The sequence below is a fragment of the Notamacropus eugenii genome, chromosome 7 (assembly GCF_028372415.1).
Source record: "Notamacropus eugenii isolate mMacEug1 chromosome 7, mMacEug1.pri_v2, whole genome shotgun sequence".
In the NCBI taxonomy this organism is placed as follows: Eukaryota; Metazoa; Chordata; class Mammalia; order Diprotodontia; family Macropodidae; genus Notamacropus; species Notamacropus eugenii.
The window spans coordinates 155,454,001-155,526,089 of record NC_092878.1 but is presented as its reverse complement, the minus strand read 5'-3'; the positions used below and the strand labels follow the sequence as shown (position 1 = coordinate 155,526,089).

Below are 72,089 nucleotides of genomic sequence, written 5' to 3'. Positions count from 1 at the left end.
CACAGCCCATAAAATATCTGTAAAGAAGAACTCCCAACAAATTCTGGAGCAGCAGAAGCCACAGAACAACAGAGTGGATGAGATTTCTGTTCCAGAGAGACCTGAAAACCTGATGCAAAAGGTCCATTGCCCACTGGACTCAGAGCAGAGCCTAGCCCTGCCTTGGCTGCACAGCACTGAGAGGAGCAGATCCGAGCAAGCTTCAGGGACAGAATCTCCAGTGGCCGCACAGGTCCCTCAATTCACAGGTGACAAGGGTTGGTGAGAGACTCTTTTGGGGTGGCCGACAGGGGAGTGGGGTGTCCCCGTGGCTTGGGCCCCCTCAGGAGGCAGCAGCAGGGGCAGCTTGGACAGGGGCTCCCAAAGCAGGCAGGAGCTGGGATCCATTGTTGAAGGTCTCTGCATAAACCCCCTGAGGGAACTGAGTCCTGTGTGGCAGCCCTGCCCCCACCTGAGCACCTGAACTTAATCTCATACTGAATAGCAGCCCTACCCCCTTGCCCAAAGCCCTGAGGCTGGGAAGCAGCATTTGAATCTCAGACCCCAAGCTCTGGCTGGGAGGATCTGGAGGCGAGGTGGGGGTGGAAAGAAAACTCAGAAATCAAGTCACTGGCTGGGAAAATGCCCAGAAAAGGGGAAAAAAATAAGACTATAGAAGGTTACTTTCTTGGTGAACAGATATTTCCTCCCTTCCTTTCTGATGAGGAAGAACAAAGCTTACCATCAGGGAAAGACACAGATGTCAAGGCTTCTGTATCCCACACATACAAAATAAATATACCATGGGCTCAGGCCATGGAAGAGCTCAAAAAGGATTTTGAAAATCAAGTTAGAGAGGTGGAGGAAAAACTGGGAAGAGAAATGAGAGAGATGAAAGAAAGGCATGAAAAGCAGGTCAACACCTTGCTAAATGAAACCCAAAAAAATGCTGAAGAAAATAACACCTTGAAAAATAGGCTAACACAATTGGCAAAAGAGGTTCAAAAAGCCAATGAGGAGAAGAATGCTTTCAAAAGCAAAATTAGCCAAATGGAAAAGGAGGTCCAAAAGCTCACTGAAGAAAATAGTTCTTTCAAAATTAGAATGGAACAGATGGAGGCTAATGACTTTATGAGAAACCAAGAAATCACAAAACAAAACCAAAAGAATGAAAAAATGGAAGGTAATGTGAAAAATCTCATTGGAAAAACAACTGACCTGGAAAATAGATCCAGGAGAGACAATTTAAAAATTATGGGACTACCTGAAAGCCATGATCAAAAACAGAGCCTAGACATCATCTTTCATGAAATTATCAAGGAAAACTGCCCTGAGATTCTAGAACCAGAGGGAAAAATAAGTATTCAAAGAATCTACAGATCACCGCCTGAAAGAGATCCAAAAAGAGAAACTCCTAGGAACATTGTGGCCAAATTCCAGAGTTCCTAGGTCAAGGAGAAAATATTGCAAGCAGCTAGAAAGAAACAATTCAAGTACTGTGGAAATACAATCAGGATAACACAAGATCTAGCAGCCTCTACATTAAGGGATCAAAGGGCATGGAATAGGATATTCCAGAAGTCAAAGCAACTAGGACTAAAACCAAGAATCACCTACCCAGCAAAACTGAGTATAATACTTCAGGGGGAAAAATGGTCTTTCAATGAAATTGGGGACTTTCAAGCATTCTTGATGAAAAGACCAGAGCTGAAAAGAAAATTTGACTGTCAAACACAAGAATGAAGAGAAGCATGAAAAGGTAAACAGCAAAGAGAAGTCATAAGGGACTTACTAAAGTTGAACTGTTTACATTCCTACATAGAAAGAAAATATTTATAACTCATGAAACTTTTCAGTATCTGGGTAGTTGGTGGGATTACACACATACATGCACACACACACACACAGACAGAGAGCACAGAGTGAATTGAATAGGATGGGATCATATCTTTAAAAAATGAAATTAAGGGGTGAGAGAGAAATATATTGGGAGGAGAAAGGGAGAAATGGAATGGGGCAAATTATCTCTCACAAAAGAGGCAAGTAAAAGACTTTATAGTGGAGGGAAAAAGAAGGAAGGTGAGAGAAAAACATGAAGTTTACTCTCATCACATTCCACTAAAGGAAGGAATAAAATGCACACTCATTTGGGTATGAAAATCTATCTTACAATACAGGAAAGTGGGGGAGAAGAGGATAAGCAGGATGGGGGGGGATGATGGAAGGGAGGGCAATGGGAGGAGGGAGCAATTTGAAGTCAACACTCTTGGGGAGGGACAGGAGCAAAAGAGAGAATAGAAGCAATGGGGGGCAGGATGGGATGGAGGGAAATATAGTTAGTCTTACACAACACGACTATTATGGAAGTCATTTGCAAAACTACAAAGATATGGTCTATATTGAATTGCTTGCCTTCCAAAGGGAATGGGTAGGGAGGGAGGGATGAAGAGAAGTTGGAACTCAAAGTATTAGGAACAACTGTAGAGTACTGTTCTTGCTACTAGGAAATAAGAAATACAGGTAAAGGGGTATAGAAAGTTATCTGGCCCTACAGGACAAAAGAGAAGATGGGGACAAGGGAAGGGAGGGATGATAGAAGAGAGGGCAGATTGGTGATAGGGGCAATTAAAATGCTCGGTGTTTTAGGGTAGGGGGGACAAATGGGGAGAAAATTTGGAACCCAAAATTTTGTGAAAATGAATGTTAAAAGTTAAATAAATTAATAAAAAGAAAAAAGAAAAAAAAGAAAGAAAGTATTGTTACTTAGGAATTTATTAAGCATCCAAAATTTAACTGGTTAGAATTGTTTTAAAGTGGCAATTCATGATAGAAGCTGTTGTTACATTAGATTTTATTAAACATCTATAATTTAATCAGGTAAAATTGCTTTTAAAGGGTGATACACATGATACACTTTGAAGAAACTCTGGGCTTGGTTCCAGGGACACTAAATTCTAAACCTGATTCTACTACCAACTACCATAGCCCTGGAAAACTTCTCACCTGAGTTTAAATTTCTTATTTGTACAAAAGAGTTTGGAGTGGGGGGAGAGGTGAATCAGCATAATGGTTCTTAACCTGACATCCATAGCCTTGTTTTTATGTATTTTATTTCATGCATTTAAAAATAGAATTTTGAGGAGTCCATAAGCTTCACCAGACTGACAGAGGGTCCATACCATCAAAAAAAAACAAAAACCAACAACAACACATGAAGAAACCTCAATTACATTAATGAATATGGATATAAAAATCTTAAATAAAATACTAGCTAAAAGATTATGATAATATATTACAATGATAATATCTTTTCAGCTCAGTGGTACATCTTTTTACTTATTCTTGAATAAGCATGAGTCTGATATATATAAAATTCAAGACACTTCAAACCAAAGAATGAAGCCGTAATATCAAAAAGAGCTGGAAAGCTGGTGCTGTTCACTTCCTCCCTGTTCCCAATCCTATTCTTAGCATATGCAGTAAAAGTTGTCATCTGGATCAAAAGGTTGGGGTTCTATTAGGGAAATGACTTGCAGGGCTTATTTTAAATAGACTGACACTGAGATGGAAACCTAAGTTTTGTTTCTTGGCAGTTCCTTTAACACGTTACATATTTGAATAAAACTAATCTGAGAAAGGCATCATTTCAGCATCACTGTTGAAAAACTTAGCAGAACATTGCTGGCAAGATTCTTGCCAGAGTCCTACTTAATACGTTGATGGAAGATAGTCATCTCCCTGAGAGCCAGTGTGGCTTCAGAAAGGACTGAAGAATGGTTGATATAGTGCTTGCTGACCAACAACTCCAAGAGAAATGCCAGGAGCAGAACAGAGGTCTATAGACAACATTCATCAGTACGATCTCCATCATGAAGGCTTGTGGAAGATCATGGCAAAATCTGACTGTCCAGAAAAATTCATCAGTATTATACATCAGTTTAACAACGGCATGTTTGCATGGGTTCTGGATAATGGTCAATACTCTTGCGCTTTTCCAGTCACCAGTAAAGTGAAGCAGGACTGGGTGCTTGCTCCCGTGCTTGATGTTTTTAGCAATGTTGCCAAATGCCTTCAGTGGAGATGAAAATGGCATTAAGGTCAGTGACCACACTGATGATAAATAATTTGAAATGACTACAAGCCAAAACTGAAGTGGAGGAAGCATTGGTGCTTGACTTTCTGTTTGTAGATGACTGTGCACTCAATGCAGCCTCTGGGGCTATGGTGTAACAGAGTATGAATTGATTCTCTGTTGCTTGTGCTAATTTTGGTCTGACAAATAAATCCAAGAAAACAGAAGTTCTCTATCAGCTAGTACCACACCATCCATACATGGAACCATCAGTTACAGCAAATAGAGAAAATTTTAATGCTGTGGATAATTCACTTGCCTTGGCAACATACTTTCTAAGAATATACACATAGATGATGGTGTTGATACACACATTGCCAGAGCTAATTTAATGTTTGGGAGGTTCCACAGGAAACTGTAGGGGAAAATAGATTATTAGGTTACCTACTAAACTGAAGGTCTACAAAGCAGCTGTAATGGCCTTATCGCTGTTTGCTAGAGAAACCTGGACAGCACACAATCACCATGCAAGGAAATTTAATTGCTTACATTTGAGTTATCTTGGGAAGATTCTGAAGATCACATGGCAAGATAAGGTAACAGACACTCAATATGCCCAAAACCAAACTCATTTTATCCTCCAGAAAAAACTCCTCCATATTCCTAAATTCCTTATTAATACCAATGGTAGTGCCATCCTCCCAGGCACATACACTCCTAATTTCTGTGTAATACTTGGCTCCTTACTCTTTCACTCCCCCCTCCCTCTAGCTAATCTGTTGGCAAGTTCTGCTAATTCTATCTGCATAAAAACTCTTGCATATGCCCTCAAAATTTTCTCCTTTGACTCTTTCCTCGTTCCCTCATCCCCACCCCATATCTGACTTCTTTCTGAGTTTTGCTAATTATAATTTCAAAATGTGGACAACTAGGTGGTGCAGTGTATAGAGTGCTGGGCCTGAAGTCAGGAAGACTCACCTTCTTGAATTCAAATCCAGCTTCAGACACTTACTAGATGTATGACCCTGGCCAAGTCACTTATCTGTAAAAATGAGCTGGAGAAGAAAATGACGAACCACTGTAGTATCTTTGCCCCACATAAGGTCACAAAGAGACAGACACAACTGATGTGACTGAACAGCTTCATAAAACCTCTTGCATATTCCCCCTTGTCTCCACTGAAACTGAAACCACCCTGGCACAGCCCCTCATCACTTCATGCCTGGACTATTACGATGGTCTTTCTTGTCTCAAATCTCTACTCCTGTCTCAAGTCCACCTTCCATTCAACTGTCAAATTGATCTTCTTAAAGTGCAGGTCTGACCATGTCATTCCCCTATTCAATAAACTCCACTGAACCTCTACTACCTCCAGGATTGAATATAAAATATTCTACTTGACTTTTAAAACCCTTTATAACCTGACCCCTTCCTCATTTTCTAGTCTTCTTATATGTCACTCCCTTCCCCATTACTATGCCCCTTGGTGTTCCTTGCAAAAGACACTCCATCTCACAAATCTATTGTGTATTTCCACTGACTGTCCCCCCTGACTGAAATTTTCTCCTTCTCCACCTCCTCTTCCTAATTTCCCTGGCTTCCTTCATGTCTCAGCTAAAATCTCACCTTCTGCAAATAAACTTTTCTATTTTCCCTTAGTGTGAATGGTTTCCCTCTAATATTTCTTGCATATGTTTCATGGGTACACAGTTATTTGCATGTGATCTACCACCATCCTAATTAAATTGTGAGTTCCTTGAAGGAAGAACTAACTTTGCCTTTTTTTATATTACTAGCACTTAACTTATTGCCTGGCACATACCTGCTGTTTCATAAATGCTTGGTGACTTCTCTTGACATAACTAAACATTTTCTTTCAAAGAACAGCTCAGAAGAAAATAAACAAACAACAAAGTATGTCTCAAAAGGCCGTCACTGAATGTTGATACTTAGTAAGTACACTGTGGGCCACCAAGGGACCCAATAGAGCCACATCCTAAACCCAACAAATACTCCTGTGAGACATAGACCTAAGCCTAACATTGCAACTGGCCTAATGATGACACTAGAGAAGTTTCAAAGTTACCTCTCTGCTTTATCTAATTTCAAGTGGACAGACAAGGCTCATGATGACAAAGTTTTAGGACAGAGCCCATGGCTAGTATTGGAGCAGTGGACCCCAAAGTGTGTCTACCCTGGGCTGAACAGGAGAGGAAAACCATTACTAGCAAATAGAAAAGCACAGATCAAGATGGAATAAGATAATGACAAACAGTGATAGCAAAAAAAAAAAAAGTTACAGACTGTCAGGGTTCCCTAAACATAGCTCCAGTCAAGGTAGCTTCTGTGGAAGACTAGCAGTCCATAGAAACTGATCAGCATGTTGGGGAGGAGGCAAAAGGAATAGAAGTGAATGCTTTCCTTGAGGAAATTCCATGGTGCATTAAAAATATTTCAGACCTCATAGTGGAGCCATAATTAACAAATTAACAGAAATTAGAAAGCTGGTGTCTGAGTTGTGGTCTGGTCTACAAGGAAGAGTCAAGGGTAAGAAAAGGCTCTTGAAGTAGAAAACAGTCACTGATCTAAGAATAAGTTCTTCAATATGACCAGTAGAGACAGAGCCAAGATGGCAGAAAAAAGACAGGAAGTTGCCTGAGCTCTCCCCAGTTTCCCTTAAAACTACTTTAAATCAAGCCTCAAATTCTGTAGGGACAGAATACAAAAAAGGATATGGTGAAACAATTTTCCAGTCCAAGATAACTTAGAAGAGCTGCAGGAAAGATTTGTCTCACTTAGGTATAAGGGGAACACAGTCCAGTGCAGGGAGTGTCTGGGCATGCCAGCAGGAGGCCCCTCACAACAGCACAGTCTCCACAGTTTGGCTCAGCAAGCCAGCAGTACAGCAGACCAGCTGTGAGGCCTCCAGTCCCAATGCAGCAGGCTAGCCGCTAGCCCCAGAGCCCTGTCAGAATAAGTGATTCACCAGCCCCAGGGGACCCAGCCCAGTAAGCCAGTGACCAGGCCCCTGGCTCAAAATGCTTGGGACAGTGCCACTTGTACTCCAGGAACAGAGCTCCGTTTTAAAAATCATGAAAGAGGCTGGAAAATGAGCAAAAACAAAAACAAAAATAAAAAGCCCTGATCATAGAAAGCTACTATGGAGACTGGGAAGATCAAAACAAACTCAGAAGAGGACAACAATGTCAAACACTGACATGAGAAGCCTCAAAGAGAAGTATGAATTGGTCTAAAGGCGAAAAACTCTTCTTCAAAGAGATCAAAAAGGATTTTAAAAATCAAATATGAGAGGTAGAAGAAAAATTGGGAAAAGAAATGAAAGTAATGCAAGAGAATCATGAGAAAAGAGTCAACTGTTTGGTAAAGGAAGCACAAAACTTTGCTGAAGAAAACTATTCCTGAAAAAGTAGAATTGAGCAAATGGAAAAGGAGGTACAAAAGAAAATTGAAGAAAATAATTCCTTAAAAGTTAGAATTGGTCAAGTGGAAGCTAAAACTCCATGAGACATCAAGAAACAATAAAACTAAGTCAAAAGAATGAAAAAAAATAGAATAAAATGTGAAAGTCTCATTGGAAAAATAAGCGACCCTGAAAATAGACTCAGGAAAGATAATTTAAGAATTCTTGGACTACTATGATCCATGATAGTCATGATCAAAAAAAAATCCTATACAGCATCTTTCAAAAAATTATCAAGGAAAACTTCCCTGAAATCTTAGAATTAGAGGGCAAAATACTCATTGAAAGAATCCACCGATCACCTACTGAAAGAAATGCCAAAATGAATACTCCCAGAACTATTCCATTGATCTACTTAGCCAGCACCAGATAGTTTTGATAATTACTGACATGATATAGTTTAAGATCTGATACTGCTGAACTTCCTTTTTTCCCCTTTTTTCATTATTTCCTTTGGTATTCTTGACTTTTTGTTTTTCCAAATGAATTTTCTTATTATTTTTTTCTGATTCAGTAAAAACCATCAGTTATTTAATTGGAATGGTATTGAAGATGTAGATAAGTTTGGGTAAAATTATCATTTTTATTACATTGGCCTTCCTACTCATAAATCTCCAATTATTTAAATCTGCTTTTACTTTTATATAAAGTTTTTTTTAACAATTTTTTAAATATAATTCCTGAGTTTGTTTTGGCAGGTGTGCTCTCCAGTATTTTATACTGTCTAGAGTTATTTCAGTTGAGATTTTTTTTTACTTCTCTTCTTGAAGAGTTTTATTTGTGATGTATAGGAATGCTGATGATTTATGTGGATTTACTTTACGTCCTGCTACTTTGCTAAAATTTATTCCCTATTCTGATTCCTTCTATTTCTTTTTCTTCTCTTATTGCTATTGCTAGAATTTCCAGTACAATATTGAATAATATTGGTGACAGTGGAAATTCGTGTTTCACACCTGCTCTTACTGGGAATGCTTCTAGTTTATCACCATTATAAATAATGCTTGCTGGTGGTTTTAGATAAATACTTTTTATCAGTTTAAAGAAAAATCCATTTGTACCAATATTTTCAAGTGTTTTTTTTTTAACAAAATGAATGTTGAACTTTATCAAAAGCTTTTTTTGCATCTATTGATACAATCATATGACTTCTTAAAAAACTCTTGGTATTGATGTAATCAATTATGTTAATAGTTTTCCTTATGTTCAATCATCCTTACATTCCTTGTATAAATTTCACTTGATCATAATGCATGATCTTTGCAATATAGTATCATAATCTTATAGCTAGTATTCTATTTAAGATTTTTGCATCCATATTCACTAATGAAATTATAGTTTTCTTTTTCTGTTTTTTCTCTTCCTGGCTTAGGCAGACATCAGTATCATATTTGTTTCATAAAAGGAATTTGGTAGTAATCTTTCTTTACCTATTATCCCAAATAATTTATTTAATACTGGAATTGGTTTATTTTTAAATGTTCGATAGAATTCACTTATCAATCCATCTGGTCCTGGTGCTTTGCTCTTAGTAAGCTGATTTATGGCCTGTTCAATTTCTTTTTCAACAATAGGTCTATTTATTTCCTCTTCTGCTAATCTAGGCAATTTACACTTTTGTAAATATTCTTTCATTTCTCTTAAATTGTTAAATTTATTGGCATATAGCTGAACAAAATAACTCCTTACAATTGCTTTAATTTCATCTTCATTACTGATATAGTCACCCTTTTTATTTTTTGATAATAGTGACTTGGTTTTCTTCACTCTTTTTAAAATCAAATTAATTAATGGTTTACTTTATTTGTTTTTTCATGAAACAAACTCTTAGTTTTATTTATTAACTCAGTGGTGTTTTTACTCTCAATTTTATTAATTTCAGCTTTAATTTTTAGAATTTCTAATTCAGTCTTTAATTAGAGATTTTTAATTTGTTATTTTTCTAGGTTTTTTTAAATTACATACCCAATTCATTAGTCTGTTCTTTCTCTATTTTACTGATGTAAGCATTTTGAGATATATTTTCCTCAAATCACTGTTTTTGCTGTATCCCATAGGTTTGGGTATGTTGTCTCATTATTGTCATTCTTTTTAATGGAATTATTGATTATTTTTATGATTTGTTCTTTAACACACTCATTCTTTAAGATTAAGTTGTTCAATCTTCATTTGGTTTTTAATCTGTTACCTTGATACTTTATTAAATGTGATTGTTATTGCATTCTGATCTGAAAAAGATACTTTCAATATTTCTGCTTTTCTACTTTTAACTATAAAATTTTCATGTACTAATATATGATCAATCTTTTAAAAAGTACCATAAACTATTAAGAAGAAAGTGTATTCCTTTTTATTTCCATTAAATTTTGTCCATAGATCTATTGTATCTAGTTTATCTAAAATTCTGTTCACTTCCTTAACTTCTTTCTTTTTTATTTTTTAGTTAGATTTATCTAGTTCTGAGAAGGGGAGATTAAAGTCTCCTACTATTATAGTATTACTATCTATTTCCATCTGCAATTCATTTAACTTTTCTTTTAAAGTCTTAGATGATATAGTATTGATATTTATATTACTTCATTGTCCATGGTACCTTTTAGCAAGACATAGTCTCCTTTATTATCTCTTTTAATTAGGTCAATTTTTGCTTTTACTTTGTGTAAGATCAGGATTGCTACCCGTGTTGCTTTTTTTTACTTCAGTTGAAGTGCAATAGATTCTGCTCCAGACCATTACCTTTACTCATTTTGCGTGTGTCTCTGCTTCAAGTGTGTTTCTTGTAAGCAAAAATCGGAGGATTCTGGTTTTTGATCCACTTTGCTATCTGCTTCCATTTTATGGGAGATTCATTTCATTCATATTCACAGTTATGATTACTACCTGTGTATTTTCCTGCATCCTATTCTTCCTCCTTTTCATTCTCTCTTTCCTTTCACCTTTTCCCACCTCACCAGTGTTTTGCTTCTGTCTGCCACCTCCCCAGATCTGCCCTCCCTTCTGTCAGTTCTCACCCCCATCCCCCTTACTTAATCTCCTCCCTTCCTGTTTCCCTGTCAGGTAAGATAGATTTCTATATTCAACTGATTATGTATATCATTCCCTCTTTGAACCAATATTGATGAGAGTAAGGTTCAAGCAATGCTCAACAACTCCCCCCACCATCTTCTCCTCCACTGTAATAGGTCTTTCTCATCTCTTCATTTGAGATAACTTATCCCATTCTACCTCTCCCTTCTTTCTGCACCCATTGTACTTCCTTTTACATCCCTTAATTTTTTATGTCATTCTTTCAAATTCACCTTATATCCATACCCTCCATGTATATTCCTTCTATCTCTACTAGCATTTCTTGAGATTGTAGGGGTCTGGCAGCTTATCTGGTGCTGAGCTTTATGGTTGTGTCTTGCACCAGGTGGGGTTTTTCTGCATTTCCTCAGGTTTGTACTGAAGCATGTGGAGGTCCAGCCTCATATGCTATAGACATATACATATACATATATATATATATACACACACACATATATACATACACATATTATATACATGTTATATGTATATAATGCTGGATATATATATATATGTGATAAATAAAGTACTAGGATTAAATGAACATCAGTGTTACTGGAGAAACTACTTATCCAAAGTATAAAAAATAGACATCAATGATCATGTAAAATGTCAATTATGAGAAAAATTACAGCCAAAATTACCTTTAAACACCACAGTTGCTAACTTTTCCTGAAATCTAGAAACACATAGCAATTAAATTGTCCCCTCAAGTATCCTTTCCAAGTCTCTTCCAGTGATAAGTTATATTCAATTCTCAAGTTCTCTTTTTCCTTTTCTCTAATCTGCTAATTAGCCTCCACAGTTAAAAGTGTCATGAGAATGACAGTGAAACTCTCAATCTGTTCAAACTCCTCACAGAAAGATATTTAAATTGTCTTTGTTCAGTATTTGATTCCCCCAAACCCTGGTTGATTCTGGCTCCTCTCTCTGGGCCAGGCCTGTTGCATTTTCAACTTCTCAAGGTTAGCAGGTAACCTGAAGGAGCTGAAGAGTCTCTCATGTCTGCCATCAGCTAGCCTCCACCAGCCCTGCTACCCATAATTTAGGCGGTCCATGACCAGCAGTCCCATTCCATTTAACCACTTAACATCAGATTTGTTTTTATAAGGAGATATTTATTTGAAATATATAGCTAAAACAAAGTACAAATCTTTCTCCCCATACTTCAGTGGCATAATACCTCTTATACCACCTCTCTGGAAGTTAGGGGATGAGGCAAAGAAAGGGAAGAAGAGATTGGCCTCCAAGCTTAGCTCAGTTCCTACACTGCACAAGTCTAACCAAATTCATATCCAAAGCCAACATGGCTGTCCACTTCTGTTGCACTTATTCCAACACCCAGCCTAGATTTCTGATCTTCCAGGCCCCCACAGCTTGCTCTCTCAAGTCAGGTCAAAGACTACCCTCTCTGATCTTGGAATTGAAAATAATAAACCAAAAGGCCTGACCAATTTCTTAAGACCACATAGCCTCAGTGGGGGAAGGAAGTGACCCTCAGGCTCTCATCTTCCTCAGCAAAAGTCCCAACTGCCCAGCCAGTGGAAAAAGGCTGCTCCAAACAATTTAGTAGGCCAAGACAAAATGGTCATGATTTTGTCAGTCTTCCAGTCTCCTGAAAGTTGTCTTCTATTGTCTTCCACAAGGGTGATGCCACCTTAAGTTCTCCAGGTATGTGTCAAATCTCCATTGCAACTCAAAGATACGGTAATCGTGCCTGCACTCTCTGCAAGAGAGACTGTGATTATGCTGCATTTTCATAATAATAACAACAAAATAAACTAGGATTAATATCATGCAAAGTTCTTTTACTCATTTTATCTTCTCAACAACTCTAGGAGGTAAGTGCTATTATTAATTGCATTTTACAGGTGAGGAAACTGAGGCAGCCAGAGGTTAAATGACTTGAACAGAGTCACACACCTAGTAAGTGTCTGAGGCCAGATTTGAACTCAGGAATATAAGTCTTCCTGACTCCAGATTGGGCACTCTATCCACTAGTTCATTCTCTAACTCTAAAATTTGATTTTATATATATTGAACTCAACATATTTCTTTATTTCTGCAGTTAAGTAGGACACAGCAGAGACAGACTGGATCATTTGATCAGGAAAGGACTGATCAATCACAGCATGTCCAAAAGCCTGGCCAAAGGCAATCCCAGCAAAATTCACCACCTCAACACAGGACAGGAGCAGCAAGCTCTTCTCCAAGCACAGGTATTTCAAAAAGCAAACCTGCAAGGCAAAGCAAACGTCCTCCACGAAATCCCCAAAACAAAACAGATGCAAAGGGGGGATCTGTTCTACAAAAATCTCCCAGAAAAATAGCAACACAAGAGAGAGCTCTTCCACAAAATCCTCAGGCCAAAGCGGGCCCCAGAAAGAAGATCGTTTCTCAAAAGTCTCAACCCCAAGTAGCCCCTAGAAAGAAACCTGTTTCACCAAATCATCAGGCCACAAAAGCCCCTAGAGAAAGGACAGCTTCACGAAACCCTCAGCGCAAAGCAGTTACCAGAAAGAAGCCTGTTTCTCCAAAGCCTCGATCCAAAACAGTCACCAGAAAGAAGTCCATTTCCCCAAATCCTCAGACCACAACAGCCACAAGAAAGAAAGCCATTTCTCCAAAGCCTCGACCCAAAACAGTCACCAGAAGGAAGCCTGTTTCTCCAAAGCCTCGATTCAAAACAGTCACCAGAAAGAAGCCCATTTCACCAAATCCTCAGACCACAACAGCCACAAGAAAGAAGGCCATTTCTCCAAAGCCTCGACCCAAAACAGTCACCAGAAGGAAGCCTATTTCTCCAAAGCCTCGATCCAAAACAGTCACTAGAAAGAAGCCTGTTTCACCAAATCCTCAGACCACAACAGCCACAACAAAGAAGGCCATTTCTCAAAATCCTCAACCCAAAGCAGTCACCAGAAAGAAGCCCGTTTCTCCAAAGCCTCGACCCAAAACAGTCACCAGAAAGAAGCCCACTTCACCAAATCCTCAGACCACAACAGCCACAAAAAAGGCTATTTCTCAAAATCCTCGACCCAAAACAGTCACCAGAAAGAAGCCCGTTTCTCCAAAGCCTCGACCCAAAACAGTCACCAGAAAGAAGCCCATTTCACCAAATCCTCAGACCACAACAGCCACAAGAAAGGTCATTTCTCCAAAGCCTCGACCCAAAACAGTCACCAGAAAGAAGTCCATTTCCCCAAATCCTCAGACCACAAAAGCCACAAGAAAGAAGGCCATTTCTCCAAAGCCTCAACCTAAAACAGTCACCAGAAAGAAACCCATTTCACCAAATCCTCAGACAAGAGTCACCAGAAAGAAACCCATTTCACGAAAGCCTAGGCCCACAACAGTCACCAGAAAGAAACCCATTTCGCCAAATCCTCAGACCACAGCAGTCACCACAAAGAAGCCCATTTCTCGAAGACCTCGGTACAAAATAGTCACTAGAAAGAGGCGTGTTTCATGGAAGCCTCGGCCCACAACAGTCACCAAAAAGAAGCCTCTTTCACCCAGTCCTCAGACCACAGCAGTCACCACAAAGAAGCCCATTTCTCAAAAGCCTAGACGCAAAATAGTCACCAGAAAGAAGAGTATTTCACAAAAGCCTAGGCCCACAACAGTCACCAGAAAGAAACCCATTTCGCCAAATCCTCAGACCACAGCAGTCACCACAAAGAAGCCCATTTCTCGAAGGCCTCGGTACAAAATAGTCACTAGAAAGAGGCGCGTTTCACGGAAGCCTCAGCCCACAGCAGTCACTAAAAAGAAGCCTCTTTCACCCAATCCTCAGACCACAGCAGTTACCACAAAGAAGCCCATTTCTCGAAGGCCTTGGTACAAAATAGTCACTAGAAAGAGGCGCGTTTCACGGAAGCCTCAGCCCACAGCAGTCACTAAAAAGAAGCCTCTTCCACCCAGTCCTCAGACCACAGCAGTCACCACAAAGAAGCCCATTTCTCGAAGGCCTTGGTACAAAATAGTCACTAGAAAGAGGCGCGTTTCACGGAAGCCTCGGCCCACAGCAGTCACTAAAAAGAAGCCTCTTTCACCCAGTCCTCAGACCACAGCAGTCACCACAAAGAAGCCCATTTCTCGAAGGCCTCGGTACAAAATAGTCACTAGAAAGAGGCGCGTTTCACGGAAGCCTCGTCCTACAATAGCTCCTGGAGCTACACCTATTTCACAGAAGACTACACCCAAAAAGCGTCCCACAAAAGTACCTGCTCACAAAACAACTCCATCTACAACCCACAGACCTAACCCAACAATCTTGAAACCAACAACCAAACTTTACACTGCTACCACCGAATCTGCTAAAATCACCAGATCAACTGCTACCGAACCTACTACCATTAAATCCAACCCTACTTCCATGTCTTCTACCTCTAGTAAAACCAATATCACTACCAAACCTTCTCTAGTCACCAAATCTACCCTAAAATCTACTACCACCAAATCAGCAACTACTAGGACCAGACCTACCACTGTCAGGAAAACTACCTCCAAAACCACGATCTCTGTAAAACCTACCACCACAACTTCTATGGGGTCCACCATGAGAACTGCCAAATCTACTCCCCCATCTACTACCAGCACTCTATCTGCTACCTTTCCCACAAGAGTTTCATCCACTCCATCTGGTGGCACTACTACCCTCACTACCAATACCCCAGCTCCAGTTGTTGCCACATCTGCTGCCTTAACCACAAAACCTGCTCACACCACACCCATTGCCCCAACTACCCTGTCTGTTCTCAAGACCACCATTCCTGCCAACACTACCACATCAGATACTTCTAATACACCTGCTATAACTACATCTGTGGCACCCATCAAGGTCACAAATGCTTCTACCACCACAGCGATCACTGTTGCCACATCTATCTCCACCACCACATCTGTCCCCTCAATCACACCTGATGATACAACCATTGTTGATACTTCCCCCCCTGATATGACATTGGATGATGCCACCACCCCTGAGGATAACACTTATGCTACCACTCTGACTGACACCTCCTCCCCTACTGAAAACACCATACCTCATATCAGCACTTCTGTCTCAACTACTACAGTTATACCTGTTGAACCTACAACCTTCACCTCTGCTAGTGTTGCCACTACATCTGCTGCCCTCACATCTGCCCCTACCACACAAGCTGTCACTACCTCTTCTGCCACCTCAACTGCAACACCCACTGCATCTACCACTGCTGCCCCCAGCACTACCACTGCTGCCTCCTCCACCATACCTGCTAGCACATCTGTGGCCACAGCCATCACTTCAGTGACCACTGCCCAACCTACAACTACATCTGTTCTCTCATCTGCTCCTTCCACCACAGTGACCACCAGCCTGACATCCATTGACACAACTACTTCTTCTAACACCACACCTGATGAGACAAGCACACCTGAGGAGACAACCATTATTTATGTTTTCCCCTCTGATACGACATGGGATGACTCCACCACCCCTGAGGATAGCACTGATGCTACCACTCTGACTGATCTCTCCTCCTCTGCTGAAACCACCACACCTCATGTTAGCACTTCTATTCCAACTACTACAGTTACATCCATTGAACCTACAACCTTCACATCTGCTACTGTTGTCACTGCTACCTCTGGGGCCACTTCTGCTGCCTCCAACCCCTCATCAACTACTTCTGCAACATCTGTGGCCACATCTGTGGTTGCCACCACTGGTGCCTCTAGCCCATCAGCTTCCTCTACCACAGCCTCTTCAGGAATGACTTCTGCCTCTTCCACATCTACTGCCTCTTCTATCATCACCACATCTACAGCTATTAATACACCTCTTTCCTCTACAATACCTGCTACCACTGCATCTTCCTCTACTATAGCTGCTCTAACCAACATGACCTCTGCTGCCTTGAACACAACTGCAGGCACCACATCTCCTGCCACTACCACAACTGTGGCCACTTCCCCTTCTGCTACCTCTACCACCACCCTTCTATCAACAACTTCTGTCACTAGTACCACACCTGTTACTTATACCACTATTGCCACGGGGTCCACAGCTGTTGCCTCTAATACAACAGTGGCAGGCACCCAGTTTGCTGCCATTGGCACCAACCCTGATACAACAACCTCTGCTACCCTCACATCTGCCCCTACCACACAAGCTGTTGCTACCTCTTCTGCCACCTCAACTGCAACACCCACTGCATCTACCACTGCTGCTCCCAGAATTACCACTGCTGCCTCCTCCACCACACCTGCTAGCACATCTGTGGCCACAACCATCACTTCAGTGACCACTGCCCAACCTACAACTACATCTGTTCTCTCATCTGCTCCTTCCACCACAGTGACCACCAGCCTGACATCCATTGACACAACTACTTCTGCTAGCACCACACCTGATGAGACAAGCACACCTGAGGAGACAACCATTATTTATATTTTCCCCTCTGATACGACATGGGATGACTCCACCACCCCTGAGGATAGCACTGATGCTACCACTCTGACTGATCTCTCCTCCTCTGCTGAAACCACCACACCTCATGTTAGCACTTCTATTCCAACTACTACAGTTACATCCATTGAACCTACAACCTTCACATCTGCTACTGTTGTCACTGCTACCTCTGGGGCCACTTCTGCTGCCTCCAACCCCTCATCAACTACTTCTGCAACATCTGTGGCCACATCTGTGGTTGCCACCACTGGTGCCTCTAGCCCATCAGCTTCCTCTACCACAGCCTCTTCAGGAATGACTTCTGCCTCTTCCACATCTACTGCCACTTCTACCATCACCACATCTACAGCTATTAATACACCTCTTTCCTCTACAACAGTACCTGCTACCACTGCATCTTCCTCTACTATAGCTGCTCTAACCAACATGACCTCTGCTGCCTTGAACACAACTGCAGGCACCACATCTCCTGTCACTACCACAACTGTGGCCACTTCCCCTGCTGCTACCTCTACCACCACCCTTCTATCAACAACTTCTGTCACTAGTACCACACCTGTTACTTATACCACTATTGCCACGGGGTCCACAGCTGTTGCCTCTAATACAACAGTGGCAGGCACCCAGTTTGCTGCCATTGGCACCAACCCTGATACAACAACCTCTGCTACCCTCACATCTGCCCCTACCACACAAGCTGTTGCTACCTCTTCTGCCACCTCAACTGCAACACCCACTGCATCTACCACTGCTGCCCCCAGCACTACCACTGCTGCCTCCTCCACCACACCTGCTAGCACATCTGTGGCCACAACCATCACTTCAGTGACCACTGCCCAACCTACAACTACATCTGTTCTCTCATCTGCTCCTTCCACCACAGTGACCACCAGCCTGACATCCATTGACACAACTACTTCTGCTAGCACCACACCTGATGAGACAAGCACACCTGAGGAGACAACCATTATTTATATTTTCCCCTCTGATACGACATGGGATGACTCCACCACCCCTGAGGATGGCACTGATGCTACCACTCTGACTGATCTCTCCTCCTCTGCTGAAACCACCACACCTCATGTTAGCACTTCTATTCCAACTACTACAGTTACATCCATTGAACCTACAACCTTCACATCTGCTACTGCTGCCACTGCTACCACTTCTGACAATTCTACCAACACCCCTCTATCAACCACCTCTGCCACAAGTACCACAAGTATTACTTCCACCACTATTGCTACTGAATCTACATCTACTTCCCCTACATCTGTCTCTACCATACAAGATGTTTCTACATCTGCCTCTGCAACCACTACACCTGCTTCCACTAACACTACTCCTACTGTAACTACCTCTGCTGCCACAAGCACCACCAATTCTTCAACTACCATATTTCTTTCCTCTACTACAGTATCTGTAAGAACCATGTCTACACCCATTACATCTGCCCCAACCACATCTGTGACAGCTGCCTCTGATTCTCCATCCTCTCCAGCAACAACTTTTGCCCCTACATCTTCTACAGCCGTCACCCTTGATACCTCTACTTCTAATGATATCTCATCCATTGACCCGACATTTGATGCTGCTATCACCCCCACTGATGTAACCACCGAAGCATGGGCCACTACTGATGAAATGACCACTGATTCTGACACAAGCCCATCCAGTGAAATGACCACCTGAGGAAAATGGACCCATAGTCACTACTTGGGAAACCAGCACCACTGCAGAATATGAAACCACTCTTCCGGGGAAATAAGTACTATTAAACTGTCATCACAATTGATTTCACATCTAATGCTAATTAGTATGGGGCTTCTAGTAACAATAAAGGAAGAAAGAAGTTTTGGTGAGAAGATGCAAAATAAAACCTAATGCAACTTGAATTCAAAGAAAAAATCAATGGGACTCTAAATGATTAGAGACAGTTATTCATAATTAGCAATAATTACTTTAGTAATGATACTTAAATAACTTTCATGATTCTTTCAGTTATCTTGCCAATAAAATTACATTATTATAAATTTATATAAAGTGAGAGATAATTCTTTGTGTCTCTATAATGAATAGAAAATTGTCTGGCGGATACATCACAACCAGAGCTCCATTTCATGAGAGAAGATTTTTAAAAGATTCTCTATACATGATAACTCTTCAGATTGATTGGTACCTTCATATAATTAACTGTAAGAATGTTTGCCTTTAAATATATCATGAAACAAAATGGAAATAAAGTAAAATTAAAAGGAACAGTGCCCCTAGGAGAGCATATTAAATATATTCCTGCTTTTCCCAACCATCATTGAACTTTGAAATAAGTGATCCTGGCCCTTTGAGGTAGAAGATTAATAGTTAACCTTCCATTAAAGGATCATTCTTCAAGTTTATATGAATCATGTAACACATGTTTATTGTATTTATTTAAATAAAAGTGCCTGGCGTCAAACTATAGAGGAACTCCAGATACATTACATGTAAATTGCCTTTGAAAATCAAATAGCTGTTATCCACATATGAATCTCATGGTGAATCTTTTAGAGAAGAAAATAGTTGTCACTTGTTCTAGCAACTGGAAAACTCTGAATTTTCACAAGTTGTTAGCTTAAAATCAAAGTATTAAACAATACAACTATGACTAAATGTACAAACATGGGTTATAAGTTCTTTTACTGGACTTGCTTCCCAGACCACACACCCCACCAGAAATCCATCAGTGTCTACACAATTCATTTAAAAATCTCCTGAATAGGGGGGCAGAGCCAAGATGGGGGAGTAGAAAGATGCACATACACTAGCTCTTACCCCACAGTCCATAAAATACCTGTAAAGAAGAACTCACAAGAAATTCTAGAGCAGCAGAAGCCACAGAACAATGGAGTGGAGGAGATTTCTAGCCCAGAGTGACCTGAAAGACCAACGGGAAAGGTCTGTTGCACCAGACCAGAGCAGAGCCAAGCCCAACTCAGCCTTGGCCACATGACACTGAGAGGAGCAGAACCCAGTGGGCTTCAGGGACAGAATCTCCAGCGGCAGCACAGATCCCTCAACCCACAAATGTCAAAGGTTAGTGAGAAGGTCTTTTCAGTTAGCTGAGAAGGGAGCAGAGTGTTCCCATAACTCAGGCCTCCTCAGGTGGCAGCAGTGGAGGCAGCAGCAGATGGGGGTTCCCAAAGCAGGCAGTAGCCTGCATCCATTGCTGAAGGTCTCATCGTAAACCCCCTAAGGGAACTGAGCCCTGTGTGGCAGTCCTGCCCCCACCTGAGCAGCTGATCTTAATCTCACATTGAATAGTGGCCCTGCCCCCGTCTAAAGCCCCTGAGGGTTTGGAGTACCTCATCTGAATCTCAGCCCCCCGGTGCTGGCTTGGTGGAACTTGAGGCAAGGTGGTTGTGGAGAGGAAACTCAGAAGTCAAGTAACTGGCTGGGAAAATGCCCAAAAGAGGGAAAAAATAAGACCATAGAAGGTTACTTTCTTAGGGAACAGGTATCTCCCCTATCCTTTTGGATGAGGAAGAACAAGGCATAATGTCAGAGGAAGTCAAGGCCCTTGTTTCCAGGACCTCCAAAGGGAACTTAAACTGGGTTCAGGCAATAGAAGAGCTTGAAAAGTGAGTTAGCAGCTTATTAAATGAGAACCAAAAAAATGCTGAGGAAAATAATAGCTTTAGAAAGAGGCTAACTCAATTGGGAAAAGAAGTCCAAAAAGCCAATGAGGAGAAGGAGACTTTAAAAAGCAGACTTAGCCAAATGAAGGAGAAGGTTCAAAAGCTAATTGAATAAAATAATTCGTTGAAAGAGAGAATTGAGTTCAGGGAAATGAATGACTATCAGATAAACCAAGCAGTTAAAAAACAAAACTAAAAGTTTGAAAAAATGGAAGATAATGTAAAACATCTCATTGGAAAAACAACTGACCTGGAAAATAGATCCAGGAGAGACAATTTAAAAATTATGGGACTACCTGAAAGCCATGATCAAAAGAAGAGCCTAGACATTATCTTCCATGAAATTATCAAGGAAAACTGCCCCGATATTCTAGAAGCAGAGGGCAAAATAAATATTGAAAGAATCCACCAATCACCTCCTGAAAGAGACCCAAAAAGAGAAACTCTTAGGAATATTGTAGCCAAATTTCAGAGTTTCCAGATCAAGGAGAAAATACTGCAGGCAGCTAGAAAGAAACAATTTGAGTACTGTGGAAACACAATCAGGATAACGCAGGATCTGGCAGCTTCAACATTAAGGGATCAAAGAGCTTGGAATGGGATATTCCAGAGGTCAAAGGAACTGGGATTGAAACCAAGAATCACCTACCCAGCAAATCTAATTATAATACTTCAAGGGAATAAATGGTCATTCAATGATATAGAGGACTTTCAATCATTCATATTGAGGAAAAGATCAGATCTGTATAGAAAATTTGACTTTACAATACAAGAATCAAGAGAAGCACAAAAAAGTAAACAGGAAAGAAAAATCATAAAAGACTCTCTAAAGCTGAACTGTTTACATTACTACATGGAAAGAAAATATTTATAACTCTTGAATCTTTTCTCAGTATTTGGGTATATGGAGAGATTGTACACACACACACACACACACACACACTCACACACACACACACACACATACACATAAATAGACAGAGAGTACAGGCTGTGTTGAATCAGAAGAGATATCCGCACAAAAATAAAATAAAATAAAATAAAAATTAAGGGGTGAGGGAGGAAAATACCAGGAAGAGAAAGGGAGAAATGTAATGGGGCAGGCTATAACTCATAAACGAGAAAAGAAAAAATCTTGTTCAATGGAAGAGAAAAGGGAGAAGGGGAGAGGGGAAAAATGAAGCTACTCTCTCCACATGTGACTGAAGGAGGGAATAACATGCTCACTAAATTTGATATGAAAATTTATATCACACCACAGGAAAGTAGGGGAGGAGGTAACAAGTGGGGTGAGGGGAATGATAGAAGGGAGGACAAATGGGAGAAAGAAGTTACTAGAAATAAACACTTTCGAGAAGGGACAAGATCAATCATTGGGTGGGGAAATAAGGGGCGATAGAGTAGGACAGAGGGCAATATAATTAGTATTATACAACATTATTACAGAAGTCTTTTGCAAAACAACACATATTTAGTCTGTATTGAATTGTTTGCCTTCTCAGTGGGGTTGTGGAGGGAGGGGAGAGGGAGAGAAGTTGGAATTCAAAGTATTAGCAATGAATGTTGAGAATTTTTATTGCATATAATCAGGAAATAAGAAATACAGGGAATGGAGTATAGAAATTTATCTTACCCTACAAGAAAAGAGAGAAGATGGGGATAAGGGAAGGGTGAGGTGTGATAGAAGGGAGGTAGACTAGGGGAAGAGGCAATCAGAATGCAAGGTATTAGGAAGCAGAGGGAGGGAAGTGATGGGGGAAAAAATTGGACATGTTACAAAGTGAGGTAAAAGCAATTAGTATTAAAACAACTGACTGAATTAATTACTGAGAATAAATAAATGACATCTTCAGTTTGGGGAAAAGAATTTTAGTCTAAATTTCCTAGAGGAAGATAACCTCAGGTAAAATCTGGCACTGATGGAAAAGTTAAGGTTTTAATGGTAAATTTGATTTTATGATTGCTATTTAATCAGGAACTAGAACATGTATAGAAAGGCATGTAAGCCACTTAAGACTTGCCTCAAAAGATGTTCCTTAGCCAAAGTGAAATTATAATCATAATTGAAACCTGGTTATTGGAATTTGCCATTTTTAGATGCTATGGGACTATTAAGTGACTGTTCTTCTGAGTCTAACTACAGGTATGGATAGCAAGAAAGGTGATCTGAGCCTCCAATCCATGATGCCAGTAAGCATGTGAGATGCTGATATGAACTGTAAAAGGTGATCTCATGGGAAGGGTGGGAGAGCAGCTGTTCAGCCAGGGCTGAGGTAGGATTCTCCTGACTCAACTTCCCCACTGACACCTGGAAGACTTTAAGCCTGACTGAATGCAAGTGGACAATCTACTCCTGCCTGGAAGTGACATGAAGTTGGGGAGATACTGTTTCCCTGCAATGTCCCTACTCTTAGTGGCAATTTCCTATAGTCGAAAGGTTTGTAAGCTTAATACCAGATCTATTAGATTATAGATTATTGGTAGGGGAACATCCGAGGTTAAGCCTAAAATTAAGCTATTAGGCTTAGGACTTTAGACCAACAACAATAAGTTAGGGTCCTTTAATTCTTAGTAATACTGTGGAGACAATTAGGTCAAGAGCTTGTGAAGCTACCAACATAAATATTATTTGTGTCTCAGTTGGTTAATGTTTTAAAAAAATTATTTTGTGGTCCATATTGTAAAAGAAGTATCATCTGACCAAAAGTTTGAATTGTTTTATCTGTTACAAACTGTGTTAAAAATGAAAAATAAAATTTAAAAAAATCTCCTAAATGTCAACATCACTTGCAAACTATAATGATGTAAATACTATCTGCCTCAGTGGTTGAAGAGCTGAAGCCCATGGCATGATTTTTCTCTCTTCTCAATGCTCCAAAACTGCTCCAGACAAATGTTTCCATTTTTCTGCAATTGGTGAATTTTCATTGTGTGTTGCTGTATGTCTTAATATTGTTGCTATTACGTCTAACTCTTTGTGACCCCATTTGGGGTTTTCTTGACAAAGATACTGGAGAGCTCTGTCATTTCCCTCTGTGGTTCATTTTACATATGAGGAAATTGAGACAAAATGGCTTAAGTGACTTGCCCAGGGTCACACAGCTAGGAAGTGTCTGAGGCCAGATTTGAGCTCAGAAAGAGGAATCTTCCTGACTTTAGGCCCAGTACTCTCTCCACTGCAGCATCTAGCTGCACTTATGTGTGTTAATATACAGAAGCAAAGCATTCAAACATTCTTTTATAGAATACATTTAAAATCATATCTGACATATAGAAATCTAAACTTGTTTTTTAAGAAAAATCATACCATGATGACCATTTCCTCTGCTAGCTTATAAGATACATATTTTTTTAATTTTTAAATCTTTCCTACTACCCTGCACAGCACTTTGTATGCACTAGATAATTGAGAAATGTCTGTCAAATTTAACATGTTGGATGACAAAACCTTGAGAACCTTTTCTACTTCACCTCATCCTAATAAAGGACACCAAGCTCAAGAACTAAGAGAACTTGCCTTCTAAGCATTCATTACATTCTTAGTATGTAGGTATGACTGTGCTAACTTTTTTACAAATATTTTCTCATTTAACCCTCACAACCACCCAGATTTTGAAGTCATGTCTACCTGACTCCAGGCCCATTGGACAACCTAGCCACCTCTAGGGGGAAAAAATATTGCCCATATGGCATCTACTGCCCCATATTGACTAGAGAAATGAAGTATCCTCAAGATCTGCTGAAGCAATGAAGCTCATATTAGCACTTTCAACACATATTGAATCCCCTTGAGATGTCGCAGTGATTTAGACAGTGAAGAGTCAAAGGCAAGGGGTTTTATTTTGTGAGCAGCCCCCAAAGAGCTGCCTTCAAGTTCATTCTGTTGGAGTCACTGCTGTGATCTTGGGCAGAGTTTCTTCCTCCTCCCCCAACTCTGGTGGGTGTTGTTGTTGTTGTTGTGGCAGAGTCATTGAGTTAACTCTCCATTACTCCATTTGGGGTTTTCTTGTTAAAGATTCTGGAGTGGTCTACCATTTTCTTCTCCAGCTCATTTTACAGATGAGAAAATTGAGGTAAACAGGGTTAAGTGACTTGCCCAGGATCATACAGCTAGTAAGTGTCTGAGGCCAGATTTGAACTCAGGAAGATGAGAATTCCATGATGAGGAGCAGTCATGACCCTATACTGGGTACTGAGAAGGAACTAATTCAAAAGTAAGCAGCCACTCCATGATTCTAATGCAAAGAATGGAGTGAGGTCTCGTTTCCAATTTTCAGCCTAACCTGAGACCCACAAGAAAAAAGAAATAGCAGAAATTTCAGATTAATGAGAATCCTGCAGTTCTATCACTCAAAACCAGCAGAGCTTTTTAACTGGATGATAGTAGTTGAATCCAGCAGCTTTCCACTGGAAGGAGCAAGACCACAAGCAGTTGCTCAGACTCAAACCCAGGTCAAGAATTTGTAGAGCTCAAATCAGGAGTCAGTGACCAGACTTTGCCATGGGCTAGACCACTTAAGGATCACTGAAAACTTGCAGGTCCCCAGCCTGAATTATCCTCAAGATCCTGGAATAACAGAAAGCAGTCAGAGGGTCAGTCCAGACATTCCCTCCAGAAGTGCACAGAGACTAGATCTAATATAAAGCCCAAAGTCAGGAAGTAGACTAGAAGAATAAGTAACACAAAAAAAATTCCACTATAGAAGCTATCATGGTGAAAGGGATGTCAAGGCATAAACCCAGAAGAAGAAAATGAATCCAAAATATCTATAAGCTAAGACTCAAAGAAAAACATAGGTTAGGCATAAATTCAACTGGAATTCTTGGTAGAATTGAAGCAAGTGTTTTTAAAAATATTAAAATGCTTTTATCCATGAAATGAAAGGGCTAGAGAAAACAGGGAGAGAAATTAAGACTCTGGAAGAAAGAATTGGCAAGGGAATTAACAACCTGGCACAAGAGATATAAAACCTTGACCAAGCAAAAAGCAGCCTAAAAATTAGAATGACCAATAAAAGGACAACACACAATGCTTTCAAGGGCAAAAGCAACTTAGTGGAGAAAAGGAAGATACTCCCCTGAGCTCTCCCCAAAACTCCTCAAAACAAATTCTGGAGTAGCAGAACGAACAAAAGGACAGGGTAAAACAATTTTCCGGTCCAAGATAACTTAGAAAGTTGGCAGGAAAGGTCTATTGTACTGGGAGTGGAGCCCAGTCCAGTACAGACTGCACCCCAGCAAACCAGCAGTAGGTCTTGGGGGCTACTGAAACAATGGCAGCAGTGGCAGTTTCCAGACCTCTCAATCCACAGACAGTAAGGGGATCAGACAACTGGTTAAAAGATCCCAGAGATCCTTTTGCAGGCACCAGGGGAGGGCTGATTTGGGTCACAGTCCTGACTCTCAGTCCCAGGGCAAGGAAGAGCATCAGAGCTTGAGGCTGTGGGTGTGTGGGAAATCAGGTTTCCCACACTGGTCATAATTCTATGGCAGAAAAGAGTGCTTGAGGTCACTCACAGACCACAGCACAGACCAGGAGAGGAATAAACACACCTCCCCCTAGTAATGCCACCTTTGAAGAATCAAAAACAAATCCCCAGAATTACCTCTGAAAAGAGCTATACAAAAAATCCAGCAACTTGATGCAGTGTCCTCTCCACTTCAGAAGCCGAATCCCACGTCAGCATAAAGTTAAGTCAACAAATGAGCTGGAAAAGAAGCAAATAGCAGGAAAGGATCCTGACTATAGAAAGTTGCTACTATAACAAATAAGATCAAAACACAACATCAAAGAAGACAACAAAGTCAAAACCAGTATATCCAAAGCCTCAAGGAAAAACATGTTTCAAGCAAGGGAAAAACTCAAAAAAGATTTTTAAAATCAATTGAGAGAGTTAGAGGAAAAATTTAGAAAAGAAATTAGAGTGATGCAAGAAAACCATGAAAAAAGTCAACAACTTGGAAACAGGAACAAAATTACTAAAGAAAATAACATCTTAAAAACAGAAGAGACCAAATAGAAGAGGCAGAAAAGTCCAATGAAAAGAAGAATACCTTGAAAAATAGAATTGATCAAATAGAAAAAATATATATAAAAATTCACTGAAGAGAAGAATTCCTTTAAAAGGAGAATTGGCCAGATGGAAATGGAAGTACAAAAGTTCACTGAAGAAAATTAGAATCCTTAAAAATTAGAATTGGCAAGTGGAAGCTAATGACTTTATGACACATTAAAAAACAATAAAACAAAATCAAAAGAATGAAAAAAATAGAAGAAAATGTAAAATACCTCACTGGAAAAATAACTGACCTGAAAATAGATACAGGAGAAATAAATTAAGAATTATTGAACTACCTAGAAGCCATCAAGAAAAGAACCTAGACATCATCTTTCAAGAATTTAACAAAGAAAAGTACCCTGGTAGTCCAGTATCAGAAGGTAAAATTATTTCAAATCATAATTTTCCTTTTCTGTCATATTAGCCAATCTAATAAGCAGGTGTGGGGTGGTACTTTAGAGTTGTTTTAACTTGCATTTCTCTGGAAATAATCCATTGATCATCTCCTGAAAGAGATTCCAAAGTGAAAACTCCCAGAATATTATAGCCAAATTCCAGAGTTTCCAGGTAAAGGAGAACACATTGCAAGCAGCCACAAAGAAACAATTCAAATACTGTGGAACCACAGTCAGGCTAACACAAAATTTAGCAGTTTCTACATTAAAGGACTGGAGGGCTTGGAACATGATATTCCAGAGGGCAAACTAGCTAGGATTAAAACCAATAATCATATACCCAGCAAAACTGAGGATAATTTTTTTGGGGGGAAATGAACATTCAATGAGATAGAGGACTCTCAAGTATTACTAATAAAAAGATGAGAGCTGAAGAGGAAAAAAATGACTTTCAAATACCAGACTCAAAAGTAAACAGGAAATAAAAATCATAAGATATTCAATAAGGTTAAACTGTTTACATTCCTAAATGGAAAAATGATTCTTGTTACTCCTAAAAAAATAACTTTCTTATTATTAAGGCATTTGGGATTATACATAGAAAGAAGGTAGGAGTGTGAGATGAATATGATGAGATAATTATCCATAACATGGTAAGTTACACCAATCCAAATCACTCTTCTTAATTGATTTAGATTTGTAAGATGTTTTCACATCATTTTTTTCAGGTATCTAATGTTATCTTTCTTGAAGAACTCTGGAATAGATCATTATGCATTTGAGCCTAAGTCAATTGAGGGCAGCTTTTAATATTTTTGTTACTTTAATTTACCTCCATGGTGACTATTCTATGCTTTTAAATACAAAGTCATTTTATCTTTGCAAAAATCCATATGTCTACCTTTAATGTTGATCTAAAGAGAGAGTACACAAAGAGGATAGTTTATGGTATGAAAACATATCATCTTTATTTTAACAATTTAGGAAGGTTTCCTAAAAGGAGGTAGGAGTGGAGAAATGTTGGAGGGAGTGTTGAATTGTTGTTATTCGGCCACTTTCCAGTCATGTCTGACTCTTTATTACCCCATTGGGGGTTTTTTTTGGTAAAGATACGAATACTTTGCATAAATACAAAATACTTTGTAAAGATACAAAAACAGAAAGATACAAAATGCTTTGCCATTTCCTTCTCTAGCTCATTTGACAGATGAGAAAACTGAAGCAAATAAAGTGAAGTGACTTGTCCAGGGTCACACAGCTAGTAAGTGTCTGAGGCTGGATTTAAACTCAGGTCTTCCTGACTCTATGGTCAGTGCTCTATCCACTGTACTACCTAGCTGCAGCAAGTGTTGAATTAGCTGAGGGAAAGTCTATAAAATGTCCTGTTGTCCCAAATACCCTAAGCCTTAGACCAGCTGAGAGACTACTAGCCTCAACCATTCTAGCATCATAGCAGAAAATACAGATGGCTCAGGCTACACCCTCAGCCCTTCCCATTTACCTCTTTCCCTCCCCTTCCTGTCTTTTTCCTACACAGAGGCTAGACTGACAGCAACAAGAAAGGCAAATTGATTCCATAGTAGGGAAAGTAGTCAAGAACTGATTCTTTATCATATTTCTTTATTTAATTCTGTTCTATGCCTCATTGAGAGGCAAGGTATTCAAAGAATAAAGTGGCTCTAATTTCTTTCTGGCTAGAAGCTTTTGCAAGATGAAGCAAACTTGTTCAAATATGGACTTTTAATCAAACCATTTTCAATAGTTATGCACAATGTTGATTGTCTCCTTTACTCCCACAGTCCAGTGAAGTCAATACAGAGGAAGAGTCTTTTGGCCACAAGTTGAAGAAGATAATGAATATCCAAAAGATTCTGGCCAGCTTGGACAGATTCGGTCACCCAGAGATGAGGCACAGTATACCAATTGAGATTCATCTTCTTGGCCAGGCGAATAATTGAAATCAAAATCTCAATATCCCTTTAATGATCCAAAGCTTTGTCCACTTGCCCCTAAACCAATTTCTTCTGACAACTTACCTTCTGAAATTGGAATTCCACTTCCCTCTGACAACCTGAACCCATCTCTAGGTGCTTCTTTGACCTAGGAATCACTGAATAATCCACCTATAGATGATGCCTTTGAAAGTGGGAATTCCTTCCAAGAATCTGATGCAAGGAGTTCAGAGTACAACTCTGGTAGAGCCATTGACCATTTTGTTCCCAGCTATAGAGAAGGATCTAATACAATAGAAAAAGCACATATACCAACCACTGAGAGTTGGCATTATGAATGACTGCATCACAATCAATCTGCTTTAGCTTCAGCATTCTCTTTTCTAAAGTGAAAAAGAGATGGAATGTATTCCTTTCCATTTTGCTAAAGATCCAAATAATAACTAACATTACAAAAGTCATAAGGTATAAAGTATTTCTAAGCTTTTAGTAGGGATGTCCTACAAATGCAGCACCCTATTACCATCAATCTCCTTCAAAGTAAAATCATAGTATTTGCATATCAATCACAACTACCTTATCACCACTACTTACTATTAAACAATAATATTCACACAATACCAATGACCACTACCAACATACTTTAGAATTTTATCTTAATGAACAATAAACCTCAAATCTGTGATGTTCTGGATTCACTGAGGGGAGTCAGTATCTATTACTGATCAATAACAAATTTATAGAATTAAAGAAAAATTCATTGCTACCAATTTAAACATGGAGGAGAAATCATGAAACCATCAGACCAATCTCTAAAGCATTCTTCTAATGATGAGGTGGTAAAACAAGTGATAGGTTTAGCCTTCATTAATCATAACTTGGGTTTATTTCTAACTTCTTTTGTCACTCAAATAGCTAATTCTGTTGTCTGAGAAAAGATCTAAATGATTCCACCCTTCTTGGAAAAGTCATAGTGTCTTATCTGAGATATTGCTGTAAAACAGGGTCCATTGTCCTTGGTAAAGGACTGGGAAATAAAATTATTTCTAATCTAGGTACACACATTTGGCTTCTATTGATCTATCAACGAAATTCTCTCCCAGAGCATCACCAGACCAAACCACTCCCACGAAAAATTTCTAAAATTTTAGTCATTCAAAAACCCTCCTTGAAAGTAAACCTTGAGGCAGCTGGACAGCACAGTGGATAGAACACCAGCCCTGGAGTCAGGATGGAACTGAGTTCAAACCTGGCCTCAGATACTTACTAACTGTGTGACCCTGGGCAAGTCATTTAACCCCACTCACCTCAAAAAAAATGAACTTTGATTTGATATTTTAGAAGAATAAATTCCGTCCACATCTATAGTAATAGCAACAATGTTCACTTAAGAGAAATAATCATATTTTGATTTTCTGACAATTCTGAAAACTGTGGTAATATTTGGTCCAATTGTACTGTAACTAATAAATTGTTTTAAAATGTGTTTATTCTTCATGTGTTCAGGGTGAATTGTGAGTAGGATTGGGGGAGAGAAGAATTCATGACCATAAGGAGGAGACAGTCATGTCCACCACCATGAGAGTTCCACAGAAGCAAATTTCAGGCTGCTTTGGCAATGGGAACTTTCCAGTAAAAGACTACATAGTCTATTAAATAACAGTATTTCTCAAGCCTTCTATGTGTCAAACATTATTCTAAACACTAGTGATAAAAAGAACGACAAAAGACAGCCTCTGCCCTCAAGGAGCTAGCAATCTAATGAAAGAGAACACCATGCAAACAACTAGATACAAATTACACACAGGATAAACTAGAAATAATAAATAGAGGGAAGGCACTAGAAAATTAAAGGAAATAAGAATGGCTTTCTGTAGACAGTGAGATTTTAGCTGGGAATTAAAGGAAGCCAGAGCAGCCAGAAGGTGGAGATGAGGACAGAGGGAATGTCAGGCTTAGGTAATTGTCAGTGAATATTCTGGAAGGTGACAAATAGAGTATTTCATTCAAGGAACAGTAGGAAGAGAATGTCACTGGATCACAGTATATGAGGGAGGGGGAAAGAAAGTGTAAGTTGCAAAAAGACCAGAGAGGGGGTGCAGTTTATAAAGGTCTTTAAATGCTTAACTGAAGATGTTCTATTTGATCTTGGACATTATAGGGAGCCGGTGGAGTTTAGTGGAATTTATCATGTTCAACCCTATGTTTTGGGAAGATCACTTTGATTGTTGAGAGGAACATGGGAGGAAATGAGAAGGGACTTGTGACAGAAGGACTAACTAGATGTGAAGCTATGAGGGCCGGCACTAAGTGGTAGCAGTGTTCAACAAGAAAAGGGAGGAGAGAGTGTATGAGAGAGATGATAGAAAGGGTGGGTCTCAGCTAAACACAGCTTGAAATTTCCCAAATATCAGAGAAAAGACCCAATCAAAATCATTCCCTGGTCTCCCTCAAAACTTGAATATTTGTGTGACACTTTATCCTGGCAGCCTGAATATTAGCCTTAAGCCTTACTATCATTGCTGGGTTTGACCCTGTTTCAACTTCAGCTGTCACTTTCCATATCTGACCTTCTAGTTCCTCAACTTCTCCTCAGCTCTTGATCTTAGCTCATTTGCCCCAAATTCCTGATTTACTCCTGCACCAGAATTTATAAGTTGCCCCCACTTTCTCCCACTTCCAAACTAGAGATGGCTCGATCAGCACCATGGATAGTATCCAGTGAAAGACCCAGAAGGGAGCAGTACTTTACATTTTAAACCAAAGCAAGCACTCAGGGGTTTCCAGTTTGGCATGAAAAATAATAATAATGCAAGGAATTAAACTTATAACAGTGATTAGAATAAGTATTAAAATTCAAGGAAGAAGGAAGACAAAGAAAACCACAAATAAGGAACACTGACACATTGAAGTAAATTGGCTTAAAAACACACTTCCTGAAAAAAAAAAATAATAATAGTAAGTATGGGTTTTAGTGGCATACAAGCTAAATGTGAGGTAACTGCAAGATTCCTTGTGGTGTCACTTTTCTCATTAGTGCTTTGGAGGCTATGAATATTCCCTTCGAAAGTGCAGATCACTCTCCACACACACTTTATCATCATGGTTGACTCTTGGCCATGTGCTCACTCAATCAATATCCACTTATTAAGTGCCTACTATGTGTCAGGCACTGTGCTAGGAAATAGATATACAAAGACAAAAGTTCAACAGTTCCGTGTAAAAAAGGGGAGATTCAAAGCACTACATTGAATAGAATGTGTCCTTTTTTCTACAATGTCCATCTCCACTATTATAGTTTATTCTCCTTTGGTGATTTTAATACTCATAAAGTATCAAAACCTAACCTCATCCATTATCTGGTAGAGAAATTTGTACCCAGAGAAAATTAAAAACTACCTGAAGTTTCTTGAGGCCTCATTGGAGTACCTGGCACATCGTGTGAATTTGATTCATTTACTGCTTCTTGTCACTTATAGAGGCAAGAACAATTCAGAATCCAAGCAATGAAGATAAATACAGGAAGTCTTAGCACACACAGTGTGAGTAACTTCCAAAACAAAGAGCTCGTTTCTCAACCTTTCCTAGAGGGGCATCATTTATCAAAAAAGAAAAATGAAGTCATTCTCCAAAAATTACATACCCTGAAAACCCTTACCCTCTGGTATAAACGAATTATGGTCCTCAATGTATTCTTTATTCAGTAATAAATGTAGGGACAGTACCTAACCCATTTTTCTCCAGACCATTGAATAGTGTTTCAGAAGCACAAGGCCCCTTTCACATCTCCTAAGCAGATGATGGCTATTATAAAGCCCTGAGTCAATAGTAATTAAGTTCAGAAGAGGGTCATGAAACAAATAATATCTCCAGAACATCAATGAATCTTCTTGGACAACTCTGAAAAGGAGATCTGATAGTCAAAAGGAAGAGTCAAAATCCAGTAAGTCCAAGTTTGTCCTGGAAGTGGCTGGAACATTTCAACTGTGCTATGAAACACCCCCAGAGAATGCAACCAACCTAAGTCATCATCCAAGAGTGATCACAGTTCATTGACATGGCCCTGTAGACTAAAAGCAAAAGAAAAGAGTTGCAGCTAGGGAAGGCAACATGGGTTTCATCCCTAGTTGAGGGTGAGAAATTACCAAAATTAGAAGACACCAAATTTAGAAGCTCTGACATTTATGATCCTTTAGCAATGTAGAAACAGCTTCTTTAGCAAGAACAATAAGTTAAAATAAAAAGCTACCAGATGCTGCCTTGTAGTGAGCTTCTCCTTTGTCCCTCCCTAGCAACCTCTGCATCAATCTTGGAGCAGTATCCCAGGGTTTCTTCCCTACAAATAGATAAACCCCACACCCAACATGCTTTGCAGACTCAGTTTGTAGTACCGTCTGCATGCAAAAATCCCTAATCATGGCTTTGAAAATGGGCAAGGTCTGATCTACTTTTCTACTCATCACTAGTCAGTTAAAAACACAGTCCCATGTCTGGTTATTCTAGCTTCATTTAATAAGCAGGAGAAGGGGGAGAAGGAATTGTATCTGACCTGACATTCCATGAGCAAATCATCAATTTACAGAAGAATTTAATTAAAAGGACTCAACTCCTGACATTTTCTCACTCTAATGGTCTCATTGTCAAACATCTTCAAAGTTTTGGGCTTCCCAAAACACAGCAAGATCCAACTAAACACCAGCACCAAACACTGACCAAACCACTGGTCCCATGGTAGCTCCATGGTTTCCATGTTTGCCCAATTGGCCTCAGAGAGAAAATTCTAGATTGGGATGGAGCCAAAGAATACAATTACCAAATCCATCTCCTCCCAGCAGGAAAAATCTCATTAGGAGGTTGCCTTTAAAGCTGACTATTTCTAGATCTCCCTCTCTCCTGGAGAATTAATTGACATGGGAGGATTTTGGAAGCTGCAGGGGACCAGAAAAGACTAGGAATCATCTGGAACATCAAAAAAAAAGTCCCAAGATTCAGGAATACCAAACCTACTGAACCAGGAAAGCTGATTTATTGGGTCATTTAAAAACTTATTTAACTATTATGTTAATGTTTCCCTTAGAGAAAAGATTATGTTTGTTTACACGTGTGTTTTTTTGCTTGTAGTTTAAAATACAGGCACCAAACTCTGTTTACACTATTGTTGCAAATTACCTAACTCCAGACATAAATTTTTTTATACAAGAAATTACTCATCTTTGTCAATTTCCTCCACATAGGGCATGCAGACTATTTAGATTCCCCAGCTAGGACAAGTCCTAATTCAACTGTGGTGGTAGTGGTAGGGATGGGAGGGGTGAGGAGCAATTCTGCACTACCTTTAATTAACTTCTAGGTGTTTGGTGTGTTGGCTGCCTACATAGTCAAAGGGAATGAATCATTAACTCAGGATCTTTTCATGAGGAAATATTGTAGGATGACAAAGTAACTCATTGAATTGTAGAATTGAAACTGGAAGAGATTAGAGAAATCATTGGTTCAACACACTCATTTGAAACATAAATAAAGAAATACATAGAGTGGTTTAATGATTAGCCCAAAGTCACACATGGAGTAAATAACACAGTCAGGATTTGAGGGGACTGGGTGGCAAAGTGGATAGAGTTCTGGATATGGAAATGGGAAGACCCAAATTTGATTCCCACCTCAGAGACTTTCCAGCTATGTGACCTTAGGCAACTCATTTAAACCTCAGTATCCTACTCTATAAATTAGGGATAGTAACATCAGCAACAAGATGGTTGTAGAGATCAAATGAGATTAATCTATGAGAAGCCTTTCATATCTTAAAGTGCTATGTAAATTTCAGTTAGCTGTTCTGACTCTAAATCTAGTCTTTCCATTATACTAAAGGCCCTCTTATTATCTCAGTGTAATATAACTCACAACAGTTTGGAAGAGGAAGTTTAAAAGCAGGTAGGTTTCAGGTAGGAAGCAGCATTTGAGACAGAACTAGGGAGATGAGAAGATTCTCTCTAGGAAATGAATGTACAGAACAACATGAGCAAAAACACAGTTGGGGGCAGTGCAGATCCTGGAAATTAGACCAGTTAATATAACATGATGATCAGAGAGTTAACCAACGCTCCATAAACTCCAGCCAAGAGCTTAAAATGACACTAAATAATAAATCCAAAGATTAGCAATAAAAACCAAGCTCAGGATTACACAAAAAGAGGTCAGAATCCTGCAGGCAGTAACAGAGGATCCCCTCCAAGGAAGTAAGGGTGAGTTCAGGGAAGTAGACCAAATGACTTCCCACACTCACACCAGAGATCCTCCAGGAGCCTTTAAAGCCTGTTGTACTCTGCCTGAGGAGGGGATGGAAAGCAGAAGCCCAGAGTGCTCTGACAAAGAAACTCCAGGGGGGTCTGGGAACACTCCTGGAGGACTGAAAGCCATTAGAACTTAAAACTAGATACTGGAGGGAAGGATGGGGAAAGAGGGTAGGGAAGAAAAGGAAGGACTGATGCCATCTGACCCCAGTACAATGGGAGAACAGAAGAGTTTGGTTGCTGCCAGCATGTGTCAGTGATTTGATATAAGTAGACATGGAAGCTGTGAAGGCAACCAACTAAATTGAGGTCAGGGTCAAATAGGGCTTGACCTTCCCAACCAATAGCTCAAGAAATGGAAGAACCAAGCCCTGGTACAAAGTCCCAAACTAGAAACTGATGCTAGCAATATAAGTAAATAGAAGACAGTGAACACAATGAAGATATTCTACAGGTCAAGGGATACAGTTCCATAACTAAAATAAACAAAGCCTGGGGGGAAGAGGTAAATAGCTAAGCCACAAAAATTTTCAAGCATACCTCAGAGAAATAAAGAAATAAAAAGAGAAATAAAAGTTTTTCAGTCGTGTTCATTTTCAGTCATGTCTGACTCTTGACAATCTCATTTGGTCTTTTCTTGGCAAAGATACTGGAGTAATTTGCCATTTTCTTTTCCAGCTCATTTTACATATCAGGAAACTGAGGCAAAAAGGTACAGTCACTTGCCCAGGGTCACACAACTAATAAGTGTCTGAAGCCAGATTTGAACTCACAAAGATGAGTCTTCTTGACTCCAGGCTCAAAGTTCTATCCACTGCACTCCCTAGCTGCCCTTGTTGTATATAGATATATTTTAAAACAGGTTAACCAGAATAGAAATAAACAGTTTCACAAATGTGAGAGTAGGAAAAAGTCTAAACAGTTGTTCCCACCCCACTTAAACTAAGTAATAAGATACCAAGCCCTGATACTCATAATCAAGTAAGAACTCATATCAATCAAAGTCTATTTTAGGGGAAGATTAAGTTTCCTTATCTCACCCAGGCTGGAAATACAGTAACTGTTCACAAGCCAATGCCACTTCTAATCAGTCTTTCTCTGACCTAGGCTAATTTACTCCTACAAAGACTCTAGACTAAGTGTGGAAAGCATTTGATGAGCTAAAGATGTATCTGAAAACCATAAGAACTAAAGTGACATTGGCAGAAAGTCCGTTCCAATTGGCTGAGAGTCTTGGTCATACCCTCTAGGGCTGTATAGAAACATTGAGCTAGTTGAAATCAGAGTTCTACTGAGAGGTAAACCAGGAGAAAGCACTCCAGCCAACTCTTGATGAGGAACCAATTGAAGAGGGATGAGAGTACCTCAGTCTCAGTTATTCCATTTGCCCTGGCTGAAGAAAGACCAGATATGTGTCAAAGGAACCAAAAGATTTTAACTTCTCCCCTGGCATCCTAGCAGCAACCCCAGGACAGTACCAGCTGGTGGCAGTGTCTCCATGGGGAGCCAAGGGAAGGCTGAGAAATGGATGCAGGGAAGAAGATTCAAAATTCTATCAAAAACTCAGCAGAAAAGCCTTTCTATACCTAAGAAAAACATCTTGAGAGTTGCCAGGAGCTATCAATGATGCTTGGGCCATATGTTCTCTCTGATAACAGTAAAAATAATAACAATAATGAGAAAAACAGTACTTATATAGCGCTTACTATGCGTCAGGCACTGTGCCAAGCTCTGTATTAGTTATTATTACTTTAATCATATCTCTAAGCTCAAGCTCACTCTCCCCTGCTCTCTGCAGGTATTTGTTGGAAAAGTGTCACAGACTTCTGAGAAATACTTTGTGTCAACTACCCTTACTACATCACCTTAATAAATTCTCCTCATTAAAAGCTAATTATGTCTGGCTAACTAATTCACATCAACTGATAACCATAAGGAACAGCACACCAGTTCGTGAACAGCTTTAGAAAGGTGACGCTAACTCCTAAGAAAAACCCAAGGAAATGGAGTAGTCACGCTCTAGGTACCCAAGTGGTCAACGCTAGTGGGAATTGGGATAGTGACTCCAAAGTCTAGATATACAATTCTTTTTTCTATGTTCTTCATTCTATATAGAAATGTCCACATTTTAGATGCTTGCCAAGTTCAGAATAACAAAAAAAAAGCATTAAATTAAAATTAAAATCCTGAGGAGAGAAGGGGGGAAAAGTCATGCAAGACTTCTTCAGGGAATAGTCAGTAGCTCTGCATGACTGGGACAGAGTAGGGAAAGGATTCTAGGCAAAGGAAATGGCCAGTGAAAATGCACAGAACTTGAAGGCAAGGTAAAATGGGTTCTCTGCTCTCTAGGAGTTTAGAATCTAGTTGAAGTGGCATATATGTCAATATACATGACATACTTCAATTCCAATGCAAGATCCTAAGACAGCTTATTATTAAGTGATAAATAGAAAAATTCTAAAAGAGTTTAGGGAAGGGGAAAGTCTGAGTCAGCGGGGATAAGTTTTTAGATAGAAGGACTAACTTAGGCTGAAATAGGTCTTAAAGGACAAATAGAATGAAACCAAGGGGAAAGGGAAGGGAAGATCATCCATATGCTATCATATGATATTACTTAGTCAAAGATGACAATCCAACCATAGTTGTAGTCCCATAGGCAGCTCATCCTACAGAAAAGGACATAGGAGGATGGAATCCAAGAAACAAGTGCCACAGCCACAGGACCCTAGCGGTGGCACAATGGGGACAGTCACACCATATAGCAGAGGACTACCGTGCTTGAGGAGGGCAGTCTCTGGACCACCATGTCTTGCAGTGTCAAATTTGCTGCCCCATCCAAGACAAAACCCCATTTTTCTACTTAGCTATAATTCTGATTTTCCATACATACATTTTAACAATCATTTATGTCCTAGGGTCATGTATTATGCTTCTTTTTACCTTTATAGTCTCTTAGTACCTAGGAAATAGTTCTATGCATATAGTGAATGTAATTTTTCAGATAGTTTTTTTAAATTTCCAATAAATTAGTCCTTTTACCTCTAGTAGAACAATCAAAAAGTCATATTAAAAATCAAAATACTGGTATAACAAAGATCTCTCCTGTGTTCTCAGAAAATATTCCCTGGACCATTCCAATCCTCTATTAAAATTGCTTCTCATGCAATTAACTGAACTCTAAAGGATATGCCATATCCTCCCCAACACAGTTCCTGATAACTCATAATAATAAACGACTGTTCTCCTCTTGACAGGAAATTCAGTCCATATTTGTTTGGCTTATATGCCATGCATTTGGAGACAAATTTCTGTGGAGAGAAAAAAATTCTCCTATGCCTATGTGTCTGAATTTCCTAAAGACATTGCCTCAAAAATATATGGCATCATTTTCTCTTGCCCAAGGAGAAGCTATCGCAGGAGAGATAAACGCAACTGGACAAGGTGCTTAGAAAAGATGTTGAATGTACAATTGACTGGGGGTAGTACAAGTGAGGGTGAGGAGATGAAATGGGAGAGAGAGAGAGAGAGAGAGAGAGAGAGAGAGAGAGAGAGAGAGAGAGAGAGAGAGAGAGAGAGAGAGAGTAGAAAGCAGGTAATCTACTCTCTGAGAGTTAGTGCTTCCACCTTTATCACCACCACCTTTTCCTGCAGAGATGGGGTACCTGAAGCCAGAACAAGAGGCATGTATGTATGATCAGTGATGAACTTCCCCTGACAGAGAACTCAAACAAGGACTGAATGAGAGAAGCTCTGTCTCTCTCCTCTCTTTCTGTCTGAGGTGACAGAAAGATAATCCAGTTTTCCCATTCTTTTAATTTATAAATACCCTCTTTTTAATTAGTGCTAATATTGGCAAGGTAAAGAATCAATTCTAACTCTTTTGGGTTGTATGCTTTGCTATTTGTGAAGAGAAATGCAGAGGGAAGGGGAGCCAAGCCTAGCAGAGTAAGAGAAAGAAATAAAAAGGAAGGAAGAGACAGAGAAAATAGATGTCTGATGGTTGGGATGGAAGGAAATTTTTGCACTTCCCCTCCCCAGCTGGGGGCTCCTGAGTTAAATGAGAGAGAATCTTATCAATTATCAACAAATTTTCCAAAGTATAGCAAAAGCTGAATCCAGCCTTTCCCCAAAGTAAGCTATGTCACGTTGGGCAAAAGATAGAGTCACAGATTAGCAGATTTAAGAGGTGGAAACAAGTCAAGAGAGTAAGTAAAGAAGATGCTTCCTCCTAAGGCAGGTAAATGTCTTAGGAAAACTTATTGCCTCCATCCTTCTCTCCTGTCAAAGTCACTGTACCATTTCCCCCGAATATACCTGTTAACAAAGGTGACTGTCATGTGCTTTCTAGGACTGGCTGAAGGAAGGAATTGGAAAAGAATAATTCCCCCATAAAATGTTCAGAAACCAACTAAAGAGGAATAGTTTTCCTCCAACTCCAAACACTGCCACACTTAGATCATAGCTTTTTTTTCCTTTTCTTAACTTAATTAGGCAAACTATCATGAAACATTCTCTTTTCGACCTGGCAGACACCAGGTGACATCATGCTGTCTGCACCTAATAGCCCACCTAATGAAATGTTGGGGAATGGGTGAAACCAAATGATTTCATATAGACTGCTGGGTCCTGATTGGTCTTTTGGTATTGAGTCTCTTGAAATTGTGCTTAAATTCCTTCCACAATCAATGACAACTCAAAGGGCAAAACGAGAGAAAACTAAGGAAATCAATAAGACTCAGCTCATTCCTTCTGCATAGTCTTGCTGAGGAACAGAGAGGTAAAAGGATTTGTCTCATACCAAAACAAGATGTTTTTTAATGGTATATTATTTGAAAGAGCAAAAGAGTAAGGGATAAATAGTAACAATTTAATTTTATTTATTTTTTTAGGTACAAATTTGAAACATGAAAACAGCAGTTCTTCTTTTTGGTCTTCTAGGGACAATTCAAGCATTTCCAGTAAGTACAGCGGGGGTTTTTTTCTAATTCTTATTTTCAACTGATTCAGCTTGGAAAAGAAAATATAAGAGGAATGGTGGAATAAAAGTCCTGGGAAATGTGACTGATTTGCCTGTAGAAAATACTGGCAGACATGGTAGATGCTGGATAACTAGAGTTATTGAAATATGGGCTTATTTCCATTGTTACTATTGTATCAACATCACCTTAGGAGATGAAACTTGTACTGAAAGATGTTGGACTGCTATATGCCTGGATGGACCTTTGTGTCCTTAAGATGTGAAGTTATGTGACTCAGGAACATGGCACAAGCTCAATCATATTATTTGAGGGGAGAAGGGATATCTCTGTGACAGAAAAATGGAACCCAAAGGAATTCAAAACAAGAAAAAACATGGCTGGGCAGGAACTAGGCCTAAAGCAATGGCTCTGAACCACTGCTCTTTTGCAAAGGCCACCATTTCTCTTGGTTTGATAACACCTAAGGCATGTTGCTGGGCACTATCTCAAGGTGACCTGGGGGAAGCAAAGTTTAAACAGTGTATAAGGATAGCTACTACCCTTTTGAAGAAAAGTAAGCGAGCCTGTCCCTTGGCCACCATTGTGCCTGGAACATGGCCTGCATCTTTTGGCATCCTTTGTTTCTTGCCACCCCAGGGTCCAGTAGACATATTTACTCTTCCATCAATTATGTGAGCCATAGTAGTGATTAATTTCCCCTCCTGCTCCACTGAATTTGTCTTAATTGTATTATTTTCACATCATGACTTATGAAGTCTATTTGAGAGGGCACCTTGTGGTGTTTGAGTTGGGTGGCAAATTTTCTAATTATAGGCTAGTAGAGTCATGCTAGTATCCTCATACAACCCCTTGACTGTTTTTCCCATCATTCCCTCCCTCCACCACTGCAGCTAGACTTCTTCTAGCAACCAAATTCATCTATTCATTTTCTCCCTTCGCCATCAAAAGTCATTGGTCCTTTAGTCCAATTCCCTTAGAGTGATGCTTTTGCTTTCTAGGATTGCTGGTGATAAACTAATTCATGGAATAATGCTAATGCTAGATAATAGGCCAATATGTCATTCTTCCAGAAGTGACTGCATTTTAATGAGACATTATGTCAATCAAAAAAGGAATGCAATGTTTATGGCAGAATTTCAAGCACTGGACAGATTGGTATGGCAGATTTGGGGGGACAGTGGGAACCCCAATGAAACCATTCCTTTATTGAATAAATATTATTAGATACCAACTATATAAAATACATATTCCTGTGGGGCCTGTGCACTATGCTGGGTCCTGAGGAAAATAAACAGACAAATAAGGCATAGCTCCAACTCTGAGAGAGGACACAATCTATAAGAGAGGACACCAGGATATGTCTAAGGTCCTTTCCAGGTCTAAGTCTATGGTGTTATGGCGTCATTCAAAACTGAGCTAGGAGGAGGAGCAAACACTGGAGACAGAAACAGGATGCAGAAGGATCTTGACAGGAAAGATCATTGGATTGAATCTAATTAGGTGAAATTCAATAAAGATAAATGCTTTGCAACAGTCAAAAATAATTCACTTCGCATGTATAAAATCAGGAAGCATGGATAGAAATGGTTGTTCTGAAGAACGTAGACTAAATAATTTAATCCTAAAGAACTGGTGATTCAAAGAATCAATAATAAATATATAGGCAAGTTCATTAAAGAAAATGACACAAAGGAGACAACATAGCAACATTCATTGGATATGATCAAAGCTGGACCTAAGGACAGTCTCCTGACAGGTTAGACTCTGGAATAAAAAGAGATTTCTTAAGTCAGAGAAGGTAAAAGCTATCCAGCCAGGATAGGCTTTGAGTTGATACAGCTGATGCAGCTGGATGAAGCATCCTTGCCTGAGTTCTCCATCATGATCTACCAGACATGAGAGAGAAGCTGGAGTTCATCACGGACATTGTATACAATGGCTCATCATGGTGTGCTAGTAAACCACTGAGCCAGATAAGACTGGAGAAAGGCTTCAATACATTTTTAAGGGAAAACTAACCTAATATACATGGGGGAAAGAGTTAGAACATTGTTCCTACCCCATAGGGTTGCAGCACTGAGTTTGATTTGGGGCACTATAGTTTTGGAAGGACATAGAAAATCAGAAGAGCATTCAGCGGAGGACAAAACCATGATGTTGAAGACCATTAAGCTTGTTTCTCATGACAATGGGTTGAAGTCACTGAGCATGTTTAGTCTGGAGAAGAGAACATGGAGGTTTGGGGGTGAAGGTAGAGACATGATAGTATCTACATGTGCTTTAAGAATTCACATGGAGAGAAAAGAACAGACTTGTTCAGTTAGGCCTCAAAGAGTAGAATTATGAGGAATGAGTAGAAATTACAAAGAGACTAATTTAGAAATCATATCAGGAAAAGTTTCCTAACAATTCAAGCTGTCCCCAAGTGGAATGGATTGACTCAAAAGGTGAAGAGTTCTCATGCTTTGAGGCTTCGTGTCTTAAGGACACAGTCTATCCAGGCATATAGCAGCCCCAAGTACAAGTACAAGTATAGTACAAGATTCATCTCCCAAGGTGACATTGACACAGCCACATCAATGGGAATTAGCCCATATTTCAAAAACTCTAGTCTTCAAGCAGAGGCTGGATCAGCCCTTCTCAGAGATCTTACCAGTGGGGCTGGAGTAGAGGGACCCTGAGGTCAACTCCAGTTCTCAAACTCTGATTCTGTGACTCATTCTATCTGGAAGGCAGCTAGAGGGGAACCTGAAAAATGAAAATAAACTGAGAGTGGGGTAAATTCTAACAAGCACCTATAACTGTGCTATAGAATGTCAGTGTGAAAAAACCTTAGACATTATCTAATCCAATTAATTCTTTTGTTTTACTAATGAGGAAACTGACTCTGGCTGTAACTGGGCTTGATTTCATTAATAGTGATGGCTAGCATTTACAAAAGGCAGCTAGGGGGCCCAAGAGTGCATAGAGCTCCAAACCTGGAGTCAAGAAGACCTGAGTTCAAATGTGACCTCAGACACTTCCTAGCTGTGTGACCCTGGGTGAGTCATTTAACCCTGTTTGCCTTAGTTTCCTCAGTTTTCAGCACAAAAATGTGCTGGAGAAGAAAATGGCAAAACACTCCAGTATCTTTGCCAAGAAAACCCCAAATGGGGTCCCAAAGAGTTGAACATGACTGAAAAATGACTGAACAACCACAAAAGAGTTTATGTAGCAATTAAAGGTTAGCAAAACACTTTACAAATACCTCATTTGACCCTCACAACAACAATAGCTAGCATTTATACAGCACTTTAAGGTTGACAAAACACTTTACAAAAATTATCTCATTGGACTCTCACAACAACTTTGGGAGGTAGGTACTATTAGTATACCCATTTTGCACATAAAGAAGCTGAGTTAAACAAAGGTTCAGTGGTTTGCTCAAGGTAACACAGCTAGTGTCTAAGACAAGATCTGGACTCGCGTCTAGAGCTCTATTCATTGGGCCACCTAGGTGCCAAGATAAAATTTGACAGTAGGCTTCTTTCTGCTATAAAGGTCAGAGAGATAAAAAGAATGTTTTCACATCTTTAATACAAGCCAAATTTCTGTCTAGGATCTTTTCTTATCTGTTTTGTCAGATTCTATAAGGTATCTGTTTTACCTAGGAAGCCTATACCAATGAACAGAACAGCTAAGTGGCATAGTAGATAAAGCACCGGTCCTGAAATCAGGAAGACCTGAGTTCAAATGTAGCCCCAGACACTAACTGTGTTCCTGGGCAAATCACTTAACTCTGTTTGCCTCAATTTACTCATCTGTAAAGCATGAGCCGGAGAAGAAAATGGGTAACTACTCTAGTATCTTTGCCAAGAAAACCCCAAAATGAGGACACAGAGTCTCAAACAACTGAACAACTGAAAAATAAGGTGTAAGAAAACTAGAAAGGTGGAAAGAGACTGATTACAATGAACTCTGAACCCTAAACAGAGGACTTATATTTGACCCTGCAGGTGAAAGCAAGCTTCTTGAGTTTATTGAATATATAGTGTTCGAGATGATGTGCTTAGTAATATAATACATAATATAATAAATGTGAACACACTGGTTCAATAAAAATACTTGCCTTAGTGTGTGTAGAGGTGGTCTAACAAATGTAGCAGGGGCCTGACAGTCAGGCATCCTAACTTCACCTCTGATTTACTCATTACATACCATATAACAATTTTTCATACTATAAAGTTCAATACATAAATAGCTTCCTTTCCCTCATCTCACAAGTAGATTGTGAAAGAAATTATGATATATGAGAAACTGTGTTGAGGTCTTAGAAGAAAAACACTATGTAAAACTCAGCAAGTCTTCCTTTTTCCAGATACTACAGCTAATGAGGATGTATCCAGTACAAGGCCTTGGTCAACAGCAAGCACAGGTATTGTCCAAAAGGGACTTTGGCAGGGGATGTCACTCATGGTGTGTCCTTAATTGTCCTATCCCCACAATCTAAGCCATTTCTAAAAGCCAAAGGGATGAAGGACAGTATTAAAATGGACCATTGGAAATTTGGTGCACCTGTACCAAAAATAGGGAGGCTAAATTTGTCTTAATATCTCCTTTTGGTAATAGACTAGATTGATTTATTTCACCCCCAAAGTCTATTATAGACATTGAGGGTTTCCCTGGCTCGTCCTTGACCACTGAGCGGATATGGTCCTTTCTCCCACAACTTTCTGTCTTCTACACATCAAAGCAATAAACTTCTTGATTCCTCTAGAGACCCGTCAGAGCTCTGACTGCAAATTTTGGCACCCAGGGCAAGTAGCAATTTTGGCTAGAAAAGGAAACTTCCCCTTACCTCCAGACCTAAGGTAGAGGGAACTGAAAGAATCAATAGCAAAATCAGAAACCTTATTGGCTTGACCCTGATACTGATTTCAGTCCTCTGTTCCTGGCACATAGGAAGGACTTAATAAATGCCTTTGTTGTGGTTGTTGATACAGCATCACTTGGTATGATTCTTATAGAAATCAGTGAAAATATGACAATCCACCTAAAGGCTTCCCCTACTCAACAAAGCACCTTGAGAGAGAATTGTGTACACAAAAGAGGAGAGATCCAGACAGCATGAAGAGAGACAAAGCCAGGGACCCCCAAGGTTCAGTTTCTCTATTCCCATCTCTCCAGACATGGATTCCATCTGTCTGTGTAAAAGGTTGCTCCAGCACACGTGTTTTCTGTCTCCTGGGCACACACACATTTGTTCATTTAGTAAAACCCCATTGCCCCCTGAGTATAAGCAGAGACAAAACCTGAACTACATTCTTCTGCTGACTCATCCAACATGTGTTACCATAGCAGCAGTTTGTTCCTGGCATGGGACTTCCTCCTGCAAACCTGGTTCTGGATCAGTCAGCATTGCTTACCCCACAGCAGCCAAACCAGGCAAATAATCTATACAATAACCTATAACAGCCTTTCTCGACATACCTAGGTGACAGTGGATAGAGCACCAGGTCTGGAGTCAGGAAGACTCATCTTCCTGAGTTCAAATATGGCTTCAGCTTTACTAGTGGTGTGATCCTGGGCAAGTCACTGAACCACGTTTGCCTCAGTTTCCTCATCTGTAAAATGAGCTAGAGGAGGAAATGGCAAACCACTGTAGAATCTGTGCCTAAAGAACTCCAAATGGGATCACGAAAAGTGAGATTCAATGGCAGCAACATAAGCTTTGGAAAGGAGCAAACAAAATTTGTTAAAACCAGGGGTGGTTGAAACAAGATCTTGTGCATGGGCTGGACAGACGTGGAAAAGGGCAGGACTGACAGCAAAGTACACCCTCTTCATGGCAGAGAGGTGGTGGACTAAAGGGAAGGAATGAGGTATGCTGCCAATTCAATTCAGTTCAACTTCATGCCAGGCATTGCACTAGAGAGAAACCAAAAGGAAACTGGACAATTTCTATCCTCAGGTAACTTACATGCTCCTTATATGTGTACATATAAATGTAAGAATGAGAAAATGATTTTCTAGAAAAACTGATTTCTCCCAGTTATTGATACAATCACAGAAAATAAAATGATGAATTTTAAATGTAAGACAGGAAATAAAGGAATAGGAAGTAGAGAAGGCGAGGTGTGAATGTGTTAACAAGGTATGAACACTCTGTTGTCCTCTCCTCCTCTCTGTGAAATCTCCCAGATGGAGATAGAGGGGCGCTCGTCATGGATGGGCAGCAGATCACCCTTTTCTCTTGTTTAAAAAGCCAGCTTGCTAAGCTCTTCAGTCAGTCAACATAAGAAGCAACATTCATAGTAGAACATAGCCCATGAAAGATAATTGTTCTTCACTCCATGGGAGGGAACAGGGATCTTTTTTCTCTCCTTCCCATCCTTCATATGCCATGGCATTGTGTGATGGTCACAAAGTTATTTGGGGAACAGAGAAACACACTCTGCAGACATATGGTCAAAGATAGGCAGCATCTAAGGCTGGAAACAACTTCAAGGAACAGAACTTCTGGCAGCAAAGAAAAGAGCCTGCTATGGATTCAAGAATGAAGTGGTCCTGACAATAGAGCTGAACTGCAAAGAAGAGAAAATACTGCTGAGCGATCTGCCCAATGGAGACTTTGTGTCCAAGGGACAGACTGCTCCAAACCAAGTTTTCTTAAAGCAATTCTGCTGATATGACTCTCCTACACGATCAACCCAAGAGGCTTCCAGGCTTCTAGGACAAAATATAAACCTCTCTGATGGCTTTTCAAGTCCTACACATCCAGACCAACCCTGTCTTCCCAGCCTTGTTGTACATTACCTCCTCTCTCACTTCTTCAGCCCAGCCAAACCAGTCTTCTCTCTAATTCATCCCTCTCTCCAGGCCTTTGAATTGGCCATTCCAAGGCACAGAATGCATTATTTCCTTACTTCAACCACTAGTCTCTGTCTTCCTTTAAGGCACAGCTGAATTGTCATCTTTTGCATGAAGTTTTTCTGGATTCCCCCAACTGCTAACGTCCTTCCTCTCAAACTACCTTATATTTATTGTTGTTATCATTTAGTCATTTTTCAATCATGTCTTTATGACCTCACTGGGGGTTTTCTTGACAAATATACTGGAATGGTTTGCTGTTTTATTCTCCAGTTCATTTTTACAGATGAGGCAACTGAGGCAAATAGAGTTGAGTGACTTGCCCAGGATCACACAGCTAGCAAGTATCTGAGGTCAGATTTGAACTTAAGAAGATGAGTCTTCTTGATTCCAGGTCCAGCATGCTATCTACTCACTATACCCTCTAGCTGCCTCCACCTTATATTTAATGCCTTTATAAATATTTGTATTGATTAACTTTATATTTATAAAGATGTAGGTTGATTACTCAATCAAATCAACCCATCCAACTTAAAGTAACTGAAAAGATTCCAAAATTTTTGTCAGAAGAGATTATTTCAAGTACAAGGAAAGCCCTCAGAATGTACTGAATGAACTAAAGTGAAGTAGCACAGGAAGGAAATCTCAATTAATTCAGAAAATGCAGTTATTCTTTCTAAACTATACTTCCTAGGTAAACCATAATTATCAGATGAGTTCAGAACCTAGAGATTCAAGTGTGACAACTTAGGGCAGAAGTTTCCAGCCAAACCCCTAAGAAGGAATCACTTGGGAAGGAAAAGATGATCTCTTGTGTCCACCTTGACCTTGGAGGACTTGGTTTTCTCCCTCACTCCCCCTGACCTCGTGAACTTTGGAGGATCATTGGCATCCTACTCTTAGCAGCATCCCTCATCTACTTTGTGAGATGAAGAAAAACCAGACACACTAAGAAAAGCTAGCTTCAGCACTGTAAAGAGCCCAGTCGAGAAGCTACACATGCATACTACATCACAAAGGGATTTTCAGCAACCAGGAGTTTTGAATTACCCCTTCACCATGCGTTCTAGCTAAGTTTGATGATACTTTCTCCTGAACTTTGAGTGCACATTTGGAAGAGGGTATCACAGATTTTGGAGAAAGTTTTTTCTACCAACCTTTCTAACTATAAGACCTTAGTAAAACACTCATTTCTAAAAACAAATTAAGTCTAGTTTATTAAGTTGATATCAACTTAAAATCATGGAGGGAAGCATACCAGTTGAGGCTTTCCCTGGTTAGCTCATGATAGGTTCCAGCCCAAGCTTCACTTGGTCATTGTTTAGGTTTTGATGGCTCAAGGGGAGTTTAAAAAGCAAACGTTTCTTTTTCTGGTCAAAATCCCCGAGAGTCTTCCCCTCTCAGACTGATTTTCAAGTAGGCAAACTAGGCCATCTTTTGCCTCATTTCTTAGCCTAGCCTTAAATCAATGAATGGGTGTTGTCTCAGACAAATTGAAACCTGGGAAAGATCTTAGGTTAAAAAGTCCAGTCTGAGGTCATCCCCAGTTGTCCTGATCTGTGTCTTGCCACTGGACTCAGATGACCCTGGAGAAGTAAGGCTGATGACGACCTCACTTAAATCCAATTCACTTGCAAGTCATCACCCTCCTGATGTCACTGGTCCTCTTTGAGAACAAAAGACAAAAAAACAGCAATAGATTTAGAGAGATTAGGCTAGAACCTTGAGGGGTTGGATTGGCCCCTTTCTGAGGACCCAGCTTGTAAATGCCCTTGTGAGGTGAAAGAGTGGCCCAGAACATATGCTACATATTGATGATTCAACATTAACATACACATACTTGTATACATACATGTGTATCTATACAAATAAACACCCATGTTTTTTTTCTGTTAGAATATAAAATCCTTAGGAATAGCTACTTTTTGTTCTTTGTCCTTGTATCTCCAGCACCTAGATATATAAGAGGTATATAGGAGGCTCTTAATAACATATTAATTGGCTTATTACTTGGTTTTTTTCCCACTACATTAAGTGAGAAACACAATGTGGTGTGGAGGAGAGGACACAGGACTAGGTTCAAATCCCACCTCAAATATTTACTAGCTATGAGATGCTGGTTAAGTCACTTAACTGATCTTTGTCTGAGTTTACATGTCCATAAGCGAAGGGCTTCTGGTGTCACGTTCAGATCTAAATCTATGACACTATCATTTTCAGAAGCTATTAGGAGATCCTGATGATGAAATTTGTCTTTTTATTTTAATTACATAAGACATAGGTTGTTTGAAAGGATGCACAGTTGAAGCTACGATGAAACTTGTTGCTTTTTTCTTTCATGTACCATTTTCCACATTTTTCAGCTCTTTCCTGCTTTGGGCCAAATACCGCTGACACAAATGTTCTCTCTGGGGACAGACATGCAACTGGTGAGTGTCTCTTTATATTCATTCACTTGTAGTTAGTCTTGAATCTATTATTAATTTTTTAATATTAAGATGAAAGAACAGATGAAATGTGAAGAGAAAGACTGTCCAAGAATTCAAATAAGTAACATAAAGGATTTTCTCGTAGAAAATCTCTTGAAAGAATGAAATTTGTTCTCTAGACTATTCCTCCTCAGTCCCAATGTTGCACCCTCCACTACAGACCCCCAAATATACATACATATACATCAGGCCTGTGCAACATATGGCTCTCCAATGGATATTGGGCAGCCCACAAAAGATACATTTTTCATGGGCCACTCAACATCCATTGGCAGGCCGTATGTGGTACAGGCCTGTTTTACATCCTCTACATTTTTCACAAGCCACCCAAAATCCTTCGGCAGGCCAGATGTTTTGCAGTTCTGATATACATAATAACAACCAGTACTTCTGCCACCACCACAACCACTGTCCTGACCTCTGACAAAACAACAATGACCAGTGGTACGGTACCTAAAAGTCAATCCCCATCATTCACTCTAACATCATCGACATGACAATTCCTTCCCCAGTTAAGATCTGTCATTCATTCTTTTCCTCTGGACAGTCACAAGCAACTCAAACTAAGAGACTGTGCTACTCCATCCTATAGAACTTTTGTAAGAATACTTATACCTAGATCAGATTTCTGTCAAAAAGGAAGTAGATGCCAAGCACGGTGGTTCATGAAAACTTGAAAACTCTGCTACTGGAGAGGTTCAGGCTGATGAATCACTTGAACTTGAGAGTTCTGAGCTGCAAGGGGGCTAAAGCAGATCCAGTGTCCTCACTAAGTGGGGGTTGAGGAGAGTATCAAGGCTCCCTACTGCCTAAGAAGAGCTGAACAAGCCAAGATTGGAAAGGGAGCAGGTCAAAGATTTTGTGCTAATAAGCCATGAGATTGGACTGTAAGTGGGAACTATACTTTCAGCCTAGGTAAGATAGGGAAAGAAGAGAAAAGAAAGAAAGAGAGAGAGAGAAGGAGGAAGGAAGGAAGGAGGGAAGGAAGGAAGGAAAGATGGAAGGAAGGGAGGAAGGAAGTAAGGAAGGACGGATGGATGGAAGGAAGGAAGGAAGGAAGGTAAATACCAGAAGCTGTTGATGTTATTGCAAAGAATGAAGAGTCAATTATCTAGGATCCCACGCTAAATTTGATGGAGAGCCTTGATTTTCACTGATTTCGCTAAATGATTAAATGGGTCTTTTTTCACTTCCCATTCTATACCTAATCCTTTCATTAAACAAGTTCTACATGAAAAGCATGTATTTTCCAAATGGACATTTATTAACTGGAATTTACTATCCTACAGATAAATCCAGCTGCAGGACTAGTACCTAGCATCCAAATAATCCCAATGACCTTGACAGATGCAAATACCCCACAGCAAGTATCTCCACAAGTAAGTCCTATGTTCTTCTCCAATAATTCATTTTTAGATGAACGAGAGGAGGTTTTACCCACAGCACTTTTCCTCACTACAATACAATATTTTATCAGGATTCTTTAAAAGTATACATAGAAATCTTTAGAACCAAAATGTTTCCTATCTATTGGAACTCTCTTAGAACTGAAGAATATCTTAGAGCTATAGGAGACCCCAGAGGTCCATCTCATTCCTGAACAAATACTCACACACACACATACACACAGGATACAGTATTTACTTATAAATTTCAAGTTGAGAGGGAAACCACCAAGGCAGACAGTTCCACTGAGGGATCATTCTGGCTGTCAGGAATTTTTTCAGTAGATCAATAAATCAATAATCATAGCTTCCACCCATTACTCCTAATACTGTCCTTTGTACAAACCCAAGCAAAAAAAAAAAAGTGTAATCCCTTTACTACATGGTTACCTTTCAAATGACAGCTAGGTGGCGCTGCAGTGGATAGAGCACCAGGCCTGGAGTCAGGAAGACTAAACTTCCTGAGTTCAAATCTGGCCTCAAACACTTCCTAGCTGTGTGACCCTGGGCAAGTCATTTAACTCTGTTTGCCTCGGTTTCTCATTTGTAAAAATGATCTGGAGTTAGAAATGGCAAACTGTTCCAGTATCTTTGCCAAGAAAACCACAAATGGGGTCACAGAGTCAGACACCACTGAAAAAAAGGCTGAACAAAAGCCTTTCAAATATTTGTCTGGTCACCAGGGGGAGCACATGAGCAAACTGGTTTTTACTCTAGGTTTCTGGGATAGCATCACTACATTAACTGTGCATGTATGAATGGTGTCCCCCACTAAGGAGCCTCTGCCTGCCCAACATCATTCTTCCCTCCTCTCCTCTAGAGCTTACACATTTGAAATACTCATGGACAAACCAACCACTCGAAAGCTCTCAGGCACGAGTAGTGGCAGACATGAGCAGGGAGAAAGACAGGGGGGGAGAGAACAGGTTCCAAATCAGTAAGTCAACAAGTATATCAAATGCCTTCTATGCGTCAGCTCTGGGGACATCAATAAAGGCAAATTTTAATGTAATATTTAAGTTAACATCTTCATTTTTAGTTTCCTCTTAAAAATAAAAGTAATCCTAATTTTACTGCATTATTCACTTTATTTTTAGGTGCTCCCTGTAATTGTAGCACAAATTGGAACCCAGGTAAGATGATCATTTCTCAGATCTCTACTTCATAACTTAGCTGTCTTGGGGGGGGGGGGGGGGCGGGGAATCATTATTTGCCTGGGTGATCATTCTTAGTTACTTAGTTAAATAACATACTCATGATTTTCATTTTTGTGGTTACCCATCCTACCATTATCATAATATAAACAATGTCTTTCCCCAAATCTCAGTGTAACCCCTTGGTGCAAGAGAACTCTTTATGAGTTGCTATGGTTCCAAAATTGTATCAGATGGTGACTCACCTTCTCCAGCTGAACTTCTGCACACCTGGTGCTGTTGGGCCTCAGAAGGTGGGCAGAAGCCCAATAACTTCTCACTCTAATGCCTCAGACCAGCATGGGCATAGCCTCTGTGGGGCAGGGAGCAAAGGTTAGGAAGTCTGATTATGGGACTGGTGACCGACTATGCATCACACAGTTAGGCAGGTATAGTGGTGACTTGAAGTAGATAGGAGTTACCGTAGTGCATAGAGTGTTAGGCTTGGAATCATGAAGACCCGAGTTTGAAGCTTGCTTCAGACACTTCTTAGCTGTGTGACCCTGGACAAGTCGCTTAACTTCTTTCATCTTTGATGTCTTTATCTGTCAAATGGAGATAATAATAGCAACTACTTCTTTAGGTTAGAGAAATGCGATGTACAAGAGATTTTAACCCTTAAGTTACTGCCCAAAGGTCAGCTCTTATTATACTAGCTCTAAACTGAAAACCAGTCCTACCAACTTCATCATCAGAAGATGTTCACCAACTGATAAATATTTGGAGCCACAGCAACACATAAAGACCATCAAATAAGGCATGAAGGGTTAGCAATCTGGGTCCATATAGAAAGTACCCACTAAATGAAGCTGTGAATTCTTGAAAGATAAAATAAAGTATGTGTGGCTATACTGTGGATGTTTTAAAAAGCCATCACTCTTACCCTAAATAACCCCATAAAGGCTTCTGTACTATTTGTGCTGCATTGATGAGACACCCCCAACCCTCCAATGGGATTTGTATAATGCTCAGTAATCTGGTGGTATGCTTTTTCCCCCTAGCCTTGAACTTATTCTCTTTAAATTATATTTTACCCAGAAATGTTCATATTCAACTGTTTCTCTTAATGATCTATAACATGCAAACAGTGAAGAATTCTTTTTGAATGATAATTCTTAATCTCAATACTAGAATTCAACAAGGTAGAAAATAAAATATCAGAGTAAAATAAGACTTAAAATTCAAATCCACCTAGCACTTCCTGCTCATCTGACCCTGGATTTCTGAATTAGTTCCAGATGTGTTCCTGGGCCCTTTGGATGGAGTCACAATAAGTTGTGTGTTAGGAACAAGAAAAGTTAAACAGATTCTGAGAACAGGAAATCTTTCTTTGTAAAAGTCTGAAAATATTGTTTAAGTTAGACCATATGTATTTTGTCTTACCTGCATTAAAACATACTTAATGCCTTTGTTTCATTGTTTTGTTTTTAGGGTGCCTTACTAAGCTCAGAAGAATTGGTAAAATAATCAAATATTTCAAATTCTCTTCATTTCTTTAACAATGTTATATTGTGTCCTTATATGTCTTACATTTAAAGTAATAGACTCTGAATGCCAATGTAAGCCATAAATAACATTAAAAACTCAGTAGGCTTATTAAATTACTCTTTCTCTGAACTTAGATGTTCTCATCCTGCTCCAATAGTGATTCCACAAGCTTAATGAAGCCTCACATTGTTTGAGTTGCATATAAAACTTATCAATGCGCAGTGAAAACTCCAAAAGAAAAACTAAAGAACTCTTGCAAAGCCTTGATAGCAATACATGCATTCATTGGTAGAGAGATTAACTCTATTGGCACAGATCTTCATGAAGAAAAAAAAACCAACCTCCATGGTTATAACTGTTCTCACATTCCTTTGAGATTAGTGATCTATTACCCATCGACTGGGGCAATGGAACACTTGTCATTGATGGCTAATAATCAGACTTATTGATACTCCAAAAGGCAAAAACTAGCTTTCAAGAAATATTTACCCACGCCAGTTTAGTTGGTGTCCAATAAAGCCAAATAAAGAGAGGAATCAAGTTGATAAATATTTATTAAGTGCTAGGCATTGTAGCTCAATGATGGCTTGAGGTAAATGTTTTTGTCACTGAGTTGTTTTCAGTTATATTCAACTCTTCATGACCCCATTTGGGCTTTTCTTGGCAAAGATGCTAAAGTTGTTTGCCATTTACTTTCCCAGATCATTTTATAGATGAGGAACTGAGGCAAACAGGATGAAGTGCCTTACCTGCGGTCATGCAGCTAGCAAGTGTCTGAGACTGAATTTGAATTCAGAAAGATAAGTCTTGCTGATTCCAAGCCCAGTCTCTACCACTGCCCCACCTAGCTGCTGGAAAATGCATGAGAGGTGGGAGGAATATTTTTTTATGCAATTGAAAGAGGAAAAGAGGTTTTAGACTTGAAATTTACCAGATTTTGGTATAATAATCAAATTCATCCATGAATAACAATCATCGTTCATGTCATTTGCTACTACTAGTGCAACACAGGTAGTGTTATTGCTATTTATTTTCTGAGCAATGATGCCACGTCTTTAATGGTCTTCTACCAACACGTTCTGCTCTATTTTAAATTTGCCTCAAAGGACACAGTTGTTGAGGCCGCTGCCCTGCATAAAACTAAGCCCAGTGATATAGTCATGTTTGCACAGAAAATCTCATGAAATGTCATGTAAAATTCCTTCTTGCAAAAGGAAATCCATCCATAACACACTTCCATTTCTATAGATTGCATCAGTAGACATGATTTATCTCAGTTGTGCAAACTATGGTGATTAGAACTGGGTAAAGTGGGGACTCTTTGAGGGAATCAAGGAAAGTACATGTGGTCATGGCCCCAGGAATAATTTTTCAAGCAAAATATTTCAAAGCCACTGAAAAATGAGTCAGAAGAAAGCAACCTAGGAACACAGAAGAAAAGAGGATTACACAACTTGTTTAAATTTATGCTTTTCCTATTAGTTTACTTTAATCTTTTTCATCTAAATTTTATTATAAATAAATCTTTTCTGAGTCAACTGTAGTTACATGGATGATGTAAGAATAAATGTCAGTTCCTTGAGAGAAGAAACTTTTTAATGTTTTGTATCCCAAGTGGTTAGCAGAATGCTTGGCCATAGTAGATGCCTAAATAAATGCTATTTGATTAAATGATTGAATGTTTTTCTACCCTGAGGTAGCTTGGACAGTTAGTGCTTGTGTGACCTTGGACAAGTTATTTAACTTACTTGAATCTGTTTCGCCATCTGTAAAGTGAAGGGTCTGGATTAGATGGCTTCTGAGGTTTCTTACTAGCTCAGAATCTATGACCTTATGATCTTATAGCCTCTTGCTTGATGACAGCAAGTTAAATAATGTTTTATTTGAAATGAGGCTTCTGGATTATGGATGCTCACCAATCAACCAATCAACAAGCATTGATTAAGCATTTATTTTGTTCCATGTGTTGCATTAAGTGTTACGCATGTTCAGTCATTTTTTCAGAGGAGTCTGATTCTTTGTGATCCTATTTGGGGTTTTCTTGGCAAAGATACTGGAGTGGTTTGCCATTCCTTCTCCAGCTCATTTTAAGAGGAGGAAACTAAGGTAAACACAGTTAAGTGTTTGCCCAGAGTCCCATATCTTAATAAGTGTAAGAGGTCAAATTTGAATTCAGGTCTTCCTGACTCTAAGCCCAGAGCTCTATCCACTCTGCTACCTAGCTGCCCCAAGTGTTAGGGATACCAAGAAGAAACAAACCAACCCTATAATGATGTAGATTATGTTCTAATGGGAGAGATAAAATGTAAATAAATGGATACCTAAAAGATACATACAGAGTAAATGGAAGATAACCTAGTAGGCAAAAGTTCTAGCAACCGAATTGTAGATTAAGAGCTAGAAGGAGTGTTAGAGGTCATCTAGTACAACACCCTCATTTTGCAGATGAAGAAACGGAAGCCCAAAGAAGGTATGATTTACCCAACATCATCCGTTAGGAGCGTTCAAGCTCAAGGCTTCAGCTCTCTAAATTATGAGGTTTTTTCACTGTGTTATGGTAAAGGAGATAGGACTGTAACAGAAAGTCCAATGAAATCAGCATTAGACTGGGCTCAAGTAAGCAAGGCACAGTCTGGATCAAAATGGCTATAGCTGTGCTGTTTTCTCTGTACCCATACTCCCCGCTCCCAGGCCAAACCCTTGAGAACACAAAAATGATAATACCTTCTGGTACAACCAAATAGAGATTCCTAAAAATATTCTCTCTCTCTCTCTCTCTCTCTCTCTCTCTCTCTCTCTCTCTCTCTCTCTCTCTCTCTCTCTCTCTCTCTCTCTCTCCCCCTTCTCCCTCTCTTAGCCAATGGCCCCACAGATCTTCACAGGACTTCTCATCCAACCTTTTGGTACCGGAGCCATGCTCCCAACTGGCCAAGAAAAGATAAATGCTAATGCCCAGGACACAGCTCTTCCTGCAGGACAAACAGGAGGAAATCCCATCTTCTGGGGAGCCCCAGAAGGCCAGTTCCCAACTCCCAGTGGTCCAGATGATGTATTTGAAGCTACCATCCCAGATGGAATTCAAAGAACAGCTGAGGGGAGCACCACCGAAGCACCAAACGGTGGGTTTTTCCAAACCCGTAAAATGCTCCTTGGCCCTAAAAAGACAGCTATGAGACAGACATTCTTGGGCGATCTCTCTGCCTTGGCAGATGTGAATCCCAATAACACCAGGGAGCTTCCTTCTTCTGCTTCAGAGCTGACTCCAACAGGAGGCAATCTGATGATTCCTCTGATAGCACCCCAGGATCCCGACTCTACCACCAGTCCTACCATGTTAATACTGAGAGGAGACACTCATCTGCCAATGTAGGATGGTGCCAAGCTTGCAGTGCATTATGGGAATTACTGTAGTGGATAGTCATCTAAGTCTGGGAATGAAAACCACTATGTAATGTGCAACAAAAACTGAAACACAATTATCTCATGAAAGTCCATAGTATCTGTAATAGAACTCTACTTAATTAGATTTCAACATGTTTAGAACGTGGTTAAAGAAGAGTATTGAAATGTCTCTACATTTGATAAATGGTGCCCTTCCCCCTTCTGTACTGTCCCCAAATCTTGCCTCAGTTGAAAAGGCTTCAAATAATTGTCCTTTAATCTGCATAAAAATAATGTTCTATTTGCTTCCAGGAACTGATTAAGAGGCTAATTTTTAAAATCCTCTAACCTGCCACTCAAGTCTGGTGATACAATTGGATATGTTTCATTGTTGATATAATGGAATGGATTCAGTCCTACCGAAGATGGGCCTAGGAAGCTACAACTCTTTCCCATCCCCCACCTCAAAAAATCTTGGGAGACTATACTGCACCCAGGAAAGCTAAACCTCTGGACAAGAAGGAATGTTAACCATGACAGAATGGATTAGAACCTTCTTTGAGAAATCACAACCACCCTTGTGTTATGGGCCTCCTTCTGATTGGGTAGATATGTATGTCAATAAACATTTTAATTAGTAGACTTGTAATTTAGTCTCAAATTTTTTCAAAAGTTTAAATTATCTTAATTTAACTTATAATCAACACAAGCTTTAGAGAGAATTGAGCTAATTCAGCAACTCTCTTTACTCATATCCCTACATGTTGTAAGAGTTTTTAAGTTCTTCCATTATATTCTAGTAGTCTACTTTGAAATAGAGATGCTTATTTAAGCCAAGGGCTGTCCAGGGCCCTGTGGCATAAGTGGACAGGTAGTGCTTGTGTTAACTCCCTTGGAATCATTCTAGGATCCCTTCTGTCCCAAAGAATTGCAATAATCATTTTTCAGGGAACAAGTATTTATTGAAAAACATACTTTGAAGACACTCTGTTTAAGATGCTATGAAGCTATCTCTTCCAATACCCTCCTCTGCCCTCATGAAGCCTAGAAGCTGAGTTGGTCACATGAGCAAATTGTGGCATTAGAAGTCTATTGTGGAGACATTTGAGATAAGGCAAGGTAGCTAATGAAAGTAATCAAAGACTTGGCATCTAAATTATATTCTCTGTGAAGGTAAACTTAAACCTAAATAGCTGTAGGTTAGAAGCCTACAATAAAATAATAACCAGTATTTTATAGTACTTGAAGATTGGCAAAGCACTTTACAAATGCTATCTCATTACAACAAACTCTAGGAGGGAGGTGCTGTTATTATCACAGTTTTTCAGATTTCACAGAGGTGAAATGACTTATCCAGTGTGACATAGCTATAAGAGTCTGAGGCCAGATTTGAACTTGGAACTTCTCAACTCCAAGTCCAAAGCTCAATCCAGTGGGCTACCTAGCTGCCTCTAGAATGCTAGAGGAACTAAGAATCTTTCAGACAAGTCCCCCTTCTAAAATATATATACATATGTGTGTGTGTATGTTGTGTGTATGTGTGTGTGTCTGTGTGTGTGCGTGTGTATGTACATGTGTGTGCATCTGTATGTGTGCCTGTACACCTCAAAGAAGTATTTCTTACAAAGGAGTAAACCAAAACTTCTTCCTACATCACTCATTTAATTCCATGCTGTTGCTCAGTCATGTCCAACTCTCCATGACCCCATTTGGACTTTTCTTGGCAAAGATACTGGAGTAATTTGCCATTTCCTTCTCCAACTCATTTTACAGATGAGGAAACTGAGGCAAAAGGGGTTAAGTGACTTACCCAGGGTGATACAGCTAGGAAGGGTGTCTTAAGAAAGATTTAAACTCTTAAGAGTCTTCTTCCTGACTCCAGGCTCAGCACTTTTTCCACTGTAGCATCTAGCTACTCTACTTCATGCAATACTGAGAATTTAAAAATGTATCTGGGAGATAAGTTCTATCTCAGAAGATGTCCTGACTGTTAGGCAATGGCAGTTAGTTTGGAAACAAGCTCACAGAACCCAGATCTTCATTCAGAGCCAGAATCCTGTGAAATAAAGATGATTCAAGGTTTCATTGATTAGGTAGCGCAATCACCAAGTCAACAATGCAGACAGTAACCTGCAGCTCTGTTACCCTCCGTGCAGACTAGACTGAATGTATACAAGTCAATGAGCCCAGGGTATCAGCTTCAGCAACCTTATGCAGAGTGTGAATATATCAGCAACATAAAAAACCCAGAATTTTACAGGAAGTTGGAAGGGAAGATAATAGTGTACATGGCTGGAAATAAATATCAGAAAGGGAAAGAATGAATGTCTGACAACTGGTCAGAGCAGGAGCAGTGGTTTGATTTTGCAGATGTCATGACCTTCCTGCTTCCTGGAACAATGCCTGGAAGCCCAAAAAGGAGACTGGAGCAGTGTCCTCTTCTTACCCAAGCAGCAGCAAGAACTTGGAATCATGCCTTCTTTCCCATCACAGCACTTCTCTCATCACAGCAGCAGCAAGAGGTCTGAGCCAGAAATGACCTTGTCACAGACGGCAAGAGACATTTAGAAATTACCACAAATTTCTTGGCCAAATGAAAATAGAATAGGCTGTAATTCTTAGTCATATATTTTCCAGATGAAATTAATAAGCTATGCAACCAGATAGCACATGAGAAGGAACGATGTTGCCTTAGTCAGGAAAGATCTGAGTTCAAATCCTGCCTCCGATGCCTGTCATTATGTGGACTTGGGCAAGACATTTAGACCCTTAGCTTCAGTTTCCCCATCTGTAAATGGTAATAATAATAGCACCTGTCTCCCAGGGTTTTTGTGAGGGTCAGATGAGTTAATAATTATAATGCACTTTGTAAACCTTCAAGTACTACTTAAATATTACCTAGAAATTGTATTAAGATTGTCTAAGTAGAAGCATTGCTTGATACTGCAATCTAGGAACATTCCAGATAAATAGAGTGAACTAATCCTTGTGCTCTAACTATTGTAACTATGATCCCCAAACATACCTAGCTTTAGCTCCCCTCCTAATCTCACCTTATGGCCACTTATATGAAGGAGATATCAATCAACCTATCAGCAAGCAATTATTCATTTATTATGTATATACACTACATGTCAGATGGCATCCTGAACTTCTGGGCATGCTGACCCAGCCTTTGATGCCACACTGACTAAGATATAGTTGCAATCACTATATGGTCAAAAAAAATGAAAAGAGATTCAAATGAGCTGGTGGAGTTATGGGGTGGCAAGAGTAGCCATGGATATAGATAGAGAATAATCAGATTTCCATAGCGTTCATGCCTTGGAAAGCACTTTTACATACATTAATTAATCTCCATCACAATTTTAGAAGGTATCAGAATCCCCATTTTACAAATTAAGAAACTGAGGCTCAGTGGAACAGTACTATTAAATGGCAAAGCCATGCTTAGAAACTAGGATTTCTGTCTCCCAGAGGCGATTGGTGGCATAGCAGAGAGAGTGCTGGGTCTAGAATCGGGAAGACTAAGTTCAACTATAGTTTTAGACACTTACTAAGTGTGCAATTCTGTGCAAGTCACTTATCCTCTGTCTGATTGAGTTTCCTCAACTGTAACATGGAAAGGAAAGTAGCATTTACCTTCCACAGCTGTTGTGAGGACCAAAGGAGATCATATTTGTAGAGTATTCAGCACAGTGCCTCGATAATAGGTGCTGATAATAAACAAAGATTTATTATTAAATGAAACATCTGTAAAGTAAGTTCTTACACAGTGAGCACTTCATAAATGATTGGCTCTTTTCCTGTTACAGCTATCGTTAATAAAATAATAAATTTCTCTGGTTTGTCATCGCTTCTCCTGCTCTGTCAGATCAGCTGATGGTACTCAGATTTGAATCACGAGGTGGCCGAAAAGCCTTGATGTGGCCATGTGACTGGAGGTGTTTATTGAAGGACACAAGAGCTGGAAAGCAGAGGGGTCAGGAGGGTGGTTGATGTTGTAGTTTGTCCTTTGTCCTCAAAGAGGACCACAACATCAGGAAGGTGATGCCATGACTTGCATGAACCGGATTTAAGTAAGGGAGGGCTATTGTGCAGCAGAAGGGCTGATCAAAAGGTCCAGTATTCCAGGGTATGAAGAAACAGACAAGTGGATGTCAAGGATACATCCAGGGTGGAAAAGTCGAGATGTATATGCTTGTCATGTAGTCAGTTGGGAACTCAGGCTTTGCAGACCAGCCTATGGGTTACAAACCATCTCAAATCATCAATACCATTGTCCTTATTACAGAACCATAAAACTGAAAATTTTATATTTATCGCCATTAAATTTTATCTTATTAAGTTCAGAATTAAATCTGGTCACTGGATCCAGATGGTTCTGGAGGAGAAGTGAGGCTGGTGACCTTGCACAGTCCTCCCTCACTCAAAGTCAAGTGCAAGTCATATCATTTCTCTGATGGCATGGTCTTCTTTGCAACAAAGGATGAACACAACAGTTACGTTCGGATCAATGTTATTATGATTAAACCTTTTAAACGTTAATCAATTTTAAACAAATGATTTGATTTGTTCTACTTAACCAAAAGGGAAGGATTAAAAGCAAATAGGGGCAAAGATAACATACTGCTTGAGTTAAAGAAAAAAATCCTAACAATCAGGACTGTCCTGATGCAGAACAAGCTGCCTGATTCTCGATCGATAGTGGATTTACTCATCACTGGAGGTCTTGAGCAGTACATTGTTCAAGGTCACATATCTCATTAGTTAAATCTAGAATTCCAGCCTTCAGAGTTCTAATCGTAATCCCACTGAGTCATACCTTCTTAATATACCCAATCACTTGTCAGATAAATGTACCAGGAATTGGTTCTATCAAATGGATTTGATCTAGATGCTAAGACTTATCCACAGAAGATAAAGGAAGTCAAAATAATTCTAAGACTACAATCACATGGAGATGTGGGGAAGAAGAAATAGAGGAAGGAAAAGTTGGCACCTTTGAACACTGGAGTATAGGTCAATCTTTAAACTGACATCAAAAATAAGTATCAGTGAAATGACACATCTTGAATCCAGAGGACCAATGATGAAAAATATATCTGGTCTCTGGATAGAAAAGTGGTAGATCAGGGTGCAGCACTTTGCATACACTGTCAGAGGCAGCTAACTGGCTCATTAGTATTGATTAACTGGTTTTCTTTAGTATTGATTAGTATTTAGTAGATAGTATCATAATTAGCATTAATTGACTGATTTTCTTTGGTATAAGAAAGAATATTCTATTGAGGAGGAAGGTATTACAAAGTGATTGCATATAACAAGCAAAAATCATCCATAAAACATTTTAATTAATTAATTCTGATGCCCAGCTGGGCCCTCAGATACCCCTTTACTCCTCCTTTCCTTTTTTCCCTTACTGTTTCTCTGTAGGAGACATTTTTGCGATAAAAGGTTATAAAAGACCTACTTCACCTTGACAGTTATCCATAAGTTGATGTTTTGAAGAAAAAAATGAAGTATAGACACATTTATCCCCACCTAGTGAATCAGACTTTTTTTGTCTCTGCAAGCTTTGCCTAGCTCATTGTGAATAATCTCCCCTGTTTCAATCCTTGTCTGCTCCCCTCCTTGTAATTTGAGTCTGCTTGACTTTTCAAAGTAGTGTCTCCCCAGCTTAATTGAGGCTGGTGATAACAGCGTCTTGGGAAACCTGCTCATGAATGCTCCCTAACAACCCAAAACAAGTGGGTACAAGATGAGTGGGCTCTCAACTATTTGCTTTCATTGCCATACTGTAAGTGAGAAAAAGAAATCATTTCTGGTTTTCAAAGCCCAAATGTCAGTCATAGAGATTTGAGACACTAAAATAACAATATCTTCAAATGGATACATTTGTCTGGGTTTCTGATGGCAGAAAGTCAAACGTAGACACACCACAAAATTGTCAATGGTGACATAGTGTAGTTTGTAAATCTCCCTAAGGGGCAGATAAAAAGTTTTCTAGACAGCTTGATTATCTGCATGTGTGGGGTGGGGGGTGGGAGGGTGAATGTCTACCCAGATGGCTTCCTTCTGTTATACAGAATATTTTGGTTAGTCTCTTCTCATTGGTCCTTAGGGATAGATAAAATAAGCAGTTGCTTATTTAGTATAATATAAGGGATACCCCAAAGACCCACCTACCACCAAGTATCTTCCCCCTAAACTTCAAAAAGCAATTGTTACTTATTTTTGTAACCTCAGCAGATTGTCTCTGCCAGTCATGGAGCTGTCCAGAGTAGTATCAAAGGTCCATAAGGGAGAAGTTAGGGATCTTGTGTTCTTCGGAGCTCCATGATGGGCAAAGGCAATCCCTGGCCCTATGACATTCATGGGAAAGTATAGGCACCACAGTAAAGCTTAGAGAAATAATTTGGCAGGGAAATGTGGGGTCTGTGGCGTACTCTTACTGAACCAGAGCTAAGAGGTACAGATAAGGAGCTACATATAGAGATTCAGCTTAGTTCCTCACAGGCAAAGCCTGCATATTCTTTCTAAGGATCCTCCAGGAAAACACATGGCCCCAGAGCTCATAGTAAACAAAGGCAGAATTAGTGTAGCAATGGAATTCTTGGGCAAAGTGGGAATGATGGGACAAAATATCCTAGACACAGAGAAGGATACTGCAGAGAACACCAATCAGACAAATGCTAAAATGAAGCAGGAGGAAGAGCCAAGATACAGCAAGTGACAGAATCACAATGTCCCCAGTATGAATTATGCCTATGCATGTTCAATGGGAAGGGTTATCTATAAATCTTCAGTTCTTTGTTCCACATTGGAGGGAAAAGATAGGAATGGGACAAACTAGTTCTATAAGTGTAAAGGATGGGATAGACCTTTCAGAGGTGGATTCATGTTGAGGGGGGGTAGAAAAGATTAACTCTATAAAGACCACAAGGTCATTTTTGGTGGGAGAGTCCCAACCCAAGTTAGTTCTATAAATATGGAAGACTGAGTGATAGGAGAGTGGCTTTAACTGTTAACGGGTATTATGTTTTCTGTTAAGTGAAATGAAGCCTATCTTGTATTCAGTGGGTTTCATTTAAAGGCTTGTATGGGAACTTAGGGTCAATTTCCTTTCCTGTAGCAGCCTAGACATGTTATATTATAACATTTATCAAGTAGGATAAGCATCTCCTCAATATCTAACAAAGGCTCCCCTGAGAACTCTAGCTCTAGAGCCCCTTGCTACTTTCTTTTGGAATATGGGAATTTATGTTGGAATTTACATAATCAGTTATGTAAATTAAAGCTCAAACTCCCATCAGCTCTTTATTCATACAGGAGTCACAGATCAAATAGAAAGCATTTAAGACAGGAAAGTAAGGTAGCTAACAAGAAAATAACTAGGCAACAATATTTTCCCATAGACAAATGGATGTAATCTTTTATGCCTCCCCAAACGGCTGATGGGATCAAGGCTCCCAAGGAAACAGTCCTCAAGGAACTCAAATTCTAATAAGAGAGAAAACATGTACGTATAAAGGTATATAATAATAATAATAGCTTGTTTTTCAGTTGTGTCCAACTCTTTATGACCCCATTTGAGATTTTCTTGGCAAAGCTACCAGAGTGCTTTGACATTTCCTTCTCCTACTCATTTTATAGTTGAGGAAACTGAGGGAAACAGGGTTAAGACTTGCCCAGGGTCGCACAGCTAATATGTGTTTGAGGTCAGAGTTGAATTCAGGAAGATGAGTCTTCCTGATTCCAGGCCTAGCACTGACGATTTCACCATCTAGCTGCCCCATAATGAAAGCTAGCATTTCTATAGAGCTTTTAATGTCTACAAAACACTTTAAAATACACAAAATATATCACAGAAAGTAACTTTGGGGAGAAAGGCATAAGAAACTGGGAGACCCAAGAACAATTTCATATTGAAAGCAGAGTTTAAACTGAAGTTTAAACGAAATTAATGATTCCAAAACTAGCAGATGTAACAAGAGAGTGGATTCCAAGGCATATAACTGGAAAATAAAGTATATGAATGAGGAATACCAAAAAATTCAGGTTAGCTGGACCAGAAAGGATATGGCCAAATGAGGAAGAACCTTAAATACCAAATCAAGAAAGTTCTACTTTATCCTCAAGGTCATGGCTAGCCTCTGGAGTTCGCTGAATATAAGAGAGGGACATGGTCAGACCTGAACTTTACAAAAATCACTTTGTCAGAGGCATGGAGGTTGGATTGTACAAGGGAGACATTGGAAACAGGGACGCTAATTTGGTAGGTGTTTCTGTAGTACAAAATAGAGATGAAATAAAGCCTGAACTAGGATGATCATTGTGCGAGTGGAGAGAAGGAAATAAATGAAATTGAGATCTACACATAAGGAGTACAGGGCAGAATTTGGACACCTCAGTGATTTCAATGATTTCTGAACCTTCATGATACCATTTGGGGTTTTCTTGGCAGAGATACTGGAGTGGTTTGCCATTTGCTTCTCCAACTCATTTGACAAACCAGGAAACTGGGGCAAACAGGCTTAATTGATTTACCCAGGGTCACACAGCTAGTCTGAGTCTGAACTTAGGAAGGTGAGTCTTCCTGACTCCAGGGCCCGCACTCTATCCCCTGCATCACCTAGATGTTCACTGAGTCTGCCACCCAAAGTCCACAGAACTTTCTGTTACCCCACACTGCCACAATATATACTTCAAGTATATGAATTGCTTAGTTGTCTAAAAAGGATTTGGTTTTATATTGAATTTTCTGAAATGTGTAACTTTTTCAAGTTTTTCCTCCCTTCCCATCAAACATATGGCTTGATTTCTATTTGTTTAAGTGGATCTTGCATGCCCTCTGCTGGAGAGAGAGAGAGAGAGAGAGAGAGAGAGAGAGAGAGAGAGAGAGAGAGAGAGAGAGAGAGAGAGAGAGACAGACAGACAGACAGACAGACAGACAGACAGACAGAGACACAGAGACACAGAGAGACAAAGAGAGACAGAGGCAGAGAGACAAAGAGAGACAGAGGGACACAGAGAGGCAGAAAGAGAGAGAGAGAGAAGCCTCTGCAAACTGAGAAAATATTCTGTGGAAGATGAGGACCTATTGAAAGAAACAAAGTGCTTTATTAGCAGAGTAGCACGTACACACCCAACTGGGGGAAATCAATCAGAGAAAGATTTCTCTGGATAATGTAACATGAACTGTATGGTGAGTGCCCTGAGTTTGTTCCTGGCATACAGTCATTTCAATCAGTCAGCCAACAAATGTTTATGAAGCACCTAATATGTGTCAGGAATTGTGCTTAACTGTGGAAATACAAAAAGAAGTCAAAGACAGTCCCTCGTTAGAAAAAATGTAAACAAATATGTACAAGAAAAACTGTATACAGCATAGATACAAGATAATTAAGAGAGAGAAGACTCTCGAATTACGAGGCAGGAGGAAAGACTTCCTTAGAAGGTAAGATTTTAGTTGGGACTTAAAGGAAGCCAAGAAGATCAGTAGATAGAGTTGAGTAGGGAGAGCATTCCAGGTGTGAGGCCCAGAGCCAAGAGACAGTGTCCTGTTCCTGGAACTGCTGGGAGGCCTGTGTCTGAGGTATAAGAAGACTGGAAAGGTAGTAAGGGACAGGTGATGAAGGGCTTTGAACATCAAACAAAGGATTTTGTACTTGATCCTGCAGACTATAGGGAATGAATGGAGTTTATTGGGAAGGTGGGCAGACCTGCATTTTGGGAAAATCACTTTAGTGGCTGAAGGGAGGATGGGGAAAGACGTGAGGTAGGCAGACTCAGCAGCAGCTATTGTGGTAATCAAGGCATGAGATGATGAAGGCGCCCATTAGACTGGAGGCAGTGTCAGAGGAGAGGAGGGGGCATGTTTGAGAAATGCTGCAAAGGTGAAATCCCCTGGACTAGGAAACAGCTTAGATATGCGGAATGTGAAGATTCCAAGATAACTCCTAAGTTGTGAACCTGAAGAACTGTCCTTCACAGTCATAGAAAAGTTAGGAAGGGAAAAGACAATGAGTTCAGTTTTGCACATGTTGAACTTATTGTTGCATTTGCCCTTCATTCTCCAGGAGGATCATGACATCAGGAAGGTGATGCTATGACTTGCAAGTGAATTGGATTGCTACTGTGACTAATGGACACCCCGTGTGAAATGTCTGAAAAGCAACTGGAGATGTGAGATCAGAAGTCAGCAGAGAGGTTGGGCAGGATAAAGTAGATTTGAAAGGCATTAGCATAGAGATGAGAAGTAAATCCTTGAGATCTGATGAGATCATCAAGTGAAGGAATTTAGAGGGAGAAGAAGGCCCAGGACAGAACCCTGTGAGACACCTATGGTTAGAGGATACGATTTGGATGAGGATCCAGCAAGGGAGCTAAAGGGAATCGAGAGAGTGGTATTCTGCAAACCTAGAGAGGAGATTATTGGGGACGCATAGGTGATAAACAGTGTCAAAGGCTACAGAGAAGTCAAGGAGAATGAGGATTGAGAAAAGACCATTCATTGGATCTGACAATGAAGAAATCATGAGTAACCTTGGGGAGAGCAGTTTTAGTGGAATAATGAAGTTGAACACCATAATGTAAGGAATTGTAAAGAGTGAGAGGATTACAAGTAGAGGCCCCAGTGGTAAAGAGGCTTTTCAAGGATGGTAGCTGCAAAGGGCAGCAGAGATATGGGATGATAACTAGCAGAGATGGAAAGAGCCAGTGAGGGTCGGGGAGACATAGGCATGTTTGTAGGCAGTAAAGAACATGCCAATAGACAGGGAGAGACTGAAGATGAGTGAAAGAGTGGGGATGGCAGAGGGCTTAATCTGTGGGAGGAGAGGGGATGGAATGGGATCACTTGAGCAGGTATAGGGGTTAGCCTTGGTAAGGAATAAGGTCACCCCATCATGTGAGACAGAGGTGAAGGAGAAGATAATAGCAGAAGGCATCTGAGTGAGAAGAGATAAAGAGGAGGGAAAAGAGAGAGCTCACAGAAAAAGGCTTTAATTTTTTCTTTAAAATATGAGGCAAAGTTCTCAGCTGAGAGAGGGAGGGGGAAAAAAGGTTTGGAAGAGCTATTGTGGAGAGTAGGATAGTGAGTTGTTAAGGAGGTATTACCCAGCAGCAGTGAGGTCCCAGTGGAGGTTGAGTAACAAATTTGTAGTGGACTCAGTCAAAATTGTTGAGTGATTTTGCCCATGTCATTCAGCAAGACATTTGAAGGTGATGGTAGGAGTGATCTAAGGTTGAGGCTTGGTAGGGCACAGTTGGCAAAAAGAGAAGGGGATTAGGGATTCAAGAGAGAAAGACAAAGTAGTGTTGAGTTGTTTTACCAAGTAGTCAAGATGGGGGAAAGAGGAGAGAGTTATTAGTACAAGGGAGATGGCCTGGGAGAGAACTGAGTGTCTAAGAATGGGAGATCACAGTGTGGACAAAAAGTAGGGTTTGGCAAGGGAAGGCAGAGTAAGAAATAGGAAGTCAGCAGATTATGTTTGGATAAAGAGATTTCAAAATTCTTGAACATGGAAGTGGTGCATTTGTGAGTTATGCTAAGATCAAGGTATGGCCATCTTTGTGTGTAGCCAAGGTAGGGTGCAGGGGAAGGTCACAAGAAGTGACTAGGTTGAAGAACTGTATGGTCAGGGTGTTTGAGGGAGAATCAACACATGTGTTAAAGTGTAATATGAAAGCAGGAGGTCATGTGGTGTAAAGGCAGAGGGAGGCAAGGGCCCTTTAATATTTGTAAAACTCATTAGATATTATCTCATGTTATTTCCATTTTACAGATAAGGAGACAGACTCACAAAGGTTACCTGCTGGCCCTGTATCACATCACTGGCAAACAGTAAGGTGTAATGGAGAAAGGGCTGTATTTGCTTAGGAATAGCAGCAGCAGCCCACATTTTTCTAGCTGTACATCTTCGGAGGGTTCTGTAGAGTGCTAGAGGAACACAATGCTCACCAAGGCTGGCATCTACAGCACCAAGTCACTCACAGGGAAAAACTACACCAGTCTTTTCACCTCTACCACAGGGCTTTTCGGATCATTTCTTAATAAACCTCAGCGTTCCTCTCTGGATTCAAAAGAGTCTAGGGCAGGAATCCTTAATCTAATTTGTGTCTTGGCCTCGTGTGGCAGCCTAATGAAACTTCATAGAATGTTTTAAATAAACAACATAAAATATATAGGATTATAAAGGAAACTAATTATGTTGAAATACTGTTATCAAAATATTGAAAGAAAAAACCAAGTTCATGCCCTGAGTATAGATAGACAGACAGACAGGCAGGCAGGCAGACAGACAGACAGACAGTTAGATAGATAGATAGATAGATAGATAGATAGATAGATAGATAGATAGATAGATAGATAGATAGACAGATGGTAGATAAATTAATGTGATGACAGACACAGACATAGACATGCATGATATAGATATAAATACACACTTGAGAAAATTATTAGGAACAGCCAAGACATTCTCTCCATTTACTCTAAAGCCTCCCTAAGGTAAATTCCCCTTATCAAAAACACTTCCCCTCATAAATATGAGTATAATCCCACTTCTGACCAAGCTTTAAGTGGGTTTTTTGGGGGAAAGGGGTAGTCCTGTGAACTGTGTCTTACATTATTGCTGATTGGCTAAGAGTTGCTGCATACTTGCTTACTAGAATAGGACTTTTGGAGACAGATGATAAAAGGATACAAAAAAGGATTTTTTTTCATGTTTTCCAGCAGCCCTCAGAGCCACAGACATGAAAAGGAAGCCAGCACCCTCATGCCCCTTAATTTTCAGCGCTTGTGACCCCAGAGAATGTTAACTATAAGCTCCTGTTGTGGAAGGTGTCTTGAACAAATGGGACCCATGGAAAAGAGCTCCATAGAATGTGCCACTACCCAAGGACCACAATGCCTTGCAAGCCTGGCACCAATAGCACCAGGGTACCTTCAAGCAAAGTATGGAACCAACTCTTCCCCCACAGCATACATGAGGAATTTCCTTAAATATTGAATACTTTCCTTATAAACTTCATTCTACCTCATAAAGGAAAAGACTGCTAAAAACAGACTTTATTGGGAGTAGAAAATTTGTCTCCCTACGACTTTGCTATCTGTGTGACCTTGGCTGTTTGGGGACTCAATTTCCTCATTAGCAAACTATGACCCCAAAGGTCCCTTTCTGTTCCATGATACTTTACAACCACCTAGGAGACTCTTGGCAGTGCTGGTAACATATTTCCAAAGACTTTGAATTTACTCCAGACTCTTTAGACAGCTAGCCCATAAGTCAACCCAGATGATCCCAAGGCCCTAGAGGGTTCCTGGAAAACACGGAAGGCTTCTAGGATGTAATGACTGCTACTCCTGAAGGAAGACATTCAATGGTCCTTAGGAAAGATGGTTGGCATTTAGTTTACAATCCTAGTTCCAAGGAATCAGCATCTCCCTTTGTCACAGGATTTAGTAGCAGCAGCAAAAAGAAATGACCCACCTAGAAAAGAGAGACAAATGATTCAGAATCTTACATGGCACATACAGCTGCTCACCACAAGAAGAATTAGCAACAGTGTGAATTACCTCATCACTTTCAGACAAGACTTAATCTTCCCATTGGTTTCCAAACTACAGAATCAGCCAAGTCAAATGTTCTTGCAGACACTCTGTTCTTTCCCCCTTTCATTACCTGACCTCTGTTTGATGTGGTGAACAAATATGACATTTCAGGAGGCAATGTTATAATTCTAGGAATCCATGCTCTCCATGACTGAGAGTCTCCCCATCACATTGTGCCCCAAAATTGCCTACAGAGAAGATCTGGGGCTTAAATTCAGACCAACTTCAACCAAAGTGGTTTTTTTAGACCTTAAAAGCACAGCAGTTTTTATCCTTTCTACCTATGATGTTCTAAAAGATTATATCATGGAAAAACTGCACATGTCTGAATCTTGGAATGAGGTCAGACACTAAAGACAAATTTCTCCATATGGCACTCAAGACCTTGTTTGAGCTTTTTTTCCACCTATTATATACCATATTTCCTTCTACTCACAAGAACAAATTCTCCCTTCCCAACAGGTCTATCCCAACACTCTCCCCCAAGCACACCAGAAGCAATCATGACTTCAGACCTTTTCTCATATTAAACCCCCCATTCCCATCCCGGATTCATATTTAATTCAATTTACTTAAACAAAAACCTACAAGCTATTATTATTGTGAAGTACTATGCTGCCGTGAAGGAAGCTAACTGGCACAGAGGATAGAGCACTGGCCCTGGAGTCAGGAGGACTTGTGTTCAAATATGGCCTCAGACACTTATTAGCTCTGTGACTTAACCCTGATTGTCTCAGTTTCCTCATCTGTAAAATGAGCTGGAAAAGGAAATGGTAAAGCACTCCAGTATCTCTGCCAAGAAAACCCCAAATGGGGTCATGAAGAGTCTAACATGATTGGAAATGGCACGTGGACCTTCTAGGGCCTTGGGATCATCTGGGTTGACTTATGGGCTAGCTGTCTAAAGAGTTTGGAGTAAATTCAAAGTCTTTGGAAGTATGTTACCAGCACTGCCAAGAGTCTTCTAGGTTGTTGTAGAGTATCATGGAACAGAAAGGACCTTTGGGGTCATAGTTTGCTAATGAGGAAATTGAGTCCCCAAATAGCCGAGTTCACATAGATAGCAATGTCGTAGGGAGACAAAGGAGTCTTCCAATCCTTTAACCATTCAATCTCTAAACAAAGGGATTATGTGCCTAATTGATTAATTAGAGCTAAATCCACAAGATAAAAAGACAGAACAGGCCCAGGAAGTAAGAAATATTATGAATTAAGAGTAAAA

At 39.9% G+C, this 72,089-nt stretch overlaps 1 protein-coding gene across 1 annotated transcript; it reads left to right on the top strand.

The window, feature by feature from the left end:
- The first annotated feature begins 40,329 nt into the window (after positions 1-40,329).
- AMTN (amelotin) lies at positions 40,330-57,238 on the top strand. The gene is made up of 8 exons (XM_072623088.1): positions 40,330-40,383; positions 44,762-44,818; positions 45,742-45,828; positions 49,617-49,682; positions 51,032-51,121; positions 52,285-52,320; positions 53,812-53,838; positions 56,726-57,238. Exons 1-8 carry the CDS (start codon positions 40,330-40,332, stop codon positions 57,236-57,238), a joined length of 930 nt encoding a protein of 309 aa, XP_072479189.1.
- Positions 57,239-72,089: the final 14,851 nt, after the last annotated feature.

Coding starts and splice junctions, on each gene's coding strand:
- AMTN (XM_072623088.1), top strand. CDS start 40,330: ATGAAAACAGCAGTTCTTCTTTTTGGTCTTCTAGGGACAATTCAAGCA. Junction 52,321..53,811: donor TAGCACAAATTGGAACCCAG/GTAAGATGATCA, acceptor TTTTGTTTTTAG/GGTGCCTTACTAAGCTCAGA. Junction 53,839..56,725: donor TACTAAGCTCAGAAGAATTG/GTAAAATAATCA, acceptor TCCCTCTCTTAG/CCAATGGCCCCACAGATCTT.